The sequence below is a fragment of the Clytia hemisphaerica genome, unplaced genomic scaffold (assembly GCF_902728285.1).
Source record: "Clytia hemisphaerica strain Z4C2 unplaced genomic scaffold, Clytia hemisphaerica genome assembly, whole genome shotgun sequence".
NCBI lineage: Eukaryota > Metazoa > Cnidaria > Hydrozoa > Leptothecata > Clytiidae > Clytia > Clytia hemisphaerica.
In genome coordinates this window covers 94,965-167,053 of record NW_027103529.1, presented here as the reverse complement: position 1 = coordinate 167,053, position 72,089 = coordinate 94,965, and the positions used below count along the sequence as shown (strand labels likewise).

Below are 72,089 nucleotides of genomic sequence, written 5' to 3'. Positions count from 1 at the left end.
TGTTAATTCTCTCAGTTCAAGCCTAAAGATCTAAAATCAGCTACTAGTCTATTAGACCAAGCAATGACTCAGCATCGCGCCAACTTTTGGTAGAAAATACGCCATATTGATTTTTTGGTGCCTTAACATATAGTATTTATGAAACCAGATAGTTTACGGGCTAAATCGGTGGTTTTCAGGTTTTACAAGGGTCTTTTAGGGGTCGATTTAGCTAGCCTGGGTTTAATCACTAAAATGTCATATCTCAAAAACTGTTCATTCGATTTTTTTAACTTTGCAAACGTGTAACCATATAACTAGAAATGATTCAAGCAAAATCTCAAAAATGTTAACTCAAGCAGTCATAATGATTTAGAGAATGAAATATTCAAATTTTCGCTTTTTTTCATGATTTTTCCGAAATTTTTGAAAAAATTATCTTATAATTATTTGGATTTTTTTGAACAACAAATCTGGGCAATTTCATCACAAAAAACAGAGTATAAGTGCCATTTTAGGCCCCTTAGATAGTCTGGAGCTTCAAAGTTGTAATATATAATACTAACTTTGAGATCAAAACAATTCAAAACTGTTGTGCTGAAAGGTGGGCAATTGAAATTGTTATGCCTTTCATACCGTTTTCAATTAAGTTTGTCTCCTTGATTATTTTTGCTTTAATAACCCGTTTGTTTTCAAAGGACAAAATTTTTGGACCCATGTTTTAAATAATATTTTATCTACATCATGACGTAACGTAATCATATCTTTCCCATCCCTAACACAGAGTTTCGACTACGATGAATATTTTGCAGACCAGAATGAAAAATAGGAACTGGTTCTTCTGCTATCATTTCTTGTAGTTTCTTGAGGACTAATCATTTGTTCGTTCAATTCTTAAATGACTAGAATTTACCTCTCGTTAATTAATATCTTACCCTCACAGTAACAACATTTTGTCTGTGGTTTTACGCAAGGGTAGAGCCAGCGATGTCAGGCAATCAGGATTAATTCATCAATTGTCACAAAGCTCTTTTTGATAATGTTGTGAAGTTAATCTTTTCAGTACTATTCCAATTTTCTTGCTCAGTCTTTTGTGATAAAAATGTATATAAGGGTTGTTTGAAAACACTTGATGAAGATCAAAATTACTTCTAAAAGATTGACTGTGTTAAAAAGGCTATTTGTCTCAGCGATCCAGCATCTCGAAATGAAATCAAAACTTAACCGTACTGGCATGGAGTAATTTGGAAAAGTTCTGCTGTACTTTTTTGCTGTATCTTTTAGATGAAGTCTTTCTAGGCTACTTTTCAAGAGCAAATAAGTGATGAAATGTTTATAGAGTTTGCATATCAAATGTTCGTGGTTCGTGCAGGTTCGTGGGTAGTTCAATGATGATTTAATGTTTTAGTTCGATAAGTCAGTGGCTGGATGAAACGATTTCTATCAGCTTTCAATGGCAGAAAAAAGTTTCAACTTTGTAGAAAGAGAAGTCATGGTCAAAATCAAAGTAGCTTTGAAATATAAAATATATTTGAAAAGGAGCTTTGTTACTTGTTTTCTATAAATGATAAAGGCAACATACTAGAGAGAAGTTAACGAGCACAAAACTAGAAATCAATTTTGCAGTGTTACACTGTTTACAAGTATTACACTGTACCTTAAGTGAAGAAATTTTCGCGAGAAGAAAATTTTGCGGAATTTAATATCGCAAATTTGGGCGTAACTCGCGAAATTAAATTCCACGAAACACACCAAAATTGTTAAATCGCGAAATTAAATTCCGCGAAATCGATTTTTTTTCTTCTTCTTTTATTTTGTTGTTTTTGACCAGGTATAACCAAAAAAGATGGACAAAATTGATTTTTAAGCATTATAACGTGCATTTTTTGTAAAATATAAACAAATATAAACAACTCCGTGCTGCTTAAAAGTTAATCTAAGTTGATAACTTTTTCTCAATCGCGAAATTAAATTCCGTTAAACTTTTGAAATCGGCTCATTCGCGAAATTAAATTCCGTGAAATTTGCCATTTTGAAACTCTGATTCGCAAAATTAAATTCCGCGAAAATTTCTTCTCGCTAAAATTTCTTCCCTCAAGGTATTACTCACTACGAATGAAATCTTCATTAGGATGTCTTATTAAAAATGACTTTACTCGTGATTAAATCCATCTTTAACACAATTATGAAATGATATCAAAAATTCATTTTATTTTAACTTATTCAACTTAACTTATTCAAAATTTTTTACTCAAGAAGTCATGGATCAGATGAAGCACTTCAAGGAAACTGGGGAAAAATTTTGGAACTAACCTGCACACAACAACTCCAGATATTGCATAAAGGTTCTAGTAAAGGCTCAGTCCCCATGATTGAATTGGCAAAGTTAAAGTTAAAATCAGCCAAGAAGAAAGGACAAATTAGCCCTGCATATCCATCAAACCCACGTCAAAAAGGGATGTTACAACGAACAAATAATTGAAAACATAAAAAAAAGCTAAACTGTCTTCACTCCCTCCAGTGACACCTCATTTTTATTTATAATAACAACAATAATGCTATACAATTTCGCAGGCAACCGTTCGAGTACATGGGCCTCCATGAATCGAAAAAATTGTGAATATCGACTAGCTATCGATTATTGATTTTAATCGATACCGTTAACTGCTCTAACTTGAGGTTATCTGACAAAACATGGGACGGCATTTCAGCCACCATTTCACCAAACCTCCAAAGTCATTTGATTCGAGTTAATGAAAAAAATACATGATTTCTCTTTTGCACAGAGTAGGCTTTTAAAAGGAAATAGGAAAAAAATCCGTAGTGGAACACACACACGTCTCTGTGCACTTTAAGGGGAACGAAGAAGTATATATGATTGATAAACTTGGTTATCAAAACAAACAGTAAGTGAAAATATAGGCCAGATATCAACCAGTCCCATGATTGACCAATCGTCCGAAGTTAGAGCAGTTGACAGTATCTAATTCATCGATAAATATCAATGAGCTTATCGATTCTAATCTATGATCGATTTTATTGATTACGACCGTCTGGACATTTGTAACTGTTTTGCCATCTTAAGAAATAAAAAACTAATCGACATTATTGCTGAATTCAAATCACTAACCCTTAAGTGACAGAACATTAAAACTTTTGATAAAATATACAAAAAAGCAAAGACCCATACACATCTTTGTACTTAGTACTTCATCAAGTATAAAAATAATTAAAAAAAAATTCTATCACTCCCAATACACATTCTGTGAAGCAACAACAATACCATTCAACCCTGACACTAAAGTGCCATTTATTAAACTTCTTTCAGAAAGCAGATCCATAAAAAAAGGTGCGTAAAAGTAAATTTAATAATTATTTCAAAACATTCAGTCACTCCAAGGTCATGCATCTGCCACGACTTACACGTTTTTTTTTATTAGAACACCTAAATGTGCTGATTTTTTTTAGCAATTTTCAGCCTAAAATGTTCTTTAAAAAATGCGTTCTTAATTTGAACAAAAATTCAAATTTAGTGATGCAACAACAATAACATTCAACCTGACGTCTCTTCTCAACAAACTATCCCAAATAAATTCCCAAAGGACAATTGTTTCATTTACAAGTTCATTAAAAGTTAATTGATTACAATAATTTGTTTGATAAGTGAGAACTCGTTTTATTGATTGAAAGAAATCAGTAAAAAAAATTTTGAAAAAAAAACAAACTCATCATTCTTTTTATCAACAAAGCTTTTTCTTCTCAAATCTCGAACAAAAGTACTTCACAACAAACTGGAACGTGACATAACTTGAAAAACACACAAATGATTGAAAAATGCTACGTTTTTACAAAGAACATCCAGTGTTTCATATAAACCTTTATCAAAGTATTTTTTCCTCCTCAATCTCCAACACGAATAAGCAGTAAGATTTCAATCCCAGACGTACTAATCGATAATAAGTAGATATTCAATAGGTAAAAGTTGGTTATTGAGATTTGTTAACCCGAGGTGATGAATATTCAAAGAGGCGAAGCCGAGTTGAATATCATCACTGAGGGTTAATAAATCCAATAACCAACGTAAAACCGATCGAATATACGTTTTATTCTATATATACCTAAAGCAAAACAAAAGAAAAACTGAAACATTTTTGACAAAATAAAAAACGTGCTCACGGAATGTTTCGAAATTTTTCTCTTTATCACTTTTTCATTATATTTTAGTCATTTAAATGTAAAGTAAATTAGACAAATAGAACTATTTAAAAGTTTCTTTTCTAGCAAGAGTAATAAACATACAACAATCCAACATCTTTAAAAAAAATTGAATAAAACAATTGCTATTGGTGATAATAGCCATATGGATATTGTTAATTATCCAACAGCTGTTTTTGCTACAGTATAGAATAATTTGATTATTGAAGTAATCGATAATGATGAAAGTAGTTGGACAACTATTTATCGATTAACAATGTGAGTCTTCCATCACTTTCTTAACAACCCTTCGAAGACTCGATAACTGTTCGAGTACTTTGATTGTTATTGATTACTTTCGATAACTTTGACAACTTTGAGAACCAATTGATTACTTTGATAACCAATTACTATGATATATCTTGAAGAAAAACTAAAATTTAAGTTAATTACTGTAAAACCAAAGCACAAAAAGAAGGCCCACCATAAGATATGATCGAAAGTATTCAATATGATCGAGAGTGATTGAAAGTAATCGAACAGTAATCAAAACAATCAAACAAATAAAAAATGGTCGATAAAAATGCCATGATTTGGAATTGAGTCTGATTGAGTGAGTATTCGATCACCGATAGAATTGATAAGTGTTGACCGATTACCTTCAATTGTTATTGATCATTATTGATTACAGTACTTCGATCACAATCGAACGTTCGATTAGTACCGTCTGGACAATCAGTTAGTCACACTAATTAAGCTTTCAGAAAAACAACATTAGTCATCTACAGGATGTATTTGCAACAACAAGGATGAAAAGTTACCTGAATCAAGTTTGCAAGACAATTAATTAAAACTTGAAAGTTTAAAAAAAATAAAACATGCAGCAGCCAAAATCAACCAACCAATATTTGTCATTCAATTCCGTAAAAACAATCCCGCATGTAATGCAAAATTTCCAGGAAATACTGTCAACTGCTCCAACTTGGGACTATCTTACGCAACATGGGACGGCCATTCCACCACCATTTCATCGAACCTCCAAAGTCATTTGATTTGAGTTTAGTGAACCGTGTATTAAAAATACACAATTTCTCTTTCGCATCGAGTAGGCTTTTAAATCGAAATATGAAAAAAATCCGTTGTGGAACATGTGTGAGTGTCCGAAACGAAGAAGAACAAATTAGTGGCAAAACGATGGAGCGTTTAACCTCACTCGCGCGGCAAGTTACACACTCGCTATTTGTTAATCCCATCGGGCGGTAGGCGGTTAGGCAGCGGGCGTTCTCTAATTCTCAATTCGGCGTCTGGTCATTTTAAATGAAAACAAAAGTTAAAAAGGGTGTGCTATCAATGAAAGTTACTGCCACATGTTATGACAGAAAGTATGATTGGTAAACTTGGTGGAGTTATCAAAACAAATTTGCTGTCAAAGAGATTTAACAGTAAGTGAAAATACAGGCCAGATAGAAGTTGGAGCAGTTGACGGTAGCCTATCCGGCAGTGAGCGGATCTAGGTGGGTTCCGTCTCCCCCATAGATCTTTTTCTTGAGAAGTTGATCTTCAAATTAGTTCTCATGGTTGGCTTGGCTCAAATTTTTTCATCTATGGCTCAAATTTTAGGCAATTTTTCATAGTTTTTGAGAATGTTAATTTCATAAATAGTAGGGGGAAATNAGTAGGGGGAAATTTGTAAAATCGCTCGATTTTTTTAGTCAAAGCACTTGTTATACATTTTTGGAAAGCTAAGGGGTAGGGGAATCAAAATAACTTGGGTGCCAATTTTTTTTCGGACACTTTGGTGTGATTTTCGGACAAATACGACGGTCTCAGGCAAAAATCATAGGGTGAAAAATTAATGAAAATTTCAGCTTGAGAAAACGGAGACCTGTTGTATATTTTTGGAAAGCTCTCAGAAAATTAAGATTAGTGATATATTGCGAGTATAGGTGATTTCTTTACCTAACTTGAGATATTAATCCTTAAAAACAGTGTTTTCAGTGTTTTTCAGCCAGAAACAGCTGTTTTGTCCAGTTTTTGCGCTTTCGGAAGCTCAATATCTCGAGTTAGGTACTGAAATCACCTATACTCGCAATATATCACTAATCTTAATTTTTTGAGAGCTTTCCAAAAATATACAACAGGTCTCCGTTTTCTCAAGCTAAAATTTTCATTAATTTTTCACTCATTGATTTTTGCCTGAGACCGTCGTATTTGTCCGAAAATGACACCAAAGTGTCCGAAAGAAAATTGGCACCCAAGTTATTTTGATTCCCCTACCCCTTAGCTTTCCAAAAATGTATAACAAGTGCTTTGACTAAAAAAGTCGAGCGACCTCAAAAAAACGAACAAATTTCCCCCTACTATAGTCTGAGAAATAAAGTTTACGCATACTCTCGGGTACCTAATAGCCGTCCCCCTCCGCTAATTAATTTTTCGAAAATTTTCCACCCAGGACATTCTTATTCCAACCCCCCCGCTTATTAATTTTTCGGAAAATGTTTTTGAAAGTTCCGTTTTTTGTCCCAATTATGCTGTATTAGCCTCCTTTTCAAAATTTTCCACCCAGGACATTTTTATTCCAACCCCCCCGCTTATTAAGTTTTGAAAATTTTTCCAACCCCCCCGTTTATTCCAACCCCCCCGGCTATTAGGTACCCGAGAGTAATTAGACTCGAAAGAATCTCCTCACAATACAGTAATTATTTTTTGATCAACAACAAAAGAAATCCATTACCCGAAACAAACTTCCTTGGGCAAAGGTCCTGGTACATAACAAGCCGTGTTTCCATTGTTCTCAAGAAATTGTTTTTCTATTCCTTTCCATTTCTCTGCTAAAATTCACGCCAAATTTTAATAGTTGTATTCATTTCCCGAATTTGTGCTATTTCTGTCCTCATGAAGGGTTCCTCTTATTGGACCTACCTCCGGGTGCCCCGGTGGAGGTCCTATAAATTAACCCATGTCCGTTCGTCCGTCCGTCTGTTACCAGCTTTTCTCAGGATTGGCTCATTAGTTTTTTTTGATTTTTGGCACAGTGATGCAAAATGGTACTTTAGGCGTAGAAACTTTCGCGAATTTTGGCTCTTTTCGCGAAAGTAAATGTCTTTAAAAATTCTAGGAAGGGCCATTCGCGAAAGTTTATGCTCGCGAAAAACTCTTGTCAAAATAGAAAATCTGTTAAACTTCAAACTTTGAATAATATTTTTATGGCACTTTTCAGCCTGCTAAAATACTAATAAGTCAAAAGACAAATATTTCAAGCCAATCCAAGAAGTATTTGACCCTCTAAGCCATTTTTTCGTGTGAAAATTCTCAATTTTACGTCTTGATTCGCGAAAGTTTATGCTCGCGAAAAATATTTTTCCGCTAAATTCGCGAAAGTAAATGTCGTGAATTTCGCGATTTTTCGTCCTCGCGAAAGTTTCTGCTCGCGAAAGTTTGTACGCCTAAAGTAATGCTCAAAATGTGACGGAGCCCGATTTTCGAAAAAAAATCATTTCCGGCCGAAAATGCCGGAAATATGCCGGAAAAACCGGTTTTTTGGCATCTTCTCAAGATTTCATCATTAGTTTTTTCTGATTTTTTGCAAAAAGATGCGTATTAGCAATGCTCAAAGCTTGGCCGAGTCCTATTTTTGAGAAAAAATCTTTTCCGGTCGAAAATGCCGGAAATCGCCATTTTTGCAGATTTTCATCGGACTTTTTGCTTATATTTCGTTGTTTTTTCATTCAAACACATTATTAATAGCAATGCCCACCATCAAGCATGATTCAATTGTCAATAAAATTGAATTTTGAAGACGGAACTATTTAAAAATCTCCGGAACAACCTATTTTCGCTGGAAAGACAGTATTTCTTGAATTTCTCGAGCTGTACTTTATATTTTTTTATGAAATTTTTCACACTGATGCAAAATGACAATACCTAAAATGTGATGGAGCTCGATTTTCGAAAAACATTTTTTTCCGGCCGAAAATGCCGGAAAAACCGGTTTTTTTACATTTCCTCGAATTTTCATCTTTGTTTTTTCTGATTTTTTGCAGAGAGATGCGTATTCGCAATGCTCAAAACATGGCCGAGTTCGATTTTTGAGAAAAATTTCTTCTGGTGGAAAATGCCGGAAATCCCCGTTTTTGCAGATTTTCATTGGATTTTTTCCTTATATTTCCAATTTTTTTCACACAAAAACATTATTGATAACAATGCTCACCATCAAGCATGATTCAATTGTCAATAAAACTGATTTTTGCGACCAGAACTTTCTATTTATTTTTTCCTTACAACCCTTTCCTCTCCCCCATCAACAATCAATGATGAATTTATTGCGCTAGTGCATTTTCACTAAACGTAAACGCTATATTTTCTGACTGATTTTTTTCATTTTTCTCCTCGCATTGCTATCTAACTTTCATCATCAGGTAGGTCCATTCAGCATCTAGCTTGTTTAGTAGCGTTTTTGGGCAAAAATATCATTTATCCGCCAAATTGAATCGAATCAAACCTTAGATCAAACTTAAGGGCTCTGACCATAGTGAATTCTCAACTTCAGTTGAGTTAGAATCTGAGAGTGTGTGTGTGTGTGTGTGTGTGTGTGTGTGTGTCCCAAAATTTTGGGGCAGCCTGGAGACTTCAAAAATTGTTCGATTTGGCTGAAATTTGGCACACTTGTTCCTTGGGTGAATATCTGGGGGTGTTTTTTTTTCATTTTTCAAAATTTTTGATTTTTGGGGCCTGGGGACGAGTTTTTCGCCAAAACGAGGCTAAAACTTTGGGGCAGCCTACAGGCCTCCAAAATGGTCGGATTTGGTTGAAATTTGGCACACTTATTCATTGGGTAAATATCTGGGGGTCTATAATTGGGCCTATGAATAATTTGAAGCCACTGAAGTTGAGCCCAGTGCGTTGCGCACGTTCGACTATTTTTCATAATTGCCGTGTTTAAAATGTGTTTTCTGACTGATGTAACCAACAAAACTATGGCATGTTATACATTTTCTGTTAGACAAACTATTCTTGAATATGAAAATTCAAAAATTGCATTGAAAAAGTTTGAAGAAGAAAATGAAGACTTTTTCGTGGAAGAGTATTTCAACTTTGAAGAGCTTAGTTTTGGCGAAGAAAAAACATTTTGAAAAAATTTTCGCAGTAGATGGTGTATCTTTTACCGAACAATAAAAATTTTTGCGGAAAATTTTTGTAAATGCTTCTTTGTCTCGAAATCTTCAAAATAGTGGTTTTTCATCAATTTTTCATATGGATTTTGCTTAAAAAACAGTCATAACTTTTGACACAATCTTTATAGAAAAATTTTCCGCAAAATCTAAAATAGTTCAATTCTTTGCGGACAGTTGAAAAAAGTTCGAAACAGAAAGGTTAATTACCCATTAAAACTTAGCACTTTTTATAAAAGAAGGCGATGCAACATATTATTAACGTCTTTATAAAGTTCATAACGTCATTTTTGCAATTAAGTTCTTAATTACTCTTAAGGGATTTGATTAAAAAGCAATTTATAAAGACAATTCTTTGTTAAAAGTGTTAACGAATCTAAAACATAACTTTTATGTTCAGATACTAAAATTAATTTTCTGACTATGGTCAGAGAGAGCCCTTAAGTCTTGGTCGTCAAACCAAGAATTTATTATAGACACTGGATAACTAATCTGTACCAGAGTGTATCTCACGATTATCGTAGCGGCAATGAATTTTGAAATTAGCCGTAGATATTGGGTTTGTGTACAGACAACTGGATAACCAACGAGCTATATTTTCATTGATTTCTCATGCTCGAGCCTTGTCCGCAGTAATGACATTATTGTTCACTCTCCTTCCTTCATTAAATGATTTTTCATAACATTTTAATCATTCCCAAATGAAAATTAATTTTTCCTTAGAGAGGCGAACGTATCAAAATATTTGCTAATTACGTGTCGTTAAAACGTTTCAAGTTGCAAGAAAGATACGAAAAACATGCTATGTATGAAAAATTGAATGTTGACACCAGAAATTTTCAAAATTTAACCTCAATAAAGCCACCGAGCCTCTAAAATATTTTCATACCACGGTGAAGCCAAGACACGCAAGTCTCATATATGTCGATCTTAGCTCTTCTCAGAAAGATGTTAGAGAGATATTGCCAACTTAACCCTATTCAACCTAGGCTTTTAGGGGCGGTTCAGAACTAGGGGGGGGGGGGATTTTCCTGTACCACCCCTTAACTTTTGATCTAGTGTCCTCTCTTGATGAGTGTCTTGTTTGCGAAGTTAATTCTGGTACTAAAAAACTTTTTCTTTGTCTTCTCTATCGTTCCCCAAGTCAAGATGCGGATGAATTCGCAGACTTTAAGTATAAATGGGAGGAGACAATTATAAATATAAGCAACATTTCTTCTGCTGGCACGATTCTACTTGGTGATTTCAATGGGAGGAATTCGGAATGGTGGGCTGGAGATACAACAAATTCCCAAGGTGAGGACATTAGCGATATTGCCTTACAGCATGGTTTACATCAACTTATTGACGAGCCGACTCACCTTCGTCCCGACTGTTCACCTTCTTGCATAGATCTTATTTTTACATCTTCCCAGGCTCTTGTTTTTGACTCCGGGGTTTTGCCTTCGCTCCATGCCCGTTGCCACCACCAGATAACCTTTGTAAAACTTAATTTTCAGGTTAAATTCCCTCCAGCATACAAACGAAAATTTGGGATTTTACTAGGGCTGATGAGAGGGGAATCATGCTTGCTCTAAATGCCATTGAGTGGGATACTTCTTTTCGAGGTCTAAATGTGGATGAGAGTGTTGCCCTTCTTTCTGAATATATCTTAAACATTTTTTCCAATTTCGTTCCCAATAAAATAATTACAATCAGGGATAAGGATGCGTTGTGGATGACTCCTGAGCTTAAACAAATGCTCCTCGACAAAGCTAAAATTTATCGCCGGTGGAAAAAGCGGGGGGGTCCCTTGGATAAACAGGCACTCGATGACATCTCCAGAAGATCTAGACTGGCTATCAAAGAAGCCAAGGAAAACTATTTTACTCGTCTTGGCAATTCTCTTAACGATCCGAACATTGGAAGTAAGAAATACCGGTCTACCCTTAAACAATTCTTAGGCATGCGCAAAACACCAAAAATCCCACCCATACGTGATAACAGAGACATCCTCGTATCTGATGTTTGTGAGAAAGCCAGCATCCTTAATTCTTTTTTCGCCGAACAATGTTCTCTTATTGAAACTGGCAGTGTTCTGCCAGCTGAACAATTCCTTACTGACCTGAGGTTGGAAAACTTAGAATTTGACGAAGATAAGATTGAGTCTTTAATAAAATCTTTAAACATAAACAAGGCTCGTGGATGGGACGATATTTCTACACGTATGGTTAGGATTTGCGGTAAATCTCTAGTCAAACCTTCGTGCAGTATTTTCAATCTTTCAATTCACTTAGGTATCTTCCCTTCCCAGTGCTGTGGAAGAAAGGCAATGTTGTTCCTGTTTATAAAAAGGGGGACAAAAGCATTGCTAAAAGCTACAGACCAGTGTCTCTTCTTCCAGTGCTTAGCAAATTATTTGAAAAGTGCATTTATGATGTACTTTACAATTATTTTGCAAGCAACAATCTTTTTACTTCGTGCCAGTCAGGTTTTCGGGAGGGTGATTCTTGTGTCTCTCAGTTGTTGTCCATAACGCATGACATCTTTAAAGGGTTTGACGCTGATCCACCTTCGGACACGAGGGGAGTGTTTCTTGATATCTCAAAGGCATTTGATCGAGTCTGGCATGAGGGTTTAATTTACAAACTCCAATCCTACGGGGTAACTGGTCCCTTACTTTCCCTTTTGAGATATTTTCTATCAGGTAGGTATCAGAGAGTTTTTTTGAATGGGAAAACCTCGGAGTGGAAACAAATTAAGGCAGGAGTTCCTCAAGGCTCAATTCTTGGTCCTTTGTTTTTTCTAATCTACATCAACGACCTTCCCAACAATCTCGAGACCAAGGCTAAAATCTTCGCTGATGACACGTCTTTATTTTCATTAGTGATTGACCAATTTTTGAGCAGTGAGGAACTAAACAGAGATCTTGCAAGAATAAGTGAGTGGGCTCGTCAATGGAAGATGTCTTTTAATCCTGATCCCACAAAACAAGCTGTGGAAGTTTACTTTTCCAGAAGGCTCTTACCAGCTAATGCTCCTGTTTTATATTTCAATAATACTGACATAAGAGCTAGTGAAGTGACTGTCAGAAGCACCTAGGTCTTATCTTGGATTCCAAACTCTCATTCAGTCACCATTTAGAAGAAAAAATAAAAAAGGCCAACAAAGGTATTGGCCTCATTAACAGACTTCGCAAACATGTACCAAGAAAATCTCTGCTTACTTTATACAAATCTTACATTAGACCACATTTAGACTATGGGGATATTTATACGACCATCCTGGAAATTCGACTTTNTCACCCCTATTCCTAAGCACAAACATCTTAATCTCATTTTATTTTGGGTCGTTGTAAAACATGGATTAGCTCCATGGAGTACTCCAACAGTTAGTCACACTAGGAAATCTAGCTTTCAGAAAAAACAACATCAGTCATCTACAGGATGTATTTGCAACAACAAGGATGAGAGTTACCTGAATCAAGTTTGCAAGACAATTAATTAAAACTTGAAAGTTTGAAATAAAATAAAACGTGCAGCAGCCAAAATCAACCAACCAAAATTTGTCATTCAATTCCCGAGACAGTGCTTCGAGTTTTAAGGCCTTGTTTATATGCTAAAGTAAAAAAAAATCTGCACATGTAAATGGGTCAGTGTTTGAGGTCCGGCAAAATTTCCGGGAAGTAGCCTATCCGGCGGTGCGCGGATCTAGGTGGGTCCCGTCTCCCCCGTAGATCTTTTTCTTGGGAAGTTGATCTTCAAATTAGTTTTCAAGGCTGGCTTGGCTCAAACTTTTTCATCTATGGCTCAAATTTTAGGAAATTTCTCATAGTTTTTGAAAATGTTAATTTCATCAAAAAGCGCCGGGTTATTTTTTCATAAATCCCTTTAGAAGTTTTGCGACGCATTTTTTTGCTTGCGAGTCAAGTAAACGATATAGCGCTTTCGCAGCATTAATCTTTGATATGCATTTTGGCGGGACGCTAGTGTGACTAACTGTCCAATGGAGTACCTAATGGAGTACCCCCTAAAATACCTGTCAGAGCGATGAATATCACAAATTTGATAATCAACCTTTTCCACCAGCTGTATACTTCCAATTTATAGCAATCAAAAGAATTTCTCAAGTATTTGTTTGTGAAAAAATGGCTACCATCATTTCTGGCAGTAAAGCTCATATAGGAATATAGCGCACGCTCTCTGCTTAAAAATCTTTGTTGATTCTACAATTAACAGACCAGATTTAGCTTGCAGAATAGCTCTGATATATCAAACACTTTATAATAATAGAGGCCCCCCCCAGCGGTTGGCGTGATGGCGTGATGGAGGGTTTTTCGTGGCGTGATGGCGTGAAATTTTGAAAAAAACGGCGTGATGGCGTGAAAATGAAGTGCCGGCGTGATCGTGAAATTGAGTTTTTTTAGGCGTGATGGCGTGAAATTAGCAGTTCAAGGTGATCGTGAAAATTATATTTATTAGTTGAATCGTATTTCTATGTCCATTTTAGCCAATTTAGAGGGTTTAAATTTCAAAATTTTCTTGGTCGGCCCCAACTATGGTGGGGCCTCCTATAGGGTCTCCTATAGATCTCATTTTAAAACATAAAAGAAACGGTGCAAACAGTTCTATTCATCTGCCATTTATCCTTGTAACTTCCGATTGTTTTTAGCAGTTGCTAAAAATAATAAAGTAGAATGCTATGAGAGGGGGGCGTACGGGATATCGGTACATCGGTATTGGCCTTTTTTTAGATCGGTAAATCAGTATTACAGGAAAAAAATGATCGGTACTCGGTATTCTAAAATCATCTCGGTATCGGTAAAAGACCCACTTTTATGTCGGTATTTCGGTATTTTCGGTCAACCATCGGTATCAAAGATCATGAGCCATTGCGCCCCAAGACCAAATTTGGTGAGATAAATTTGAAAAAAATCTACCAATACACTCTTCTCGAGATGCATAAATAAGCATTGCAGGCCTCGTTTTCAAATATTGTTGCCTAAGTAACTCAACGTCATTTGACATGTAATTATCTTTTGTAAATGTGCGTGCTTTTGTTTTAAAACTGGTAACTTCCTTTTGGGAATGCATTTACGTCTACGTAAATTGAATGTTGAATAACTATTCTGCTTGCGAACGAGGCCAGCAATGCTTTCTCGAGAAGAGTGTATTTGGCGAACACAAAATATTTAAAACAAAAATCTAAATTTTTTGCTCGCTTCGCTCGCACTAGCTTCCCAGCTTCTTCGAATTCTTCTTGATAAGTATCAGATTCAAGACTTTTTTAGAGTTTATGTTATTTGGTTGACTTTCAAAAATTTTCTATTTGGCCAAAGCCTCCTTTTCTATTCGAATATATGAACGATATGTTCTAAGCGCTGATCTACTAAATAATCGCTCCCTCATACGTAAATTAGTACAAATTAAGGAACACTCAGGGGCGCCAATTTGAAAAATCATTGCTGCAATTTTGATAAGGCAAGAGGCTCAGCCAGAGGTCTGTCGTGAATACAGTTGACGCTCTCTAAATTGACGTTCTACTCTTTGATAAGCTCCCATTTTCAATCCATTGGCGTTGTGGCAGGGGACCACGCTTCCCCAAATTGAGCTTTTTTGAACGCCCAAATCTTAAAATTACCCTAAATTCGCTTTAAATTGCGCCCCACGACCAGACATACCTTTAAAAATCATGAAATTTTTTTCGCTCGCTTCCCTAGCAGTAGTTTCTTTCAAATATTTTGATCTACAATCAGTGCCATAACATATTGGCAATTTTGGTTATTTTACCGTTTTCCGAAAATGAAGAAGTTCGAGAGAGAATGTCAATTTCGGGCCTTCAACTTCATTTCATCGAATATTTCGATTTGGGAGGGATTTATTGGCTTCCAGGCTATATTTCAAGCAATTTTTGAACTTTTTGATCCTCAGATCCTAAGCTCCTAAGTCTTAAGTCTAGCATTAAAACTCAGAGTTAAAACTCTTCCAACCTACTTTAGAGCACTTACAAATCGTTTGTGTTTCGTGGGGAATTTCCCTTTCGTGTCAACGTGAGTTTTATGTCACTGATTGTAGAGATAGTATTAAATTTATATCTTTATCCGTTACTTTCTACTATTCGACATTCTATCACTCGATAAGCTCCCATTTTCGATGAAAGTTTTAGGTCCCTTGATGGTTTTTTTATTCAATTTCTAGCATCTTACTAAAGTTTTGGTCAAATTTAAGCTGTATTCTGGAAAAATTTTTCGATTGCTTCGCTCGTGTCAAACAGAGTCAACCTTTTTGCACTGACTATAGTGAACCATGTCCAATTATAGTTCTTCAAGGATTGTATGTGGAATAATTGATATTTTAGATAAAATTTGTCATATATTATAAACCTGATTTTAAAGTTTTTATAATCTCATAATTTAACATGGTTGTGTTTTGTTCCTTTTCTTCTCAAAAATTTTGTGCTCGCTCTTCTCCCATTTCAATATCATTTTACTGTATTATCAGTGGCGTAGCCACCGGGGGGGGGGGGGCAAAGTGGGCAGTCGCCCTCCCCCCCAAAAAAAGAATTGACCAAAAAGGTCAAAGTTTTCCCAACAGAATGTGAAGGGGTTTGTAGTTTTTGTGACCTTTTTCTGGCTACCTTTGACCTTTTTAAGGCCTCATTTAAGCTATTTGACATTTCTTAGACCAAAATTTTCGCCGGCAGTGCCAAGATTACAAAGGAAGCTCTCTGCGACATGAAATTTTATGCTTTCTGCACTTTTTGTGACCTTATTCTCGCTAACTTTGAGCTTGCTTAGAGCAAAAATTTACGCCTGCGGCGCATAAGTTACCTACAAGGGGGCACCGTAAGCCAAAATTCTACTTTTGCTTCCCTAGCCTGTACCTACCCCCCACGCTACAGTTTGGTAGTTGTTATAGAGACTTTGGGTGATGAAAAACCCGACCTCTATCGTCCACACATACCAAGCACCAATTTTTGGCTAAGTATCCCCTCCGGGGGACGAGTACCTGAAAAATGGGAAAAATTGATCGGTATCGGTATTTGAGCGAAAAATTTATCTGTATATCGGTAATTGAGAGAAAAAGTGATCGGTATATCGGTATTACGAAGTCCCGTACGCCCCCCCACTATGAGAGGGTCGAAAATTGAAAATTTTCCCCGTCAGCGCAAACCATGGTTGCGCTTTCTCCGTAACTAACACTCTCCTCTCTTTCTTAGATGTTTATTCTTATAGATGCATCAAAGACATCAGGTCCTTTTTTTCAGGAAAACATACATTTGTAGCAAAGCCTTAAACACAAAGAAGCAACAGGCTTATTATGAGGTGTAATTTTAAGCAGATTGATCAAAGGAATCCTGTGATGTTTAAACCATATTTTGGAAAAAAGAGAGTAAATGAGGGCGATTTTAGCCATACTAAATTGAAAATTTCTCCCGTCGGCGCAAACCATGGTTGCGCCTCCTCGTTCCCCTTTTGAAAACTATTGACACTAATTCACAGTTAATGCCCATGGGTCCCGTCAACGGGGGACCAGGGGGCATGGCCCCTCATGTTGCTTGTACTTTTAAACGATTTCCATTATTTCTACAGGAATTATTTTTCAAATTAGCACTTTGAACCCTTCAAAATTCAAAAATTTTCTCCGTTACCCAACCATGGTGGGCTTTGTCAATTTACTCAAATATACCTCAGCCCTCAAACCGGTGCACTTTGATGTGACCAGTTGTCCAACAATTTTTTATATGCATTAGTCAAGATTACGTCATTTTTCCTATCGAAAACAACCAAAAAAACTGGAATTTGATCCCTGTGTATTACTAAAAATAGAAAAACAGAGGTCAAATTTTATCCAGATTTTTCGGGTGTTTTCGATAGGAAAAATTATATAATCTTGACTTACGCATATGAGAATGCCGAAAAACTGATTGACGACCAAACACACATATATGTGGGCAAAAATTAAGTTTATAAAGCAAAATATGAGCGTGAAAACTAAATTTTCTAGGCGTAATGGCGTGAAATCGAAAAAAATTGGCGTGATCGTGAAAATCAAATTTTTCAGGCGTGATGGCGTGAAATCGAAAAAAAATTGGCGTGATGGCGTGAATTTTGGGTCCGCTGGGGGGGCCTCATAATACATATAATATCAGTGTAATTGTATATAGTATTATGTATATATTATTTATGTAACATCAGTAGGGCACTAGGAGCTTTCTTAAGCAATATTTTTCTTTTGTCCTTTTGTCAACAGATTGACTTTTTTAAAGAAAATATTGTGACAATCATAGAATACATATAGCTTATCAACCCATTTCCAAAAGGAATTTTTATCATACTCAATATGATGCAGGTAGTATGACTGGATATGACAATGAAATGGCAGTTGGGGACAGTCTGTGAGAGAGGTTACAGAGGGGTTTTAGAGCATTAAATTATTCATTGTCATTTTATTGACAAAATAATAAGACAATCACAATAAATGGAGTCCGCCAACTTATTTCTTTGATATGAGAATTTCATACTCAATGTGATGCAGATGACATGAAAGGATATAAAAAGAGACCAACATGAAAAGCCACATTCTTGCTACAGAGTGGTTTTAGAGCAAATACAAAATTATACAGGTCTTTATTTTCCTCTCGCGACAATCTAAAATCTGGTCTGCAATATTTTTAGAGTACTCCAATAAGTACTCCATTGAAGTACTCCATGTTTTACAACGACCCCTTTATTTTAGTCTCTTAATTTCAGAGCCTAGCAGCATTGGATTTCTCAGGTATTTTCTGATAAATATGGAAAGTTTCACTGTCTGAACATTTTTTCCTCCTCTTACACCTGCATTATATATATGGTTGGAAAGCTAAAAGAAAGGGAGGTCGTCAGTAGTCCGACACTTTCTAGCCCGACAGTAAAAATGTCCGACATTGGATTTGACGAATGCGTAAGTATTCCGACAACAATTTTGTTCGACAACGAGTCAAAAAAAATATGAATCGCCAAAGAGGGGGCCAACTTTTATAAGCAACCACGTGTTTATAAAAATCCAAAGTTCCGACTTTGAGGTTGGGCCCCTAAACCGGAATTTTCTTAAATTTTGGGAAGCTTTTTTGGATTAGGCTTTCAAGAGTCAAGAAATTGGATTTAGCTGTTTTTACGACCCTTCTTCTTTTGCATAGCTGTCAAATCTCCCGCATTTTCAGGATTTTCTCCCGCATTTCCAAAAAAGCAAAAAGGGACCCTTAAAGGCGGTGCATTCTTTTTGTTATAAATTATCTTTACGCAAATTTGATTGGTCCTTTGTTTCTAATTATGTCAAAATGCCGCCAAAATGAACATATTAATATTATCTCAGTGAAAAACCCTTATTCAACATTCGACACTCTAAAATCTTTCGTTTTCGGACAAAAGTGACGTCGGAAAAAAGACTTCTAAATTGTAAATATTTTTTTAAAGATTCGGACTATTTTACTGTCGGAATAGAAAGTGTCGCACTATTGACATGCACCCAAAAGAAAGCTCTAAATCACTCAAAANCATAGTGTCCTCCAGGGTTTGTTCCCCCCACCAAATTCTTGATTTTTTTGAATCTCCCCCCTCTTTTTTTTCCCCCTATGACTTTTCAGTTTTTTAGTTCCCCCCCTCTTTTTTGCTTTCCCCCCAGAAAATTCTGAAAATATCATTTCCCCCCATACCCGTATAATTTCTCAATTTCAACCTGACACAGACGAAAATTTTTGCGGCAAGGAATACTAGAACCAAAAATAGAACAAAATGGTATTTTCAATCAGGATCTAACACATGAATCATGTGGACTGACCTTGGTCGAGATAAAATGAAGTGATTTCACACTCCCCCCACCAAATTTTGCCAACTATCGTGTTTTGGTTTTTCCCCCCTTTACTATTCAAATTTTCATTTTCCCCCCTCACCCATTCAAAACTGGAAAATTGATTTATAAAGGGGGGGGGAGGACACTATGCTAGAAAGGCTAATTGTAATTGCTCACAGATTTCCCAGGAAAGTGTGTCCAGTTTTGAAGTCGACTAGTCTATGGCTGGCCGCATGTACAATACTTTTTAAATATTTCCCTACTATAGGGGAATATTTGTTAAAACGGCCTTTTTCCATTTCCATTTTCGATGTTAATGTTTTCTTTATTCGTGCTGCACATTATGACTAGGCTCTTCAGTCACGTGACTAAAAATCGTCGCGAAGATTTAGCGGGGAAAAAAATAGTATTATTCTATCAAAATATGGCAGGGGTTTTTACCAGCTTTTCATAAAACAAATGCTTGTGTGTAAAGCTCAGAGGACTGCCTGAGTTTCTCTCGTGTGTGCTGAATTTATTGTCTTTCCCATAAGGAGAAGAAGAAGGGTGAGAAAGAAGCCTGAACACATGGAAATCCAATCCATTCCTATCTTGACTTGAGAAGAGTGAGCATAAATTTCTCTCTGATTTCCATCATGTATATATATTGTCTAGATATAATGGTCAAACTTGAAGCTTGCAGTTTTCTCAGTGCCCCCATTTTAAAATAAAAATATCATAAGAATAGATGTTTAACTCCCTGTTTACCTTTTTTATGCGCCCCTCCCTTGTCTGCTTGTATCTTTGTGCGCTCTCTGGGATCCTTTGGTATTTTTGTTGGTCCCTTTTTGGCTAAATACCCTGGTCCTGTTTTGAATGTATCTTAGCTGTTACGTAGGGTACCCATACCTTTGTACGCCCCCATACTTATTGTATGTTCCCCGTGTATATACCTTTGTACGTTCCCTGTAGGTTCCCTGTGTACTTTATTGTACGTTCCCCTTGTACCTTATTGTACGTTCCCCTTGTACCTTATTGTACGTTCCCTCTACCTTATTGTATGTCCCCGTGTAACCTTATTGTACGTTCCAGTGTACGTTTTGTATGTCCGTAACCTTTATTGTACGTCCCAGTGTACCTTATTGTCATTCCAGTGACAACCTTTGTCCTTCCCGTGTACCTATGTACGTCCACTGTACCTTATTGTACGTTCCCCTTGTCCTTCTTCTGAAGGTCCCGTGAACTTATTGTAGTTCCCCGTGAACCTATTGTATGTCCCGTTAACCTTATTGTAAAGTACCTGTGTGCTTTTTTTGTCGTTCCCGTACTTCTATAGGCTCAGTATATATGATGGCAAACATAGCTCAAACCATCAGCAGGTCTCACCCTTTTAAAGTCGTTTTTTTTGGGAGAATTTCAGCGAATGACCACACAGAGGCATTGATACTGTAAAGAGATTTCCCATAGAAATTGAATTTTTCTTTCCTTTCACATTCAGGTGCCTGGATTCAAATTCAACAAAGTTTGACGACCTCTAAAGCTGACTAATACAATGTAACTTGCTGGCAATGATGTAATGATAATGTTGCACATAATGGAATATGAACAAGTAAACATTCTTGCAATAATTGAACAAGGACTTATTGTCCAAGATGTGATTTAATGATCATGATACAATGCATGGAGTTTATTTATCAGACACAAATTTCACAAAAAAGTTTGCTGAAAGTGTTGAAAATATTAGAATATGTAACTAAATGTGACAATTTCAGGTTGACATTGTATTAGCACATGAATACTAATGTAACGATGTTAGCTGGAATTAAATCTGCGGGATCATCCCCCCCCCCAGGAAAGATTTGGTGCCAGGGGGAAGGAAAATTTCAGCTATGGGGGAGAAAGGCAATAGGGGGTATATTCAGTCCTTTCCTAGTGGGGGAGTAAGAGGATAAATACAGACCTTCTGGTGTTTTGGCATTCGGCTTCTGCGGCTTTCTTGGATTTTGAGACTTTTTTTTCTAAGTAGCTTGCAAGTGAGGCGAGTCTGGTCATCACTTCGCAACCCTATACATACTGCTAGGGGATTCCCAATTGGGGGCGCACGAATTTTAAAGACAGGTGGGGGGGAAAGGCCAGATGGGGGATTTTAGCTCATATTAGGGGGGACCAAAAAGCTGGAGGACGCCATGATCTGTAAAGAAGGAGATCCATGTTTAAGTAACTTTTTATTTGTGAATGTTATAATATGGTTGTTTAAAATATTGATGACAAGGAAGTTTTTCATATGAAACTAATGTGTACAACATATTTCGATATCTCCCAAATTCTTATTGCCATATTTCCATATAAGTCCCTTAGTAGACAGTCTCAAGATATTTTGGCACTTTCTTACTCAGATGAGTCTTAGAATAATATCAACTTGTAAATCTAAGATTTTATTTCCTTAAAGCTGGGTGTCCACTGAAAAAAACACTCATGTCCAGTACTGAGGAAAATTTGCGCTGGTCTCCGGGGAAAGACCTTCGCAAAAGATTTATATCATTATCTCCCTAATATACCATTTTCGACTAAAATTTCCGGGATAATATGGTGGTCGAATTTTAGTAGCCATTCCCAGGAGTAATGCAGTGGTCCAATATCATCAGTTTCTCTCCGGCGAAACGCGGTGGTCAAAACGCAAATAGATTATGTACAGTTTCGACTACATTTTCTGGGATGATTCGGTGGTGGCTCGGGCGTCCAGAATAAGTAATTTGTCTCCGGGGAAATTCGGTGGTCCAAAATCACTTAAAATCTCCGGGAAAATGCAGTGGTCAAATTAGAAGGAAATATTTGAAACACATACACCAAATATTGGTTGACGGTGGCTCGGGCGTCCAGAATAAGTAGTTTGTCTCCGGGGAAATTCGGTGGTCCAAAATCACATAAAATCTCCGGGAAAATGCGGTGGTCAAATTAGAAGGAAATATTTGAAACACACACACCAAATATTGGTTGACGGTGGCTCGGGCGTCCAGAATAAGTAATTTGTCTCCGGGGAAATTCGGTGGTCCAAAATCACATAAAATCTCCGGGAAAATGCGGTGGTCAAATTAGAAGGAAATATTTGAAACACACACACCAAATATTGGTTGACGGTGGCTCGGGCGTCCAGAATAAGTAATTTGTCTCCGGGGAAATTCGGTGGTCCAAAATCACATAAAATCTCCGGGAAAATGCGGTGGTCAAATTAGAAGGAAATATTTGAAACACACACACCAAATATTGGTTGACGGTGGCTCGGGCGTCCAGAATAAGTAATTTGTCTCCGGGGAAATTCGGTGGTCCAAAATCACATAAAATCTCCGGGAAAATGCGGTGGTCAAATTAGAAGGAAATATTTGAAACACACACACCAAATATTGGTTGACGGTGGCTCGGGCGTCCAGAATAAGTAATTTGTCTCCGGGGAAATTCGGTGGTCCAAAATCACATAAAATCTCCGGGAAAATGCGGTGGTCAAATTAGAAGGAAATATTTGAAACACACACACCAAATATTGGTTGACGGTGGCTCGGGCGTCCAGAATAAGTAATTTGTCTCCGGGGAAATTCGGTGGTCCAAAATCACATAAAATCTCCGGGAAAATGCGGTGGTCAAATTAGAAGGAAATATTTGAAACACACACACCATATATTGGTTGACGGTGGCTCGGGCGTCCAGAATAAGTAATTTGTCTCCGGGGAAATTCGGTGGTCCAAAATCACATAAAATCTCCGGGAAAATGCGGTGGTCAAATTAGAAGGAAATATTTGAAACACACACACCAAATATTGGTTGACGGTGGCTCGGGCGTCCAGAATAAGTAATTTGTCTCCGGGGAAATTCGGTGGTCCAAAATCAGTCCATTTTCATCCGGGAAATGCGGTGGTCAAATTAGAAGGTAGATATTTGAAACTAATTTATTTTTCCTATAAGCACCTTCTTTATCACAATATGATCATGTTTAATTTTTTCTTAAGCATCTTCTTTATAGGATTCAAATCAGTAACTCTTCATAGACATCCATAAACTTTCGTTAATTAGTCTTACAAAGCAAACAAGGGACGGCGCATAGTACCAGCTTATTTATTGTTTTCTATAAACACCTTCTTTATAAGAATCAAATCAATAACTCCTGGTCAACAGCCATATACCTTCCGGTAATTAGTTTTTACAAAGTAAGCAAGGAACATTGCACAATATGAGCATGTTTATTTTTCTTATAAGCATCCACTTTATAAGAATCAAATTAATAACTCTTGACAGACAGCCATATACTTTTCGGAAATCAGTTATTACAAAGTACAAGGGCGGGTGCACAAGGTAAGTATCAGTATATTTTCTTATAAGCATGTTCTTTATAGGAAACTGATCACTATTTTAGATTAAGTGATTTTACTGTTTCAGTAATCAGCTATTACGAATTCTGGGTTCCAAGGGTTCTAGTAATGGCTCGAATTTCATTCAGGTCTAGCCTACACCCCAAAACGACGGCTTGTCACTGTGCCGGGTGTATACTCGGCGCCCTAGGCCCCGCAGGGTTGCTAGTAACGGCTCGAATTTTCAATCAGGTTTACCCTTTGTGTAGAAACCTGCAAATCAACGTTCTTTTCTAAAGTTTTTTATACTCATTCCATAGCTAAATGCTAATTGATAAGCTACACACACCAAACGACGGCTTGTCACTGTGCCGGGTGTATACTCGGCGCCCTAGGCCCCGCAGGGTTGCTAGTAACGGCTCGAATTTCAATCAGGTTTAACCCTTTTGTAGAAACCTGCAAATCAACGTCTTTTCTAAAGTTTTTTATACTCATTCAATAGCTAAATGCTAATTGGATAAGCTACACACACCAAAACGACGGCTTGTCAAGTGCCGGGTGTATACTCGGCGCCCTAGGCCCCGCAGGGTTGCTAGTAACGGCTCGAATTTCAATCAGGTTTAATCCTTTGTGTGGAAACCTGTAAATCAACGGTTTCTTCTAAAGTTTTTAAACTTAATTCTTTGTATCCTATTGATATTCTTTAAAAAGCTGAAAACTGGAGCATTTCCACTCATTTAAAACTTTTCTTAACCGTAATGTTTACATTCTACCCAACCCACTCCTTTCATGTTGAATTTCCTATATTTGAGTATTGCACAATCAATATTGGGAAAGGTGTATATTATATAATATTTAACAAAATACCCGCTTTTTTTTAGATAAAGAATACACTGTAATAAGAACGTCCATGATGAGAATGGCCAAAAATTAAAACTATGCTAAATGGCCAGTGGTTAAGGTGCGCTGGCGTTCTAATCATAGGTGCTTTATATATAGTGGGTTCGAATCCCATCAGCGGCAAAGTTTCGAAATTCGGGAAATGCATCAAAAACTTTCAAACTTAGCAATACAAAGAAAGTATCAAAGAATAGAAGCTCAGAGTGGAGGATGCGAAGGAAATCTTTTTGCGTCACTTTAAGGAACCCGGTACGAACGACATTCGGTTATTTCCACGTCAGCTGGACCTTCACGCCGCTCCGGCTTCTTGTTGCTTTTTATCTGACAAAATGAATATAATTTTTTTTAGCGTGTTTCTCGGCGATCGAAGAAAGACGGGAAACGAGTTTCTCAATGGTTTCGCACGCAAAGCTGCTTGATGGTCTTTGCGCAGATTGGGACAAGCTGCGCGCATGCGTCAGAAATGCGTGTTTAAATGTCTCGTGTTTTCATTTCAAAATCCTCCCTCTTGCAAAGTTAAGCTAATCATTTCTATTTCTATTTTTGCTTTCACGTGAAAACGAGATGAATCGACATCAGCATTGGAGAAGATAATGGGGTTCAACGATATTGTTCGATACGGTTCATGCATGGCTATTCTCATTACAAGCAGCGAAGTTGGCCACTTTTATGGTTACACGCGATCTTTAATGATGACTGAACTTTGAATAGAGATTATGGAACAACACTGTTTTTAACGTATTTTGTGTATTTGCTTGTTATTTACAAAGGAGGACCTTTAAACTTCGGAGGTCGGGGTGACTGATGCACTCGGTTCGGAGATAGTGTTTCCTCCAGAAACAGCCAATGGGGGTTTTGCGCTACCTACTAGTCACCGTTAGTACTAATGTACCCCTTTTTCATTGTAATAGTGAATAATATTCTATTTATCGATATTTTTTATTCTGACCGGTCGTGCGGAACTATTCATATGTAACCTATTCAATTTTATCGTCTGATAATTGTTTTTTTACATTGCTTATTGGCACGATTGTGGAAGGACCGATGACATTTATCCTGTTATTCTCCTAACATTTTGCATGGTTATTGGAAATCATGGACATTCAATAATTAGTATATTTTAATTCGTTCTAAAGTCTGTCCAGATATAATTGGCAGTGGAAACAAGAATGTCTCTATACTCTCTAACTATTTTTAGTAATAAGTTGGAGATTTGATATTTCACAGAAAAGTGCTACCAAGGAGTATTTCGGGTCCCGTATCTTCCGAAGGACTTTTTTGTTTGCCTTGAAATTTAACAAACTTCTTAACCTAAGGTTGAACCATCACTGGTGTAAAAATATAGCATAAGTAGAAAAAGTAGGAAAGAAGAAAAAAAAAGTAGAAAAAAATCTCAATTTTTGCAATCGCAAATTTAACCGCTAAAAATCGCGAATTTTTCAACCAAAAATACATTCAAATATAGCGCTTTTGATTCTCTAAAACAAGCAAAAAACATCTCTATTAATTATATTTGACTATCAAAAGTTAGAGACATTCTTGTTTCCACTGCCAATTATATCTGGACAGACTTTAGTTATGTAATTATGGTGCGTGATGTTAAAAAGATACAACAAATGATCGATTAGCATTTCATTTTTTTATTTTATAACCTAAACTCTGCAAATTTAGCAAACTTATAAGAATATCTCAACTACATATTTTTCATTGCAAGATGTATTCAATAAACAAACAAATGTTTTTTATTAATTCTACTTTCTATGTATTATTCTTCAGCTTTGAGGAGAAATAGTGGAGAAATAAGTTTTTGTGCAATACACGCTTTTTTTTATAAGAATGGTGTAAATCCATTTCCACGTTGTTTTTTTTATAAGAACAAACTATATAAGAACATAAGGCTTCGAGGCCCAAAAATTTAAGAACATTCTAAGAACATACTAAGGCTTTGTAGACTTAAAAACATGCAATTTCTTAAGAAATTACATCAAAATGCTCAAAAAATGCTGAAAATAAGAACATTTTAAGAACATTTTTAGGTTTCAAATCCAAAAAACTAAGAACATCCGAAGGTTTCGAAAATTTTTGACGTTCTTATAAAAAAAAACGTGTATTCTTAGCTTTTTTGGGAAAATCATCCTAAAATATTCTTACAGCGTTCTTAGGTTAGGATCCTAACTGACTAAAAAATGGTCTAAAAATGGCATGCTTCGCCTGAGTAGCAATATTCCATGATGGTGATATTCTTAGCATATTCTTCATTTTTTGGCCATTTTCATCATGGACATTCTTATAAAGTGTATTCTTATAAAAAAAGCGTGTATTTTTTTTCCCTTCTCATAAGTTTTACTTTCAGCTCATATATTTATTTATTTAAAATAGACCCCGCCTTGCTTGGAAATCGCTGTAAAAGTATATCAAAAGTAATCGAGTTATATAAAAACAATAAACAGTCCTACACGCTTTTTGTTTTTTTTATAAGGGTAAAGTATTCTTAACTATTATATCTCAAGAGCAAGTGGCTTGTTCAATTTCAATACACGATAATGTGCGCTCGATTTTCAAAGGAGACACAGTTTTCGCCCTACACGTTTTTTTTTTTATAAGAACAAACTATATAAGAACATAAGGCTTCGAGGCCTAAAAATTTAAGAACATTCTAAGAACATTCTAAGGCTTTGGAGACTTAAAAACATGCATTTTCTTAAGAAATTACATCAAAATGCTCAAAAAACGCTGAAAATAAGAACATTTTAAGAACATTTTTAGGCTTCAAATCCAAAAAACTAAGAACACCCAAAGGCTTCGAAAATTTTTGACGTTCTTATAAAAAAAAAACGTGTACTTGATTTTGTTTTTTTTTGATGTCATAGCTCTATTTTGCTGAAGTTGTTTTCTTCTCTTTTTATAATTTGAGACGCAACACACTCTATATACCCTTTTATCTATTATGCTATTTATTTTAAAGAAATAAATGTTCAAGAGCTCTTTTGTTTCCAGGGCCCAAATTCAAAAAGCTATCTTAGCGCTTGCAGAAAAAGAATTTTACTAGCGTCCAAGCCTTTTGATTATCGACCGCTGATATTCTTATAAGCACTATAGTACTTATAAAAAGAAAAACGTGTATTTGGTGACCCCGTGGTGGTGAAGAGGTGTGGCCTATTATGAATGTGTGAAAATACCTTTTGTTGACATTTTTCTCTCAAACGATCTTCTGCAATCTGCGCGCCCACGAACATCTAGACAATGTAATACAGCGGCGGAGTAGTACTATAACCGCTGGCTCATAGTCAAGATGGTTCGTGGAAACATATAAAGCTAGAGTACAATCTCAACACCTGTTTTAAAAAAGTATCTATATGGATGCATGCTATGATTGACGAACTATGATGGTGTCAAAACTTTTTAAGGGAATTTCACTTTCGATATTTTGTTTTCACAACAAAACAAAATATTGACGTCATCTTTGAGCAGTCCGGCTATTTAAAGAAATAGAAAACCACGCCTTGGCATTTCGGTCAGCGGTATTTGAATGTCAATTGAACATATGTAAGACAATAATACAATAGAAAAACAATATGTTCTTTATTCAATAGATATAAAACAATGATTCTCTTGAAAATATTGCTTTCTCGAGGCTGCAAAATTCTTGTTGTAAAATTGCTAGTTCGTCAGTTTTCAGTTTTCCAAGAGACGTGAAATTTCAAGTTCTGCTAATCATCATTGTTATGGACCCCAGCGACGAAGAAGTCTACAAAGCGCTTGAAATTCAAATCAAGGATAAAATTCCAGAAAATTTGTATAAGGTATTTCAGTTTACATTTATTACGTGTATAAATTTTCCCGGGTAATATATTTTCGCGAACCGCAAAATCTTTTTGAGAAACTTGTTTCGCGAGTACATTCATTTCTGGAATTGTTCGCTTGTATCATATTTTTCAAATTACTAAATTTTGACTCGAAATTTGATATTTTCGATGAATTCATGATAATGGCAAAATGTCTTAAAAATTCAAATTCATTATTAGTTGCAAACAGCGGCCGTATAAAACATTCTCATGAATTACGCCGTTTTTAGGGGGAGGGGGTTGTACTTTTACGGTGTGACGGGATTTGACAAAAAAAAGATACGGGAAAACGGTATTTTAAAATCAGACGGTGACGGTATTTGGCCTTATTTTTTGTCATTATGCCGGTATTTGAACCTGTACAAACCAGTGTGGTGACGGTGTTATTATTTTTTTTCAATTTTCGGGATTCCGGGATTCAGCAAAGATTTTGACGGGAAAACGGTATTTCGAACCCCTACAAACCCCCCTTTTTAGAATGACGGATTGAGTCATTGAGTCTAACTAGTTTTTGTTTTTAAGCTGTATATTTTTCGAAATCTAGTGATAGGTTTCACTTTCAATCTGGCGTTTTTGTAAGAGGCCCCCCAGCGGTTTGCGTGATGGCGTGATTGGGACTTTTTTCATGCGTGATGGCGTGGTTAGAGTTTTTTTTTGGCGTGATGGCGTGATCAAGATTTTGGTGTGATGCGTTTGTGAGGCTATTTTTCGCTATTTTTTTGCGTGATTGTCAATTTTAGCGATTTTCGTGATGCGTGATGGAGAAATTTTTTTTGCGTGATGGCGTGATTAGGGGTGCCGCTGGGGGGGGGGCTCGTGTAAAACCACGTCGATGACGCGTACGGATAGAAAATATGTTGCTTCATTTTTCCATCCATAGTTTTGGGTTTAGCTGTGAACGGTTTGTAGTGGCAGATTTTATACAACTGTCCAGTTTTGAATTTGCCACCGGGGTATTTCAGTAGAAAACATTACGTCATGAATATCCTTGACTGAGCGAGACAAACTTCTGCGTTTGAATATGGTTTGGATAATAAACCAGACAGCCAGAAAACAAGTGAAAACAAGCAGTGCATAGTTTTTTCAATTTTTTGCATTTTTTCATCTTGCATTCTTCACGAAAGTAAAAAAGAAAAACATTGGTACACTAAATACATCAACACTAAAATCCTTATTCAAAGTAGGATTTTAACGACGTAATTTTAACAAAATGATTGAATATTGAAACACTGACAATACATCAATATAAAGTTGTTGATAACGTGCTGTGCCTGTGCAGACGTGACAAAATGTAAGTTTACAATTTTTATTCAGTGTATATTTATTTTATCTATGTCAACAAAAATCATTTTCACATTGGCAATTACAAAAGCTATAGCTATAGCCCATGCCATGGACAACTTGGCTTTGAACATTTTTTTTTATTTTGAAACTTTATAATCAGTGGTCAAAGCAGTTTTTTTCTGTGAGACGGAAAATTTTTTGATAGAGATAATTTGGTATACAGTGACACCTGCAGGCCCCACCATGGTTGGGGCCGAGGGCCAGAAAATTTTCAGATTTTTTAACCCCTAGATTGGCTAAAAAGGCATTAAAATTTATTAATTAAAACAACTCAGAATGTTCTTAAAATGCCTATCATACAGCGAAAATACACATCTATCTAAAATAGGTTGAAAAATAAAAATATATGAACGTCATACTATGTATATACAAGGTATATACAAAACATGCTTGAAATCCAATTATTAAAACTTCGATGGAATTATTCTAGAGAATAAAATCACTATTTCTTGCTAAATAACCATTTCTAACTGAGACGGAAAACTTGACAAAAATTTCTGTGAGACGGAAATCCGTCTAAGACGGAAGAACTTTGATCACTGTTTATAATGTTTTCTGTTAAAAAATTGGGCTATTCCATTTTTAAACCATACAGGTGTATTGACGAACTTTTCCAGGGGGTCTAAGTCTTGATTTTCCAAGGGGTTTTTGGTCATTTTCAGATTTTCCAAGGGGGTTATTAAAGCATAAAGGTTTCCAGGGGGTTCTTCCCTCCTAAACTGACATCAAAAGTCACTTTCCAGGCCCTTTTTCACAAAATTTCACTTTCCAGGGGATAGTTTGCTATCACAAATTTCCAGGGGGGTTAGTGAAAAAAGTTCGTCAATACCCCTGTACGATTTTTTTTTGGAATATATTAGTGACCAGAAAATGTTTTCAAATTTTAAATCGACAATTCAATTTGTTCAGGTGACATGTGAAGTGATTACGAAATTCGCTAGCAAACCAAAGTGCAAATACTCGCCCAGGATGCTCGGGAGTAAAAGCAACACTACATTAAACTGTCTGATATATGATGTCATGAAGGAAAAGCAAGAAGATTGATTATAGGCAGCTATGGCAACAAATGAATTATGATGGACTTTGTAGAAATTTGCCAACCTTACTCACTTATCCTTTTCCAGCTTTTACGACAAAATTTCTCTGAAGTAAACAAAAGAAGAAACCACTTGAGTAAACGTCATGGTAATGCCATCTCCTAATTAAAGGATTATTGGTGGATATATTTACAAAAAACTACGCCTAACACATTCCTTACTTGGAAATGAGAAGACATAAAGGACTAAGATTTATATTAAAAACAAAGGCAGTCGCATTTAACTGTATAGCATACTAAGACCAAGGAGTATATTACAACTTTCTAATATACTAAAATATTTGACTCGTATTAGGTCGTAGTTTCACAAATGATTTTACTGCAGTTTAAGATATTTGGGGAAAAAATTTTCAATCAACAGGTAGGGCAAGAGCAGAGAGTAGTTTGTTCCTGTACACCTGATCTTTATGTTGCAATCCCTACACAATGGTCCTATACCGGCATATTTTATACAGCATCTGATTAATTGGTTATTAAGAAAAAAGGAAACAGTAAAATTTTCTCAGGAAACAGTGAATTTGTAGATTTAAGAATGTTCTTCCCTTCAGAAGAATAAAATTTGTTTAGGGGTATTTTTCATTGTTGTGCAACCCCTGGCCTGAAGGGTTATGCACTTGAAGAAGATGTTATAATGATGTTATGTCTTAGTATGCTACGGTTAAATGCGACTGAAGGGACATTAATCACATTGTTATGTATTATATATTTATTATCAAAATTGTTAAAACTCTTTATCCTGAATCATTTGTTGAGTTTGACATGGTAAAAGATATATTATGACAATTCTTATTTAAGGACATATTTTCTCATTTTTTCCCCAACTTTTGGACGAATATAAAAACAAATTTAAAGAATAATAGTTGAAAATTTGACTTAGCTTTTTTCCTCTCTAACAGTGAAAAGCTCTGATCTATACAGTAGATTTATAGAATTATAAAAAAAAATGAACTTGTTCATGTTTTTCTGAAGCATGCAGTCAAGTTTTCAGCAAAATGGAATCTTTGGGTTAAAACTTTTTGAAAATCTTTTTCAAAATTCTCTTTTCTTTTCTAGAAACATTACTTTTCAGTTGTGAGTAAATAAAAAGTTCTTGAATGAAAAGATAACATGTTCTGAAAATTATAGGGTCAAGATATTTAGGACTTTTTTTAAATGCTTGCTCGTTTCTAAGAAGCATTGTAAACATTGTGAGGAAAACATGACTTCAAAGTTTAACTTTTAAACCTTATAATGAGAAACAATTTTTAAATATATATAGTTTGTCTTGTAATGGGTAAAAAGTACTTTCTTACTGAAATTTATCACCTCTTTGCACCTCAGTAACTTTTAAAGCTGTTCAATTTTTTTTTCAGCTATGTGAGTTATTAGCAAAAACCCGGAAGCAATCAGCTTCAACCGTTTTATTATCATTGACTTCTTTATACTCCGTTGCGTTGGGCAATGCAGTTGTTGAGGTCAACAACAGCGATTGGAAGGAGAGCACCCAACTGTGGATTGCGCAATCTCTTCATACAGGTAATGAATAAAACTATTTCATAATAATCTGTGCGCGGATTGTATCATTTGATTTTTTAATTGAAATCAAAATTAGAAATTAAAAAAAAGAAGCAACTTTTCAATTTTCAAAAAATTGAAAATAGAAAAATTATGTCAATTTTTTGATTTCTAAATCAGTTTGAAATTTAAAAAAATTGGAAAAACAAAATTTAAAAATTGATTTTTTAATTTTATTTCGTGATATTTGCAATTACATGATCAGTGCGGGACTTTTATGCCCGTCGCACAGGGAGAAATGGTTATTTATAGTTCCAGGCAGTGAAACAGGGACATCAGTAAACTAAGTGCTTACTTATTTCTACCACAAGATCATGCTAGCTTTACATTTTCATAAATTATCCCAACCCAAGCTTTATGAAAATCGTATCATTCAAAGCTGACCTAGCCTTCTCTCAACCACCAAAGAATAGTAAGGAACTTTCATATGGACGTTCTCCACTATTCTTTGGTGATTGTGAAAAGACCATGTCAGCTTTGAATGATATGGCTTTGATAAAACTTATAATGATACATGTAGATGTAAAGCAAGCATGATCTCGTAGTTGTAGAAATAAGTAAAAGCATTTAGTTCACTGACGTCCCTGTCTCACTGCCTCGCGGTGGAACAATCGAATAACCATCCCTAACTGAGAGATGTGCATAAAAGTTCCACACTGACCATATAATCACAAATACCACAAATAAAATTACAAAGACAAGTCCTTGTATCAAAAGTGCCAAACCAATTATTGATGATCTTAAATTGTTGTTTTTACGCTTTTTTTTCATTGCATCGAGATTTGAAAATCAAATGTATGAGCTTTGTTGAAGTACCCAGATGTTATGGGGAGTTCCTGCTTTGTTTTTGTAGTAATCCATTAAGCAGGCTTAACGGTAGGATTGATGGGATCAAAATCATCCTCAACTAAACTGTCCTATAAAAGTCACATCATTATCACAATTTTCTCAGAATGTTTCAATAGATAATGTTCTAGTCAAAGAAAGAGCCTTAAATAATGTTACCATAAAGGGTCATATCAAAGAGTAGTAAGGCAGAACTTTCAATCGTGTGCCAATTTCTCAAAGAATACAGTCAATTAATGATCACTGAGTGTCCACCAATGAAAGCATTGTACATCCCTTTTAAAAATTCCATGGAAAGCTACAAAATACAAAGGACACGGTGTAAACATTTGTAAACTACATGCTTTCAACAGTGTGAAGTTCCGCAGAAAAATCGCCAAGTAAAAAGTGCGGAACAGATAAACACTTTAGATTTAAACTATCAAAGATTGGATTGAAACTAATTCATTGAGTTGACACTTTTCATGCATGCACGTTCAATCAATTTTTGATGAAATTTCTGGTCAAAAAAATGAATTTCGATGGTAATTTTCAATGAATTTTGATTCAAAGTTTCAATTTTAGTTTTTTATTGCCAGAAATGAACTTAAATTTCCAGTATCATATTTGCCATATTTGATTTTCTAATATATACTTCTTGCATTGAAAATTTAGAACAACATTTTCAAATACTGAAAATTCTGTCGTGAAAAATTGAATTTGACAAAACCAAACCAATGTAAAAAAGACGTCTCGGATAAAAAATTTGAAAGTTGAAAATGATTTACAATCAGTTACAAAGAAGACGAAGGAAACAAAAGTTTTATTCAGTCGCTTCTTTGTTAGTCTAATTTATCTCTACCTCAAGGAGTTAGGTCATTTGAAACTTTCTGATTACGCAGTACATCAAAGGTCCCTTAGTTGACAGGTAGTTGTGCCACTGAGGTTGAAGAAATTTCATTCCTAACACGGTCCTGTGTATTCTAAAGACTTAATCAAGCCCTTTCTAAATAATTACAAGTTTTTTTTATAAGAACCAGTAAGTATACTTTGGTTCAGGCTGGGCTGTTCTTGATTTTTTGAATTTTTCTGGCTTAAATGTTCTTACGATGTTTTTTACTTGAAAACTTAAAATAAATCTAAAATCAGTACTTTCTTAGAAATCCGAGGCTCAGATTGTTCTTAATTTGTTCTTAGGTTTTGGCCTAAATTTCAGCCTCGTGTTCTTGTAAAATTATTCTTATAAAAAAGGGTGTTGCTCAATAAAAAAAACACTGCAGGACTATGTTTGAAACAAAGACCAAAGAGTATCCAAAGAGTAACATTATATATATATTTACCCAGAAGGAAATTAAACTGCAAAATACCTGGGAACTAGACATCAACAAACAATAAAACATTCTACTTTTTTGTTCTTTTTTGGTACCGATGAAACACTACTTGTTTAAGGCATCTGTTTTTATGGAAAAGCAAGGGTGATAAAAAATTGGTTTTGTTTTGTCAATTCAATTTTTCACAACACAATTTTCAGTATTTGAAAATATCATTTTCAATTTTCAATGCAAGAAGTTTATATTAGAAAATCAAAGATGATACTGGAAATTTCAGTTTATTTCTGGCAATAAACAAGACAAAAATTACCTCCCCCATTCAAGTTTGAAATTTTTGGAAATTTGAAAATTGAAATTTATTTTTAAATTTTCCTTTTTCAAATTTCAAAAGTTTGAAAAAAGGAGCTAATCAAGATTCAGAGTAACAGTGAAACTATTCTACATGACCCACAAAACAAACAACACAAATCCCTGAAGCCAAAACAAACTTAACCAACGGCAATACAAAAGCAATTACTATTTAGCTAAATTTAAAAAGTAATAAAAAAAATTGTCGAAATCCCTGGAAATCCGCCAAATTAAGTTTCTGCCTATATATCTTTTTAGACCATATTCCAAATTAGATTCTCCCCAAATTTAAGTTTTCTCAAATTTTTCAGTTTCACTATTTAGGATTTAGGCCCTAGAAAGGTTCATTTTCAACATTTTAACCCGACTTTGAACCTTGAAACCTGTCATCAGGCAAATTCAATTTCTGCCAAAATTGAATTTGATGCTAATCCGCCAAATTAAATCCTTCTTTGGCTATTCACCAATTTAAATCCAGCCAAAATTTGTCCCTTTAATAAGGTACCTTATCTAAAAATCTGGTCACAATTTTTTAGGACGTGGAAAATCATCACTTCACAGATTTCTATCTGAAATTGTGAATAGCCTCATACAAAAGATCACGGAGGAAGAACTTTTCAACGAAACGCGTTTAGGAAATGAAATTGTGATGCCTCCATGTACTTGGGTAATAGTTATTTTAACTTATTTTTCACAATTTCCATTTTACAAAACATAATGATTCCACAAATTTATTATTTGTTTCTTTTGCTATAGGAAAAATTTGGAGAAATTATTGCTGTTAATGGGGGTCGTATGCTGTCCCTTGTAGACGAGTTAACCTCAATGTTTAATTCCCTGTCCATTCATGGAAAAAAATCAAACGATTGCAATCAGTACGATTTTATGATGCTGTTTAATGGTGGTTCAAGGAGAAGAGAAACCAGTAAGATACTCATTATCTCCCCCATCAGTCACTCCTTTACCCAAGGTGTTCCTCCTTTCAAAAAGTTGATGTAAATCTCCTTAAAATGGGTGTCTCAATAAAATTTGCTCCGCTTTTAAGGTTATGGAGTCGTTTTATCAGGTCTTTTTCACCACCCATATTGAGCTGTTTGATAGCAAAAAATTTTTGCTTACCATTTGATACAATTTTGGGTATTTATTTTACCTTTGCAGACCTTTAAACACTTAAGCAAATAGAAAATAAATACTAACAGAATTGTGAAAATAAGAACAAGTTAATAACATTTTAAAATGGCTGTATGGGCTCTAAAACACCAGATTTCTTAGGAAAATAAATCTGTTAGATATAAGTAGCTTGTTATGTTGATCCTTTCAAAATTGTTTTCATTTTTACAGTTTCCGGAAATGCTAACTACAATATCCAGCATACTCATCTCTCAATTATGGGTTTTACACAGCCAGAACATGCTGAAATGATAATTCGAGACTCAAATTTAATGGTGAACGGTTTCACAACCAGGTATGTTATTGTTAATTACTATCTGAAAAAAATAATAGGGTTAGCTTATAGGATATTGGGTTCAATTCACACTCTATTCACAAACCAGAACATATTGAGTCAATTATGTACACTTCTTTAGCCCATGCACCAATTTTTGAATTCACTCTTTTTGCTCTGAGAAATTATTATCCATGATTACGCAGTAAAAAGAATTACCTTGCTTGTAGTCTCATTTAAAATTAGCTACCAGTAAAATCACTTATGATGGGCTGAATAAGATTGCAATTCGGTGCTTGTTGCAATGATAATATTTGAAAAATTCGTTTTCTCAAAAACAAATACTTTTTTATCTTGCAGATTTTTATGGTTCTTCCCAAAACCATTGTTCTGCAAATTTGAAAGTCTAGAGATTTCATCAGATGACAAAAGGAAGAAAGATGAGTTGACTGAAGTACTTGGTAAGTATTATTTTTTGTTCATTGTTTAGAATCAGTATCTTGCCATTTATTTCAATAATCTGTTTTAACTCCTCCCTGCCTCATTATGAAACTTTCAAAGGTTGAGCGTCTGTAATTGATTTATTTTTGTTTCTACAATGTCATCACTACACGCTTTTTTTATAAGAAATAGTGAATTTTGATTGAGGTCCAGTTGTTCTTTTTTTGCAATTTCCAGGTAGTTATGTAAGTGAGAGACCTATTAGAAGAAAAAATACACGCTTTTTTTAAGAAACTAGTTTTACCAAGCAGCTTCAACATTTCTTAAGAAATTGGCCTTTTGAGCCTTAAATGTTTCTTAAATGTTTCTAAACTTTTTAACATAATCAGCCTCATGGCAGGCTGGATTGGAAGGTTCTTTAAAAAAAACGAATTAAAAATTATTTTTTTCTCATTCTCAGCCTCAGCATGTTTCTTAGATGTTTCTTAGTTTTTAGGCATTCTGAGCCTCATGTTTCTTAAAAGTGTGTTTCTTAAAATAAAAAAACGTGTAGTATAAATTAACTTAAAATACTCTTTTCTATCTTAGTCAACTCTTTGAAAGATGTCTATTATAAAGGGGAACAACGACTAAACATTGTGAATGGTACCATCGTTGCAGTCAAATCAACGCCTCTAAAATTAAAGCTTTCCATCGAAGCTTACCACATTTTTCGCGAAATACATGATGAGTGGGAAGACCTGTTACGAAAAAGTGTAAAGAACAAATTCATCTCAGGTAATATTTTCCTGAAGACTTTATGTGGGGCATTTGATTTGATTAATTGTTTTTTTGAGTAGAAAAAATAAAGCTTAAAAATGATTTAAAATGTCTATAAGAAAGAACTATAGTTCATGGGGGAGATTTTCTACATTTGTTTCATTTTTTCATTTCAGCTTTTTACAGTCGAGGTAAAACTCATATAATCAGACTGGCAAGTATCATAGAAGTCATGAATACCGAAATGGCAAACCATGACCTCAATATGAGGAATGCAAATGAAGAAGAAAATCAAGATCAAGAAATGAGAGATGTTGAGGACATCCAAGAGCAAGTGGATTTGCAAGAAGAAGACCTCGAAAGACAGCCGGTAAACTTTTGCTTTTAGATATCCATTTGTATTGGGCTATTGCTTACTCTTATGTGCCAAATAAACGCCCCCCCCCCCGGACCTTATAAGGACCCCCCACCGTTTACTAATTCTTAAGAATATTTTCAGCTGTCAAAGAGAAGGCCCCTTATTTTGCTCTTAATAGCCTGATTTTAGCCTATCTTTACCTTATTTTTGGGGTTTCAGAAGTACAATTTCCAACACCACCGGCAATTAGGTTTCCCCCGTTTATTAAAATTTCGATTTTTCCACCCCCCCCGCATTTATTTGTCACCTAAGAGTACATGGTTATCACCACCTTTCCTTGTTATTGGTATTAAAAATATATTTTCTAAGATTTCCAGAAACCTAAACATGTTTCGGTATCTTTGAAATCAGAAAACTCATGGATACTCCTCCCCAGGAGGAGGCATGAAATGATGTTTTGAGTTATAAATATAAGCAGATATAAGCAAATGGAAATGTCCAGTGTAAATTAACTATGAATTACAATAATAATGAATTTCAAAACGTATTACATGAATTATAATTTTAGGTGCATTATTCTTACATCATCAGCAAGCAAAGCATGGAACTTGCTATAGAGCTAGTGGTTGCCTCTTTGAAACAAGTTGGTAAGTCAATACTCATAATACTCAATACAAAGAGGGTAAAAAACATCATCTTATAAGGAGTTAGACATTCTATAAGGTTACTAATATATCAATTTCGGTAACAGCCAGCACACTGTCAGAATTCAACCAGATTCAACTAGGTATTTTTATAAATAAATCTGAGTTTATAGATCCAATGAAATTCATACTGGAAGTTTTATTTTGTATTATGTTTTGACCCTTTCAGGGTTGATATACGGAAACGGAGCTGACCAGAATGCCGGTGAAGATAAAATTCTGTCAAAGAGGCTCATTCTTCTGCTACCAGGGAAGTTTTTGTCGACCAGGATCCTCATAGCAAACAAGACACTTGCCAAATTTAAAGGTGTCCATTCAACCATGGCTATTTTCACAAAAGCTGTAATAAATGAACTTGTTGACGAAGGCTTTGGGACAATACAAGAGAGAAGGGCATATAATCATCTTCCAGTAAGTGAATTTTCATATGCAGTTTGCTTTATGAAAAACCTTGGGCCAGACTAGAGACTTTCGTATTGTTGGATATTATAAAGACACTTGGGTTTGGCATAGATTTTACATCATATTAGCTCCTCAGGGATAGCAAGTAAAACATATCAAAGGGGTTATCCTGAGAAAATTGGTTTAGTCGTTTCCATGGGTAACCAAGAGTTGGTTTTGAATTTGTTTTGACGGAAGCGAAGCGAACGAGAAAAAAATTTCGATGTAGAGCTTTGACTCAAAGTTAAGTAAAACTGAAGGTATGGGGTACTGAAACTACACGCTAAAGAGCAGATAGTAAAGAATATTTCTTCTTTTTAAGCCCTTCCGCTTCCGAGGCATCTACAAGATAGGCAGGCGCAAGGTCATAAGATAATATTGTCATTACTGGGCAATTTACTACCTTGCCGTGGAAAACGCTTCACATTTCCTAGCTAATTTCATATCTAGGAAATTCGTACATTTTACTTTTGAAAAAAATCGAATGTCGCTTGCTAGGAATTTTATTTTTCCCCTGTGTTAAAAGTCTTAATAATTCATGTGTATTTTATTTCAGATATTTTACATGACAAAAACAAAACCAGAGGAGGTAACACAAGAGGCATTAGAAATTCTTGGTGTGGCAGAAGACGAGTACCGTCAGAATTATGACAAGGAAAATGAAGAAAGGTAAGCTAAAATTCAAACTCGAAGCACTTTAAAAATTTACAATAGAGGAACACTTGTAAGCGGAATTAATTATTAGTGGGAAAAGAAATGAAAAATGAAAACAAAATGCCCTGAAAATACTATTTTGTACGAAAATAACAAACATGGGTAAAAAATCTAATTGGCGTACACGCTTTTTTTTTTATAAGAATGGTGTTTTTTCATTTCATCATGGATATTCTTAACTTTTTGGCGAAAATCATCCAAAAATATTCTTACGGTATTCTTAGGTTAAGATCGAAATTGGCAATCTACAGGTTAAAATGCATTAAAAATGGCATTCTTACGTTCAGTTGCTAAATTCCACGATGGCGATATTCTTACCATATTCTTAATTTTTTGGCCATTTTCATCATGGACATTCTTATAAAGTGTATTCTTATAAAAAAAAAAGCGTGTATTCATAAAACTATATTTCAAATTAGTTGTCAGTAAAATTTGAAATGCCCATAACTTTTGTAGTGTGGTCGTGTTACAAAAATACAGGCTGATTTTAGGAAAAAATCAGATCTAGCTGAAACTTTCTCCAGGCCTTCTCTACAGGGTGCTTATACCTCAGGAAAAAATCCCCTGAAATCCCACTGGTGGAACATCCCCTTTTTGGGCAATTTCTATTTTCCCCAGGCGAAATCCTAAGGGCGAAATTTTTTGAAAATTTTAAACTTATTTCCAGACAATATCATATAAACCATTCAAAAGCTCTCGAAAATCTATATAGAAGACTTTTAAACGGTTAAAGCCGATTTCCTTAGCTAGCTCGAGATATTTTATGCGCAAGTTCCACTTCTCGCCACATTTTGGTCTAAAATTGGCCATATATAGCATCTTCTGCGTGAAATATCTCGAGTTAGGTAATGAAATCGGCTATACCTTTTTAAAAGTCTTCTATATAGCTTTTCGAGAACTTTCGAATGGTATACTTGATAATGTCTGAAAATGAGTTTGAAATTTTCAAAAAAATTCCGCCCTTAGGGTTTTGCCTGGGGAAAAAAGAAATGCCCCAAAAAAGGGATGTTCCACCAGTGGGATTTTAGGGGATTTTTTCCTGAGGCATAACCATCCTATAGAGAAAGTCTGGAGAAAGTTTCAGCTAAAGTCTATTCACGATAAATGTGCACTCTTTTTGGGACCTACCCCGGTGGGGTGGAGGTCCTATAAATTAACCTTTGTCTGTTCGTCCGTTCGTTCGTTCGTTCGTTATTAGCTTTCCTCGTGATTGGCTCATTAGTTTTTTCTGATTTTTTGCACTAAGATGTGTAACTATAAACCCTCGAATGTGACGGAGCCCGATTTTCGAAAAAAAAATTTTTTGGCCAAAAAACGGCTAAAAAAGGGTTTTTTTGGACTTTGGGAAATATTGGATCATTGTTTTTTTTCTGATTTTTGACATGAAAGTAGGGTGCCATCATAGGTAAAAGATGGCTCAAGCAGATTTTTTCAAAAAAATTTTGTTGGCTCAAAAAACGCATGTTTATCTATAAGAATCACTATTAATAAGCATACATCAATGTTCTTAGCCAAATTACTCAATTTTTTGATGAAATAGATGTTTTTTTTTGCTCATGAGGGCTTACTTTTGAAGAATTGTGTGTGTTTAGACATGAAATTTTGGTTTCTTGGCGTGTTTTTATAAAAACTGATAGAAAAATTCGATATTTATTTATAAGCACATTATCAATTACTTAGGTATTAGCTTTTCTCGAGATTGGCTCTTTGATTCTTTATGAATTTTTTGCACAAAGATGCATAACTATAAACCCTCGCATGTGAAGGAGCCCGACTTTCGAAAAAAAAATTTTGCTCACAAATTTTGAATATGAAAGAATATTTCAAGAGCATGAAATTTTGGTTTCTAAACGTTTTTTTATAAGAAACAAACGACTAATTTTGATAGATCGTCACTATTTGTGTTCTGAATGATTGTTAATGGTCACGCTCACGTAGATATCAATTATATATGTGTTAAATGCATAAATAGATAGGTCCATAAAAGTATCACTTGTTTCTTTTAACCTTGTAACTTTTGAAGGAATTCTTCGATCTTTATAAATATGGTATCGTCGGAAAGAAATTAGCGAGTGGAACAATTCGAAATAAAAAAATGATTAAAAACATTCTAAAAATGAAGATGAAAATGAAGAAGAAAAAAATGAAGATCTTTAACTATCAATTTCACTGAAATTCATCCTTTCCCATCGAACGTCATCACTGTGAAAAAATTTCTTAAAAATAATCATTCAGTCAAAAGATATCAGACAAAGTTGTAAGCTGGTTGACGTCTAAAAACGTTGTTTTCTGCTGTTTTTTTGGGGTCAATCACTTATCAACTTTGCATTATAACTTTATATTGAATAAATGTTTCAGTGAAATTTCTTCACAGCGATGACCTCCTAAGATAAAAGAATCTCTCCAGTGAAAATGAAAGTTTTAGCACTTTTCTGAGATTTTAATTTTTTTCTTCTTCATTTTGATCTTCGTTTTTAGAATTTTATTAAAGACTTTTTTAATTCAAATTGTTTCACTCACAAATATCTCTCCAATGATACCATAGCAATTCTATGCGCACTGAAAAGATAAACCTGAGTGGGGTTTCTTCTTTATAAGTATTGCACTTAATAAGCATATCTAGACTTAGATATGGCAAAATTTAAGCATATGCTAATCATTAGCAGGGCCTAAATTTCCGATTTTGGCTGTTTTTGGGTTGAATTTTGAGTGGGAATTTCCCTAAAAATTTGACCAGGATATAAGCACCCTTCAAGTATCAGCTATGTCAATCTCTCGATGTAAGCATGTCCGAGTTAGTTTTTTGATTTTTGTATGCTTATACAATATGCTTTTGCATTATCCCTATAAAACTCTGAAAACTTTTTGAAAACTTTGATGAACAATGAAAAAAAATTCCGGTAGAATTGTGATACCGTTTTTACAGGAATGATTCTTAAATCTTAAAAACTCGTTCCAGTGAAAAAATTTCAAAAATATTCATTCAATCAAAAGAAAAGAGATTTGACAAACTTTATTACTGATTGAGTCTAGCCTTTTTTAAAGTCAACTAGCTGTAGACTTTCTGTCATAATTCTTTTTACCTATATTTTACCAGATGTTGATTCTCTCCTTTTAAGTTTTCATGTTTATTTTCAAAATATTTCAGAGCTTTATTAATGGGATATCCCACTCTCGATCATTTATCCAATGCACATTTATAACTGTTTATTGTCTTCTTTTGATATATCAAAAGTTTTGAGCCTTTCAGGTTTTACTGACATATAATTCAAATTCACTTTATATCAATAGTCTAATAGCTAATCAGACATTTCAAATTTGATGCAATTCCTTTTAAATTAAAAACTTCGTCTTCTTTTTCAGTGCTGCTCATCAAAATTGCTTCAGAAATTCACGCAACCCTCGAAAAAGAGCTGCAGAAGAGGCTCCAGCGCAAGAAGAGACTCGATCGCAAGAAGAGACTCGATCGCAAGAAGAGACTCGATCGCAAGAAGAGACTCGATCGCAAGAAGAGACTCGATCGCAGGAGGAATCACAGCATTAGTTTAAATCTTGTAAATTGCTTATGCCACAAATTGAAGCAATGTAAATATGTAAATATGAAAAATCAGAAATGCCATTTGTCTGCAGACTGCTTCAACGCCTCGTTTTCGTGAAATCTGTAAATACTCTAATCAAAGGTCAATTGGGCAAAATTGAAACAAAATCAAGGTCTTGATAGCTTCGATGTTACTGAAAAACTTTTCCCCATTCAAAAAAAACCTCCTTTTCATGAAATCTACAAATACGCACTTATAGGTAAAATGTGCAAAATTTCAGCCAATGCGATCATTTTAAATCTGCAGACTGTTTCGAAGTTTTTCGGGCAAGCAGACTGTTTTCGTGACTTTCACTGATTCATGATGTATTTGTTAGTTTATAAATTTACATTTTATGACCTTAGGCCAAAACTCATGAAAGTAAACCTTTTTTAACTGTTTCAGTTTCTTCTGTTATATTTCTATCATACTCAATTAAAGATTCTTGATTTAACTTTCCTATAAACCAAATTTCGAGATCATTTTGTAAGTTTAATAGTTGAACTTCACAGACACACACACACAATGACAACTTCAATGACAAAAAATATTGAGAACTTTTAGGGAGGATTTTGTTACATTTATTATCTTTGTTGCGTATTATTTTGAATATATTTTCCTACTAGACTGCGAATTCGTTGAATCTTTTCTGTACCCAAGAAGCTTGAGATGAAAAAAAAAACAGTGTATAGGAGTCCAGCCGTATTTTCCCAAAATAAGGAAAATGCTCCCATTTTTCAGCTACATTATGTTAGAGATTTTTCTTGCGCAAAACCATAAGTTCAATCTGTCAGAAATATTATGTTACCTTAACAAAACTAATTTTCGCTTTTTTGGCGGTTTTCGGACAAAACCACAAATATTTGAACCCGCAAATTTGGCTATTTTCATCAAAAAAACAAACCAAAAAGTCCCTAGGAAAATGAAAGAAATGTCTCCAATGAAATGCGATTTTGAGAATTTCTTTCGACTGCGAAAATTAGTTCCCACTAAAATTAGTTCCCTTAAGGTAATCAATCAAGTCAGAGAAATTCGATATCTTGAGAAACAGAGCATTTTTGTTTTCAATTTTTTTCTAGACGTTTTTATAAATCGTTTGAGCTGGTTTTAAGTACATTCCCTGTATTGTAGTTAATGAAAGAATCTCAAGAACAGTGGTACAATTTTATAAATGCATAGAAATAAATGCGGATTCTAAATTATATAAATATATTACAGACAAAAATAAAAAATAAAATAAACAAACATCAAAACAAAGAGTAGTGCGATGGCAGATTTAACTGACTTTCCCGAAATTATCATGGTATGTTCGCATTTTGACTTACATCTTCAACTGCTTTTCGGTTTATAAGACAAAAACTCGAAGAAACCTTATAGACTTATAGTTCGTATCTAGCTCTATCAAATTCATTTTATCCTTTTCAGACTCTTCGATCTAGAACGTCAATGTGAAAAAAAAGATTAAAACATTTTTCATTCAATCAAAAATTACAACAGCTTAAAACTTTGCCCTGGTTGACTTAAAAAAGCGCTCTTTTTTGTTGTTTTTTTAAATGATTTTTAAGTCAATCATTGATAAACTTTGGACTATATCTTTCGATGAAATAAATTATTTTTAAAATATTTTTCACATTAACGATGTTTTAAGATCAAAGAATCACTCGTGTGAAATTAATAATTATGTAATTATGATTTCCTTCTTCATTTTCAATCTTCATTTCTCGATCTTTTTTAGTTTTTTTGGATAATATTCAAATCCGGATTGTCTTTTCAATGAGCAAAAAATCGCTATTTTAATTCAAATTCTAACTGCCAGTTCATTTGAAAAAGACTTTAAAACGTAGTGAAAAACTTTGTTTTCAAGTTAAAAAAATAAAGAGTTCCTTTCCAACTAAACGGTATCATGATGTCTGTTACTGAGCTTTCTACACCTGGTTTTTACTCCAAATTTTAGTGCAATATATGCCAAGATGCTCCCACAGTAGAAGATCATGGGCCAGTCTGCTTACCTTGTGGTCATATTTTTGGTAAAAGGTAATATATTTATAACATTATTGATACAGTTGCATGATATTGAATCTTTTGGAAAACCAATGGCATTAATGTTCCGGTTCCCCCATCGGGGGGGGGGGCATCTTAGGGAAATGGGTGGCTGGGTATGCGATTTTAAGGATCGGTTACAAAAAGGGTTAAGGGTTAACCTCTAAGGGTTACACAAACCAAAAACATTGAAAAGTAAAAACAGTCTCTCTAAGGGTCTGTTAATCTTCAAGAATGCTGTTACTGGAATCTTCAAGAATGACAAATTCCGCTTCTTTGATTGAATAGGATCGGTCAAGTCCATAGAACAATGAATTAAATTGATCTTGCATTACTATTACTCTATTAGCTGCTTGGAAACATGGTTTACCATCGATAATGAGATTTGCCGGAAACGCTGTCCGCAGTGCAACGTCCCTTGCAATATAAACCAGATGAAACCACTTTTTTTGGATGGTGTATTTGAAATGTACAAAAGGTATACTGGATTAAACATATCAATCCGGTTTTTTCTTTTATAAATGTATAGTGACATAATGTCACAAAACATGTTCGAATATTGTTTAGCCAAAACAACTTTCAATATATTTTCGTGTAGGCGTTAGTGGGGCATTAGCAAAGTTTCAGAGGAGACAAGAAAACGGCCTACAAACTCGAAACCCGCCAGCTTTTTCCGTCCTTCTCTTTAGCTCGATATTTTATATTTTAGCCTGAAAGAAGAATTGAACCGTGCTTTACGGACGAAATGTGAACTACATGTCGAACTAATTTACTTGGCAGAACTTGAAGAGGAAGTTGATGAATTGAAGAAGAAAATAGAAGAAGATGAAATCGAAATTGCTGTTCTTAGAGCCGAAGTCAAATATCTCTCTAAGAAACAGAAATAGTAAAACCAACAGTAAGCTAAATTTGGATTAGTTAGGTCAACCTAAATTCAAATTTAAATTTAGGCTTCTGTTATTATCTTTGTTTTTGGAGAGATATTTGATACACGTTTTTTTTATAACATATAGATAAGAACATAAACCTTTGATGGCCACAATAACAACAACAAGTTAAGAACATTTTAAGGCCTTTTTGACTCCAAAACAACTAATTTCTTAGGAAAATGGACAAAAACACTCAAAAAATGATAAAAATAAGAACATTATAAGAAAACTTCTAGGCTTAAAACTCAACAAGTTAAGAACATCCGAAGGCTTCAAAAATGTTGGATTTTCTTATGAAAAACGTGTATTTTTATAAGTGCCAGATGTCGTCTGGTGTTATTAATACAGTAATGACCGGTTAGTGGAGAAATATTGCCCGAGGTTAAGTAACGACCGAACTTACAAGGTTGACCAAGGGTAATATTTCACAGTACAGCCCGAAAAAAAACGGTCATTATTGTATTTGTTAACCGTTTCCTTTTAAAAGCTTCGATTGATTATTCGCGCTTTATCCAGAATAATAGCGAAAAATAGCGAAAATACAAGTGAAAGGAGATCAAAAATAGTTTTGATTTCTGACGTGAAAAATGAAAAAATAGGACGAATGATGTCAACGCAGTGTTCATTTTCTTTTGAAAAAAGTGACGTCACAATGAATTTACCTAACGACGGGCAACTCTACAGTGTAGGCCCGTCGACATGCGAAAAGAACCGATCACGTTACGCAAAAAGCCGTGTAGCCCGCTTCGAAAAAGTAACCGGTTAACAATAAAAATATAAATGAATTCTTCTGTTGTTATAAAAGTGGGTTTCAAAACTTATGTATAAAGATTATAGATTGTGTTCTCCATGGAGCGGATAGGGTGTACGGGATTTTAATTTCCGAAATGCGGAATATTTTTTTCCTCGATTTTCGGAGAGCATATGTTGAATAGGTTGAATATATCATATTGACTATTTCTATTACCTGTTATTGCTAGCAGGTAATAATAATGGCATATATGAACCGTAGAAGCTCGAATTTTTTATGCATAAGATTGTACATAAATCCCTCCAAGATATCAAATGGTGCTTGAAGAAAGTTTCATTGTGTTTTTTAATTTCAACTATTTTAATTTTAGGAGCGTAAAATTGACAATTGAGATTTCTCGATGCATGTGCATTAAATTTCATCTTTCTTTTAAGTTTTATAGTGGAGGTAATTGATGGGTATCAGAGCTTAAGACATAAAAAATTGTGAACATAGCCATAATTAACAACTTTCAACCCTGTCAGAACCCAGCAATGAAAAACAATTTCAGAAATTTTTCTCTTAGAAATAGTCATTAACCATTTCTTGACTTCCTATATTGCAAAGTTTCAAACTATGAGGTGCACACAGTCTTCATTCAAATCTTCTTCTTTTTTGGTTCAGAAGTTTTCCAAATTTTGGTTTTAAGTACAAAAAGTCGCCTTAGAATTAACCCTTTCGCAGCCGATCATTCGAAAACTAGGAATTTTGAAAAGCGGTTTTTCCTAGTTTGATGTAATCAGGTAATCTTACGACTCACACATACCAACGGGCTTCTGAACTAATATCCATAACGAAAATTAATTTCTCTAATAGAAGGGTTGGGAAAGAATTATCTTCTTATCACACATACATACAGTAGTATTGGTAGCACGACAACCCTCTTAAAGTATTCTTTTTAATAAGTCTATAATTTATATTTAGATGAAAAGTATAAAAGAAAGTTCAACAACACTCTGGAATTTCTTTCAGTGTTACCGTGTGTATGGCGAAAGAACATTCGAATCAGAAGTATTTGCTAAAAAATGTTTTCAACAAATATTTGGTGAAGATTGCGGTAAAGTCGGACTTTATCAATTTATTGCAGAAGCAAAGAATTTAGCGCAAAATTTGAAAACTCTTGAGTTCAATCAATTAATAGTTCCTAATAAATATTGTTTCAAATGTGGAGGAGTAAATTACATAATGGAAAAGAAGGCGAAACCTGTAACCCTATACTGTGAAAATGGTACTTCACTGGCTTATAGATATTCAGGTAGATGTAGGAAATGCTCAATAACAGACTTCACTACATTTTATTCATTCGATGGAAATCGCTTCCTTAAGATTGACGATGAGACTAAGTTTTTACTATCCACTGAAGACACGGCATTCGAAACGTCACTTTTGGAAACATATGAGTGGGAGATTACCATTGGTTGTATGCCCTTTCGCTCCAAAGTAGCAATTTACAACTGCAAGCATGGATATATGACGGAGCCCAGTGAAACAAACAATAAAGAGTAAGAAAATTATTTTGAATATCATCAAACATAACAAATTTCTATCAAAATTATTTTTTACAGTTTTTTAGTCGGCTAAGGCCCGAGGGGGGGGGGTACTAGGGTTGGCAGATGAAGGATATGTGCGGATGGGACATCAGGCCGCAAGCTTATTTTTAGTTTATAAAAAGAAACTTAATATAATAAGAACATTGTAAGAACATAAAGCCTGAAAATTTAACCCCAGTCTGAATATTGGTTCTTATAAAAAAGCGTGTATTTCAGAACAAATAATCTGTTTGTCTTTTTGATAGACATCTGAAATTTCATTGATGCATTAAAATAATGGCACGAGGTTGTACTTTGGCCCTTTTTTATTTAAATTTTTGGACCTACCACGGAGGTCCTTCAAATTAACTGATATTCGTTCGTCCGTCCGTTCGTTCGTCTGCTACCAGCTTTTCTCGAGATTGGCTCATTAGTTTTTCCTGTATTTTTGCACAATGATGCAAAATGGTGATCCCAAAAAGTGACGGAGCCCGATTTTCGAAAAAATAATTTTTGGGCAAATTTGTGCCAAAAGTGCCTAACGTTGGTTTTTTTTAACTTTGGGGGGAAATCACCTTTTATCGTCAACAGGGAAATCACGCTAAAATATTTATTTACCCCAGTATCTACGACTACAAGTCATACGACTTTAACAATACTTCACAGGTCGATATTAATTTGAGCCCCGGATTTGAGCTGTGATACACGCTTTTTTTATATGAATGGTGTAAATCCATTTCATCATGGATATTCTTAACTTTTTTGGGAGAATCATCCTGAAATATTCTTACAGCACACCCAGCTGGCACACAACGTTGTTTCAACGTTTATCTAACGTTTATATGGACGTTGTGAACGTTAAATAAACTTTGAAACAACGTTGTGTGCCAGCTGGGATTCTTAGGTTAGAATCCTAATTCATACTAGATTTAATATTTAGTACATACGTCTCAAGCACTCATGGCACTTTTGTAAAAGGAGTGAGCCTAACTTGGGGATGATTGATAATTTATAATTGAAAATGCTCTTAAAATGGCATTCTTAACTTTAGCCTGGATATCCATGCTTTCTTAGCTTTAGTAGCAAAATTCCATGATGGTGATACTCTTAGCATTGTTCTTAGTTTTTTGGCCATTTTCATCATGGACATTCTTATAATGTGTATTCTTAAAAAAAAAAGCGTGTACTCACGGTAATCTATTCAAGCTGGTCACTACACTTTTTTACTCTCTTGCTATTTGTCCTATTTTTATCTGATTCTCATCATCAGGTAAGTCCATTCAGCATGTTGCTTGTTTCTTTTATGTCCATAGGAAGAAAACGACTATTAACAACGAGCGTCTTTACCTTGATCGACGTCGCTTTACAGATGGCTTTTTATTGTATTTGGTTGCGAAAATTTCAAGAAAATACAAAATCGAAGTCAACAGTGATGTTACTGATAGGAATAATCTTGTAGATTCCATCAACGAGAGCTTCTACGACGCTTTTCTTCAGAAATGGAGTAGTAAGTGCAGGAAGAAATTTCTTTTTTTAAAACAAATATCAAATATAATATAGAAATAACAGTAGTACTTTCAATGAGTAGCTTCTAATGTGATTTTTTCTTGTGTGGTGTATAAGTTTGAATAGAGAGTATCGATCTCCAGACTACACAAACGCCGGATTGAAAGTAAAATATATTGCCAGACAAGGCCAGAATTAGAAAAATGTACTTACTAAAAAACACTAGACAGTCGGAACCACTACATAGAAATGGCAACTATTGCCTCAAGGTATGTGTACACCTTTTTTCCGATTTTTTGTCAAAAATTCTTTTTTCAGTCAAAGTGGAAGAAAAGTTACTGGATTTCATTTTGGTAAAATCGCGATGTTAAAAAATCTTTTTTTGATCCAGAGTTATAACCATTTAAATTTCAAAACAAAGTTCGTCTTATGATGGATTATTTACTCAAATAATTGTATCTTTCGGAAACAACAAAGACAAAAGAGAGAATTCAGCTGATGTTTATTCTCACCTGTATTGAATAGTAATATTTTTGATACATTTCACTGATTACTCAAATTAACAGCAATCATCTCGTTAAAAATTTCAAATTGATGTAGAAAAAAACGAAATTTTACCACACCATACTACTTTTAACGAAGTTAAAGTCACCCATAACATTTAGATATCGACTTCATTCTTTTTTTATGAGATTCCCAAAGAATCAAACTTAAAAAGTATCTTAGGATTTTACTTCTAACCGAGTTGTTTTTCCTCAATTTACAGATAACTGAAAAAATCACATGTAAATTTACTTTTTTATCGATATTTTTACAGAATTTAGGATTTAAAAGAGTTAAAGTCAATTCCAAAAAAAATCCCAAGACACTTTTTTAGTTCAATCTATTGGGAACATAGTATCGAAATTATTTTTTCAAAATTCAAAAGCTATGGGTGACTTTAACTTCTTTGAAGTAGGTAAGGTTAAAATTCTTAAGATTTTAATTATATCCTGCCCAGTTTTTTAAATTCAGCTGAAACTTTTACCATTAGAAACGGAATATTATTGGCTTTCAGAAAATATATACTTTTGATATACAATGTATAGCAATGTGCCCTCCCGGTTATTACCATAATGGCTTTATGGCAACTCCTGAACTTGGGCACAGGATGTACGGTTTGTACTTTTGATATATAAAAATTTGTTGTTCTAAAGATATGATCAATTAAGGAGAATGTGTCAAAAAAGGTGAACACATACCTTAACCGAGGCCTTAACGGGAATTATTTCCCGAACGGGAAGGTGAAAAACTTCCCGAAATGGATAGAGTTTCCGAATCAGGAAATTAGTTTCCCGATCGGGAATGTGTCCTCTGCGCACTCCGGAAATTGTCGTGGAAGGTAAATAACTGATGCCTATTGTAAAATAGGGTGAATAAATACCTTTCACCGGGTAGTTAAGAAATCCCCCGGGTAATCGCTTCTTAATTCTACTTTCCCCGTTCCCAATTAAAAACTTTACTATTTGGAAACTTTTTCCCGATCGGGAAACAAAAATCTGCTTTGTTTACAAAATTATACTTCCCGTTCGGAAACGACGAAAAGTTCTTGACCATTCACTATGGTTAGAGCCCTTAATTGGCTAGCTGTGGGGTCAGCCCCATAATACATGTACATGGGGTGAGGGGGTCTCATTTTAGGTTCTTACGTACGTACTCACCATATTACGATTCAAGAATTCAATTTTTAAAAAAGATGGTTAATCTTTATTTATCAAGCTCACTAATCATTTTGAACTATTTCTTTACTTTTTAGCTCATTCTTGTGGGATGCCGGGCTGTTCTAAAGTACTCATTCTTGATGGTAATATGAAAGCGTGTCGTCAAGTTTGCTCTGTTAAAGAAGTTACAAGAATGGGTTTCAAAACAATACCAGGCCAGCTCATCACTGGTGAGATCCGTTTTGATTTTTATTCGTTATCATGCTCTGTATTGTATTTTAAATCTTGAGATTTTAATTGGGTGGCCTCGAGACTCCCCCAAGTTGCACGAAGGGTGGGTCTTTGTTAGTAACAAAAGGAAAATACATTTAAGTCTGTCTCAAAATAATTTGCAGCTGAGACAAAAATCGCAGTAACTTTTGATAGAATTCGAATCAAGTTACGATTTTGTGCTCGTTGAAAAGATATTTGTGAGTGAAATATGATGAAACAAAAAAAAAATCGGAAAAAAAGAAAAATGAAAATAAAAAATGAAGAAGAAAAAATTCAACTTCTTGCAGAAATGTGGTATGATTACCATTTTCACAGGAGTGATTTTTCAATCTTAGATAATCATAACTGTGGAAAAACTTTTCAAAAATATTCATTCAATCAAAAAATATCAAACTTGTTTGAAAGGTGGAGGAGGTTTGGCAGTTTAGACTATAACGAGCATAAATCGATATTTACCGAGTGATTTCTTGGGACATTTAATCAATGAATACAAATAATTGGTATTGAATTTCCATATATCAACTTAGTTTTGCTCTAAACTTTCTGGTCTTAATACGGCCCATGTTATTTTATAATTTTACTTATTATTGTCTTATTCGATTTTCATTGATTCAATTTCAGTATCTACCTTATCGGTAGAATAATCATCGGTGAAAAGTGACAAAAATTTTACCGAAGAATTATTGAAGATGATCAATTTCAGAAGGGCTTTGATAAAAATCATTTACGAAATTATATGCCCGCGATTTTTTTCATCGACAAATTATTTTAACAATAGGGTACAAACAAATACTCTAGGGGCTGCTTTAGTTCTCGTATGCACATCGGCGTATAGTCATTTTTTCTTTTGATCATGAAAGTATAGTCCTTGAAGAGTCAGAAAACGTGTGTGGCGTTATTTGGATCAGGCACAAATTTCCATAATGGCGGATTTTAGATTTTCAATCCTTTTTAGCCCTCTTGCTTGAAAAATATTTTTTTGAGCTTAAAACCCTGCATACTATATACCAATCGATCAGACATTTTATGCTGATTAAGATCTCGAGCTATGAAGTACTTTCGTTTTCAAAACATAGAAAACGTAAGTACACGAAGTACTATTATCTCTTGATAACGAAATTTTTTCAGACCATGGTTCTGACCTTTTTCTTAATCAGCATAAAATTTCTGATCGATTGGTATATAATATGCAGGGTTTTAAGCTCAAAAAATATTTTTCTTAGGCTAGCAGAGCCTAAGAGCCCATGTGACGAAAAAAAATTTTGAATCCGGCATTATGGATTTCGAAATTCATGTAGAAAAAAAACTTTTCCTGAATTTTATTATTTGAACGGTAGGCAAGACCCTCCGAAAATTTCAAGTAAGGGTTGAAAATCTAAAATCCGCCATTATGGAAATTTGTGCCTGATCCAAGGACTATACTTTCATGATCAAAAGAAAAAATGACTATACGCCGATGCGCATACGAGACCTAACTCAGCCCCTAGAGTAAATAGATAGAGGCTAGAATGGAATCTGCATAATTAAAGTTGCGGCCCACGTGGCTTTATAACAAGTGACGGATTTAAGGGTTCTGCACATGCCCAATTTTTCGATTTTACACCAACTTAAATGGCAATTTCTGCATTTTAAAAAGATTAATGTATAAATTTTTTTATATATTCTGTTAAACCTACCTTTTTAGAATTTAAAAATCGAAAAATTGAAATGAAAAAATTAAATGAAGAAGAAACAAATAGTTTTTTCGAAGAAGAGTATTTCACCTTTCAAAGCCCTAATCGCGGTAAAAATCAAACATTTTGGGCTTTTTATTTATTTTATTTATTTTTGGTTCAGGTGATGTATCTATTTAGTATCTAAAAATATAATTTCGGAAAATTTTTGTGGAAGTATCTTTCCTTTAAAATCTCCAAAAAAAACTCATTTTTGGCAATTTTCTCCACTAAATGTCCATACAAAAAAAGCTATAACTTGGGATGTAGCCAAATAGAAACTTTTTCCGAAAAAATGTAAATAAAGAATTTATTTGTCATTAACGTCGTAATAGCGTCGTTATGACGTTTTATTAAGGTCCATGCCACACTTATTCCTTAATTACTCATAATGTAATTACTTAAATTCATTTTTTCAAAAGCAGTTTGTTCTAAAACATGTCAAAGAAGCGAAAACATAAGATTTTATCTTCAAATCCTAAAATTGATTTTTCACTATGACCAGAGCCCTTAAGATGGTGCTTATCCCCTGATTATCGCTAGATTTCAAAAGAAAGTTCATTAAAAGTTAAAGGAACGCTTGTCAATCATTCATTCTTCAATCGCTAAAATTAGTTAAAACCTGCTGCTTTGTCTTTTCCGGGAAAGAGAGAAGATTCACTCTTAGCCCTTCAAGCTTGTACTTAATTGCTCGACACACTATTCTTCGCCACGGCATGATGTCAGAACTGGGGTACAACAGAACACTTACTATGTGTTTTCAGTAAACATAATCTTTTAGTGAGTTAAACCATAGTGTTTGTTTTACCCTCGAAATTATTAAATCTCATTGGTTGAAAAAGGATGTCACATGACTTTCCGTGGCAAAGAATTGTAAAAAACCTATAAGAAAGAAATTAGCATCGGCATTAATTGTCTTTTGTTTATTTTTTTAGGTTGCATGAATACACCAAGTAAGGGTTTGCGTGTCTGTGAAGAGCACAAAGAAACGACAGCGTTAGTTCATGATGATTCAATTGAAGAAGAGATGGAAGTTGATCGAACTGAAGTCGAAATGAATCTAAGTCAAGGTACCGTTGATGAAAACGTTGATACAAATGAAAACGATGATAAAAATGAAAACGATGATACAGATGAAAACGATGATAAAAATGAAAAAAGTGATTCTGATGGATTTCAAGGAGTGATTAAGATTTTGGATAAAAAAGAAACAAGAAATTCTAAACTGTATAAGGTAAATTACCATGACTGATTTAGACGAGTGTGTTTGTGTTCTGTTTTAAACGTCCGGCTGCGTTTCTAAACGTCCGGCCGCACGTTTGGAAAAATCACAAACGCTAGGCCGCGTGCTTTAAGCGTCCGGCCGCATAATCACAAACGTGCGACCGCTTGTCTTAAACGTCCGGCCGCGTATCTTGAATAATCTTAAAAGTGCGGCCGCGTGTATTAAACGTGTCGCCGCGCATCTTGAAGAATCTTAAATGCGCGGCCACACGTTTAAAACGCACAGCCGAATGCAATTTTTTTTCAAAATTCTCCTATAACTTCTATATAGAGACAATACTTTCCTTTTTGAGCGTTCTTTCTGTTATAATGAACGTTATTATTCTGAATGTTACTGAAACTCCAAAATGTTCTCACATTTTCTACTTTTCCCAAAATTTTTCCAAAAAAGGTACCCTACGAGGGACTGATTCTTCTATTTTGGTCTTTTTGCAACCCTACCTGGGACTCGTGGAGGTTAAAAAAGGTACCCTGACCAGCGGCGCATCCCCGTAACCCATTTTGCCCTAGTACCCCTCTCGGGTTAATAGCTATTTTATCATTTTTTTCTAGATTTTTTACTTCAGATTAGCTTTAGTATACTTTATTGGCTAGTTGTAATCATATATAACCTTTGACTTTGTAGATTCTTTGGCACACAGGAAAAACAACGTGGGTTAGAGATGAAAAACTTTCAAAAAATCTTCTGAGTGCAAATAATAAAGTCGTTATACAAGAAGAAAATTCACTTGGACAACCAAGACAGATTATCAAGTTTCAAAAGAATTTGACCAATACTCAGGAAGAATTGAATGCTTGTGAAACTGGGTTAGTCTGTGGGTTATTGATACAAATTGAAGCAATTAGAAATATCCTTTTAATGGTGCTATTTGGTTATAACAACATGGGGTGCTGTTGATTATTGGAGAGTCTAGTTACAATTGTGGGAGGCTCAAGGTCCCCCTTACAAATCTCAAGATTGAGAAGCACTATAAACTCGACCAGTGGTGATAGATAATTGAATATAATTTCCATTATTTTTGGTTTGGCCACCTGTCTGATTGGTATTTTACAGGCCAGAGTTAAAATTGTAATTTGACTCATTCGAATTGATCATAGACTATGATTTGATTGAAATTCGTTTCTGATGGGTATTTTGCCAAAAAAAAAGATTAGTTATTGAACAATTTTGTCACATGAATATTTGGTACTTTGAAGACCGGTCTGTAAAATACATGTCAGCCCCAACAAAAAATGCTGACATCAGCAAAACTTGTTTTTTGAATAACTCCAATAATACCATTATAGATTTGCTGGTTTTGCTGTAGAGGCAGAAACATCTGAATACATTACAGAAGATGGCGAGACAAGAAAGTTGAAATGTTCCACAGAAAAATCAAAACATAAATCAAAAAATCGAAAAACAGCAGGTAAATACTTGTACTTTCCCTCAACTTCAAATAAATCACATTTCTTGGATTTCATGTGAAAAGAAAAGAAGATTTTATGTCAACCCAAAGCATTAAAGCTGCATCAAGTCTCCAGAAGAGAGCTGCATGTCAGAAGTCATTCTGACACAACTCTCCTCTGGAGACTTGATGCAGCTTTAATACTTTGGGTTAACATTAAATCTTTTTTAACATGCACGTAAGGCTGTCTTTTGGGAATTTCCCCTACGTGACCTTTCCTTCCGCTCAAAACTTTTTGAACGTAAGCAAACTCTACATAAGGCCACAAAACACTACGTAAACTTAGGGAAATTCCCCACCCTTCAAGGTCTTAAGTAAAAATTTACGTACATGTGAAAATAGCTTAAAGCAATTGGTTAATTTCTGACTTTCTTTGTCTTAACGAGCCTAAACGTTTATATTTTGAGATGAAGTATTTTTCATAAGCACAAATTTACCCAAGAGTTTTGTTTTGAGAAAAGTATCTTCCCCTTGAAAATACATTTTGCATCAGGAAACAACAACATTTTTATGCCCTTTTTGTTATATGTTGTACTTTTTGTCCATAGGAGTTTTGGTCTTTACTACGCCTTGTGGAATTGTTCTGAATATTCGAGAACTATTTAATAGCGAATCTAAAAGTCAAGTTTACGGCCACCTACACGACATGTTAACGATGGAAGAATTCAGCGAAATTGGTATTAATTTTACCATTTCTATTCGTTGGAAAATGAATAGCACAGTATAAGCATTGCATTTAATATATACACTGAAAAAACATCGCATGAATATGTGGAGAGTAAAGCACTGTATTTCCATTGTTACAGAAAACCTAACTTGCATACTCACATGTATTTAAACTTTCAGCCAACAGCCATTTTGTTTATAAATGAATCTTAGAAAAATCCTCAAAATCTTGGAAGACAAGGATGGATATCATGAATTGAAAGATTTTCTTTTATTTCAGAGCTTATTTGCTACGATGATGCTTGTCATTTGAGAAGATATTCTGAGAATCCGATCAGAAAGGATTTAACCTTAACAAGCAAAAGGATTTCATCTATGGAATTTTACATCGACAGATTCCACTATAAAAACCATAAAGATCCATGGTGCAGAAGAAATTGCAATCCTGATAAATCCAGTCTGCTCAAAAATGTAAACATTTTTCGGTATTTTTATCATTTTGTTAAATAGATACCCTATTAATTCGAATAGACGCCCCCTTCTTTTAAATGTTCCCCTCGAATAAACATCCCTTCTTAAGAGAAAAATTTTCAACAAACGTTCCCTCAAATGAACACCCCCTCTAGGATGGATCATTATTATTTATTCTAGAATTGTTTGAAAAGGAGAAGCATATAGCGAAAAACTCGAGAATGTGCCAATGATTGTATTCTTTCAGTAATCAAACTATTAGACCTTTTTCATAAATTACGTCAGGAAGCATCACTTGGCTTGTTTTGAAATTATTGCCAAAGTGATTAACTCCCAGCGGATTTTATTAAAACTACTTTCTATTCATAATATTTTGCTGCTTAATAATTTTTCAGGTTAATACAGAAGCATGTGAACAATTGTTCAGTTGGTTTTCAAGATATTCTCGCATGACAAAACATATGAACCGCCAACGCTTTTTATTTCTCACCCTATATTTAATGGATTTTCATAATGAAAATATAAAGAACATTCATTGGAGAAAGAAGACTTAAAGGACGCGCATCCAAACCGAGTACGAAGACAATATCTTACTTTAGAAATTTCTATCAGTATTATCCTATGCACACTGACAAGGATTACTGATTTTATAGTGTTTTATCTTCTTTTTTTGTTGTTGTTAGAGCACTATAATTTGAACTTAATTGTGTTAAAAAACTCTTATAATTATTCTAGACACCTGAGCAACGGTTTAAATAAATCAAATATGGTTTGTTTCTCCAATATCTCCTTTCAATTTTACCACCACATTTTCCCAGAAATTTGGTCTGATTTTTGACCAACGAATTTTCCCAGAGACAAACCAATTATTCTGGACGGCCGAGCCACGGTCAACTAAATTTTGGTAAGAATGTCTTAGATATCTCCTTTCAATTTTATCACCGCATTTTCCCGAAGATCTGGTCTTATTTTGGACTAGCGAATTTCCCCAGAGACAAATCAATAATTCTCGACGGCCGAGCCACGGTCAACTGAAATCTGGTAAGAATGTCTTAAATAGCTCCTTTCAATTTTACCACCGCATTTTCCCAGAGATTTGATCTGATTTTGGACTAGCGAAATTCCCCAGAGACAAATAAATTATTCTGGACGGCCGAGCCACGGTCAACTAAATTTTGGTAAGAATGTCTTAGATATCTCCTTTCAATTTTACCACCGCATTTTCCCGAAGATTTGGTCTGATTATGGACTAGCAAATTTCCCAAGAGAAAAATCAATAATTCTCGACGGCCGAGCCACGGTCAACTAAAATTTGGTAAGAAAGTCTTAAATATCTCCTTTCAATTTTACCACCACATTTTCCCGGACATTTGGTCTGATTTTGGACTAGCGAATTTCCCCAGAGACAAATCAATATTTCTCGATGGCCGAGCCACGGTCAACTAAAATTTGGTAAGAATGTCTTAAATATCTCCTTTCAATTTTATCACCGCATTTTCCTGGAGATTTGGTCTGATTTTGGACTAGCGAATTTCCCCAGAGGCAAATCAATAATTCTAGACGGCCGAGCCACGGTCAACTAAAAGTTGGTATAAATGTCTTAAATATCTCCTTTCAATTTTACCACCGCATTTTCCTGGCGATTTAATCTGATTTTGGACGAGCGAATTTCCCCAGAGACAAATCAATTATTCTGGACGGCTGGGCCACAGTCAACTAAATTTTGGTAAGAATGTCTTAGATATCTCCTTTCAATTTTACCACCGCATTTTCCCGGAGATTTCGTCTGATTTTGGACTAGCGAATTTCCCAAGAGACAAATCAATAATTCTCCACGGCCGAGCCACGGTCAACTAAAATTTGGTAAGAATGTCTTAGATATCTCCTTTCAATTTTACCACCGCATTTTCCCGGAGATTTGGTCTGATTTTGGATTAGCGAATTTCCCCAGAGACAAATCAATAATTCTAGACGGCCGAGCCACGGTCAACTAAAATTTGGTAAGAATGTCTTAGATATCTCCTTTCAATTCTACCACCGCATTTTCCCGAAGATCTGGTCTTATTTTGGATTAGCAAATTCCCCCAGAGACAAATAAATTATTCTGGACGGCCGAGCCACGGTCAACTAAATTTTGGTAAGAAAGTCTTAAATATCTCCTTTCAATTTTACCACCACATTTTCCCGGAGACTTGGTCTGATTTTGGACTAGCGAATTTCCCCAGAGACAAATCAATATTTCTCGATGGCCGAGCCACGGTCAACTAAAATTTGGTAAGAATGTCTTAAATATCTCCTTTCAATTTTATCACCGCATTTTCCCGAAGATTTGGTCTGATTATGGACTAGCAAATTTCCCAAGAGAAAAATCAATAATTCTCGACGGCCGAGCCACGGTCAACTAAAATTTGGTAAGAATGTCTTAAATATCTCCTTTCAATTTTACCACCACATTTTCCCGGAGATTTGGTCTGATTTTGGACTAGCGAATTTCCCCAGAGACAAATCAATATTTCTCGATGGCCGAGCCACGGTCAACTAAAATTTGGTAAGAATGTCTTAAATATCTCCTTTCAATTTTATCACCGCATTTTCCCGGAGATTTGGTCTGATTTTGGACTAGCGAATTTCCCCAGAGACAAATCAACATTTCTCGATGGCCGAGCCAGGGTCAACTAAAATTTGGTAAGAAAGACTTAAATATCTCCTTTCAATTTTACCACCGCATTTTCCCGGAGATTTGGTCTGATTTTGGACTAGCGAATTTCCCCAGAGACAAATCAACATTTCTCGATGGCCGAGCCAGGGTCAACTAAAATTTGGTAAGAATGTCTTAAATATCTCCTTTCAATTTTATCACCGCATTTTCCCGAAGATTTGGTCTGATTTTGGACGAGCGAATTTTCAAAGAGAAAAATCAATAATTCTCGACGGCTGAATCACGGTCAACTAAAATTTGACAAGAAAGACTTAAATATATCCTTTCAATTTTACCACCGCATTTTCCCGGAGATTTGGTCTGATTTTGGACTAGCGAATTTCCCCAGAGACAAATCAATATTTCTCGATGGCCGAGCCACGGTCAACTAAAATTTGGTAAGAATGTCTCAAATATCTCCTTTCAATTTTATCACCGCATTTTCCCGGAGATTTGGTCTGATTTTGGACTAGCGAATTTCCCCAGAGGCAAATCAATAATTCTAGACAGCCGAGCCACGGTCAACCAAAATTTGGTAAGAATGTCTCAAATATTTTCTTCCATTTTTACCAATGCATTTTACCAGAGATTTAGTATGATTTTGGACAAGCGAATTTCCCCAGAAACAAATCAATAATTCTGGACGGCCGAGCCACAGTCAACTAAATTTTGGTAAGAATGTCTTAGATATCTCCTTTCAATTTTACCACCGCATTTTCCCGAAGATCTGGTCTTATTTTGGACTAGCGAATTTCCCCAGAGACAAATCAATAATTCTCGACGGCCGAGCCACGGTCAACTGAAATTTGGTAAGAATGTCTTAAATAGCTCCTTTCAATTTTACCACCGCATTTTCCCGGAGATTTGATCTGATTTTGGACTAGCGAAATTCCCCAGAGACAAATAAATTATTCTGGACGGCCGAGCCACGGTCAACTAAATTTTGGTAAGAATGTCTTAGATATCTCATTTCAATTTTACCACCGCATTTTCCCGAAGATTTGGTCTGATTATGGACTAGCAAATTTCCCAAGAGAAAAATCAATAATTCTCGACGGCCGAGCCACGGTCAACTAAAATTTGGTAAGAAAGTCTTAAATATCTCCTTTCAATTTTACCACCACATTTTCCCGGAGATTTGGTCTGATTTTGGACTAACGAATTTCCCCAGAGACAAATCAATATTTCTCGATGGCCGAGCCACGGTCAACTAAAATTTGGTAACAATGTCTTAAATATCTCCTTTCAATTTTATCACCGCAATTTCCCGGAGATTTGGTCTGATTTTGGACTAGCAAATTTCCCCAGAGACAAATCAACATTTCTCGATGGCCGAGCCAGGGTCAACTAAAATTTGGTAAGAAAGACTTAAATATCTCCTTTCAATTTTACCACCGCATTTTCCCGGAGATTTGGTCTGATTTTGGACTAGCGAATTTCCCCAGAGACAAATCAACATTTCTCGATGGCCGAGCCAGGGTCAACTAAAATTTGGTAAGAATGTCTTAAATATCTCCTTTCAATTTTATCACCGCATTTTCCCGAAGATTTGGTCTGATTTTGGACGAGCGAATTTTCAAAGAGAAAAATCAATAATTCTCGACGGCCGAGCCACGGTCAACTAAAATTTGGTAAGAAAGACTTAAATATCTCCTTTCAATTTTACCACCGCATTTTCTCGGAGATTTGGTCTGATTTTGGACTAGCGAATTTCCCCAGAGACAAATCAATATTTCTCGATGGCCGAGCCACGGTCAACTAAAATTTGGTAAGAATATCTCAAATATCTCCTTTCAATTTTATCACCGCATTTTCCCGGAGATTTGGTCTGATTTTGGACTAGCGAATTTCCCCAGAGGCAAACCGATAATTCTAGACGGCCGAGCCACGGTCAACTAAAAGTTGGAATAAATGTCTTAAATATCTCCTTTCAATTTTACCACCGCAATTTCCTGGCGATTTAATCTGATTTTGGACGAGCGAATTTCCCCAGAGACAAATCAATTATTCTGGACGGCTGAGCCACAGTCAACTAAATTTTGGTAAGAATGTCTTAGATATCTCCTTTCAATTTTACCACCGCATTTTCCCGGAGATTTGGTCTGATTTTGGACCAGCGACTTTCCCCAGAGACAAATCAATAATTCTGGACGGCCGAGCCACGGTCAACTAAAATTTGGTAAGAATGTCTTAGATATCTCCTTTCAATTCTACCACCGCATTTTCCCGAAGATCTGGTCTTATTTTGGACTAGCAAATTCCTCCAGAGACAAATCAATAATTCTCGACGGCCGAGCCACGGTCAACTGAAATTTGGTAAGAAAGTCTTAAATATCTCCTTTCAATTTTACCACCACATTTTCCCGGAGATTTGGTCTGATTTTGGACCAGCGACTTTCCCCAGAGACAAATCAATAATTCTGGACGGCCGAGCCACGGTCAACTAAAATTTGGTAAGAATGTCTTAGATATCTCCTTTCAATTCTACCACCGCATTTTCCCGAAGATCTGGTCTTATTTTGGACTAGCAAATTCCTCCAGACAAATCAATAATTCTCGACGGCCGAGCCACGGTCAACTGAAATTTGGTAAGAAAGTCTTAAATATCTCCTTTCAATTTTACCACCACATTTTCCCGGAGATTTGGTCTGATTTTGGACTAGCGAATTTCCCCAGAGACAAATCAATATTTCTCGATGGCCGAGCCACGGTCAACTAAAATTTGGTAAGAATGTCTTAAATATCTCCTTTCAATTTTATCACCGCATTTTCCCGGAGATTTGGTCTGATTTTGGACTAGCGAATTTCCCCAGAGACAAATCAACATTTCTCGATGGCCGAGCCAGGGTCAACTAAAATTTGGTAAGAAAGGGTCAAATTAGAAGGAAATATTTGAAACACACACACCAAATATTGGTTGACGATGGCTCGGGCGTCCAGAATAAGTAATTTGTCTCCGGGAAAATTCGGTGATCCAAAATCAGTCCAATTTCTCCGGGAAAATGCAGTGGTCAAATTAGAAGGAGATATTTGAAACATACACACCATATCTTGGTTGACGGTGGTTCGGGCGTCCAGAATAAGTAATTTGTCTCCGGGGAAATTCGGTGGTCCAAAATCCCATAAAATCTCCGGGAAAATGCGGTGGTCAAATTAGAAGGAAATATTTGAAACACACACACCAAATATTGGTTGACTGTGGCTCGGGCGTCCAGAATAAGTAATTTGTCTCCGGGGAAATTCGGTGGTCCAAAATCCCATAAAATCTCCGGGAAAATGCGGTGGTCAAATTAGAAGGAAATATTTGAAACACACACACCAAATATTGGTTGACTGTGGCTCGGGCGTCCAGAATAAGTAATTTGTCTCCGGGGAAATTCGGTGATCCAAAATCAGTCCAATTTCTCCGGGAAAATGCAGTGGTCAAATTAGAAGGAGATATTTGAAACATACACACCATATCTTGGTTGACGGTGGTTCGGGCGTCCAGAATAAGTAGTTTATCTCCTGGGAAATTGGGTGGTCCAAAATCACATAAAATCTCCGGGAAAATGCGGTGGTCAAATTAGAAGGAAATATTTGAAACACACACACCAAATATTGGTTGACGGTGGCTCGGGCGTCCAGAATAAGTAATTTGTCTCCGGGGAAATTCGGTGGTCCAAAATCAGTCCATTTTCTCCGGGAAAATGCGGTGGTCAAATTAGAAGGAGATATTTGAAACTAATTTATTTTTCCTATAAGCACCTTCTTTATCACAATATGATCATGTTTATTTTTCTTATAAGCATCTTCTTTATAGGATTCAAATCAGTAACTCTTCATAGACATCCATAAACTTTTCGGTAATTAGTCTTACAAAGCAAACAAGGGACGGCGCATAGTACCAGCTTATTTATTTTTTCTATAAACACCTTCTTTATAAGAATCAAATCAATAACTCCTGGTCAACAGCCATATACCTTCCGGTAATTAGTTTTTACAAAGTAAGCAAGGAACATTGCACAATATGAGCATGTTTATTTTTCTTATAAGCATCCACTTTATAAGAATCAAATTAATAACTCTTGACAGACAGCCATATACTTTTCGGAAATCAGTTATTACAAAGTAACAAAGGAGCGGTGCACAAGGTAAGTATCAGTATTTTTCTTATAAGCATGTTCTTTATAGGAAACTGATCACTAACTTTTAGATTAAGTGATTTACTGTTCAGTAATCAGCTATTACGAAATTCTGGGTTCCACAGGGTTACTAGTAATGGCTCGAATTTCATTCAGGTTCTAGCCTACACACACCAAAACGACGGCTTGTCACTGTGCCGGGTGTATACTCGGCGCCCTAGGCCCCGCAGGGTTGCTAGTAACGGCTCGAATTTCAATCAGGTTTAACCCTTTGTGTAGAAACCTGCAAATCAACGTTCTTTTCTAAAGTTTTTATACTCATTCCATAGCTAAATGCTAATTGGATAAGCTACACACACCAAAACGACGGCTTGTCACTGTGCCGGGTGTATACTCGGCGCCCTAGGCCCCGCAGGGTTGCTAGTAACGGCTCGAATTTCAATCAGGTTTAACCCTTTGTGTAGAAACCTGCAAATCAACGTTCTTTTCTAAAGTTTTTATACTCATTCAATAGCTAAATGCTAATTGGATAAGCTACACACACCAAAACGACGGCTTGTCACTGTGCCGGGTGTATACTCGGCGCCCTAGGCCCCGCAGGGTTGCTAGTAACGGCTCGAATTTCAATCAGGTTTAATCCTTTGTGTGGAAACCTGTAAATCAACGGTTTCTTCTAAAGTTTTTAAACTTAATTCTTTGTATCCTATTGATATTCTTTAAAAAAGCTGAAAACTGGAGCATTTCCACTCATTTAAAACTTTTCTTAACCGTAATGTTTACATTCTACCCAACCCAGACTCGCTTTCATGTTGAATTTCCTATATTTGAGTATTGCACAATCAATATTGGGAAAGGTGTATATTATATAATATTTAACAAAATACCCGCTTTTTTTAGATAAGAATACACTTTATAAGAACGTCCATGATGAGAATGGCCAAAAAATTAAAACTATGCTAAGATGGCCGAGTGGTTAAGGCGCTGGCGTTCTAATCATAGGTGCTTTATATATAGTGGGTTCGAATCCCATCAGCGGCAAAAGTTTCGAAATTCGGGAAATGCATCAAAAACTTTCAAACTTAGCAATACAAAGAAAGTATCAAAGAATAGAAGCTCAGAGTGGAGGATGCGAAGGAAATCTTTTTGCGTCACTTTAAGGAACCCGGTACGAACGACATTCGGTTATTTCCACGTCAGCTGGACCTTCACGCTGCTCCGGCTTCTTGTTGCTTTTTATCTGACAAAATGAATATAATTTTTTTTAGCGTGTTTCTCGGCGATCGAAGAAAGACGGGAAACGAGTTTCTCAATGGTTTCGCACGCAAAGCTGCTTGATGGTCTTTGCGCAGATTGGGACAAGCTGCGCGCATGCGTCAGAAATGCGTGTTTAAATGTCTCGTGTTTTCATTTCAAAATCCTCCCTCTTGCAAAGTTAAGCTAATCATTTTATTATCTATTTTTGCTTCACGTGAAAACGAGATGAATCGACATCAGCATTGGAGAAGATAATGGGGTTCAACGATATTGTTCGATACGGTTCATGCATGGCTATTCTCATTACAAGCAGCGAAGTTGGCCACTTTTATGGTTACACGCGATCTTTAATGATGACTGAACTTTGAATAGAGATTATGGAACACAACGTTTTTTTAACGTATTTTGTGTATTTGCTTGTTATTTACAAAGGAGGACCTTTAAACTTCGGAGGTCGGGGTGACTGATGCACTCGGTTCGGAGATAGTGTTTCCTCCAGAAACAGCCAATGGGGGTTTTGCGCTACCTACTAGTCACCGTTAGTACTAATGTACCCCTTTTTCATTGTAATAGTGAATAATATTCTATTTATCGATATTTTTTATTCTGACCGGTCGTGCGGAACTATTCATATGTAAACCTATCAATTTTAATTTATCGTCTGATAATGTGTTTTTTACATTGCTTATTGGCACGATTGTGGAAGGACCGATGACATTTATCCTGTTATTCTCCTAACATTTTGCATGGTTATTGGAAATCATGGACATTCAATAATTAGTATATTTTAATTCGTTCTAAAGTCTGTCCAGATATAATTGGCAGTGGAAACAAGAATGTCTCTATACTCTCTAACTATTTTTAGTAATAAGTTGGAGATTTGATATTTCACAGAAAAGTGCTACCAAGGAGTATTTCGGGTCCCGTATCTTCCGAAGGACTTTTTTGTTTGCCTTGAAATTTAACAAACTTCTTAACCTAAGGTTGAACCATCACTGGTGTAAAATTATTCATCAGTAGAAAAAAAGTAGGAAAGAAGAAAAAAAAGTAGAAAAAAAATCTCAATTTTTGCAATCGAAATTTAACCGCTAAAATCGCGAATTTTTCAACCAAAAATACATTCAATAGGCGCTTTTGATTCTCTAAAACAAGCAAAAATCTCATTAATTATATTGACTATCAAAGTTAGAGACATTCTTGTTTCCACTGCCAATTATATCTGGACAGACTTTAGTTATGTAATTATGGTGCGTGATGTTAAAAGATACACAAATGATCGATTAGCATTTCATTTTTTTATTTATAACCAAACTCTGCACATTTAGAGCAAACTTATAAGAATATCTCAACTACATATTTTTTCATTGCAAGATGTATTCAATAAACAAACAAATGTTTTTTATTAATTCTACTTTCTATGTATTATTCTTCAGCTTGAGGAGAATATGGAGAAATAAGTTTTTGTGCCACTACACCTTTTTTTTATAAGATGGTGTAAATCCATTTCCACGTTGTTTTTTTATAAGAACAAACAACATCTAGAACATAAGGCTTCGAGGCCCAAAATTTAAGAACATTCTAAGAACATACTAAGGCGTTGTAGACTTAAAACACATGCAATTTCTTAAGAAATTACATCAAAATGCTCAAAAAATGCTGAAAATAAAACATTTTAAGAACATTTTTAGTTTCATTCAAATCCAAAAACTAAGAAACAACATCCGAAGGTTTCGAAATTTTTGACGTTCTTATAAAAAAAAACGTGTATTCTTAGCTTTTTTGGGAAATCATCCTAAAATATTCTTACAGCGTTCTTAGGTTAGGATCCTAACAACTGACTAAAAAATGGTCTAAAAATGGCATGCTTCGCGAGTAGCAATATTCCATGATGGTGATATTCTTAGCATATTCTTCATTTTTTGGCCATTTTCATCATGACATTCTTTAAAGTGTATTCTTATAAAAAAAGCGTGGATTTTTTTTCCCTTCTCATATTTTTACTTTCAGCTCATATATTTATTTATTTAAAATAGACCCCCCCCGCTTGCGTTGAAATCGCTGTAAAAGTATATCAAAAGTATCGAGTTTATATAAAAACAATAAAAACAGTCCTACACGCTTTTTGTTTTTTTATAAGGGTAAAGTATTCTTAACTATTATACTCAAGAAGCAGTGCTTGTTTCATTTCAATACACGATAATGTGCGCTCGATTTTCAAAGGAGACCAGTTTTCGCCCTACACGTTTTTTTTTTTTATAAGAACAAACTATAAATAAGAACATAAGGCTTCGAGGCCTAAAAATTTAAGAACATTCTAAAGAACATTCTAAGCTTTGGAGACTTAAAACATGCATTTTCTTAAGAAATTACATCAAAATGCTCAAAAAACGCTGAAAATAAGAACATTTTAAGAACATTTTTAGGCTTCAAATCCAAAAAACTAAGAACACCCAAAGGCTTCGAAAATTTTTGACGTTCTTATAAAAAAAAAACGTGTACTTGATTTTGTTTTTTTTTGATGTCATAGCTCTATTTTGCTGAAGTTGTTTTCTTCTCTTTTTATAATTTGAGACGCAACACACTCTATATACCCTTTTATCTATTATGCTATTTATTTTAAAGAAATAAATGTTCAAGAGCTCTTTTGTTTCCAGGGCCCAAATTCAAAAAGCTATCTTAGCGCTTGCAGAAAAAGAATTTTACTAGCGTCCAAGCCTTTTGATTATCGACCGCTGATATTCTTATAAGCACTATAGTACTTATAAAAAGAAAAACGTGTATTTGGTGACCCCGTGGTGGTGAAGAGGTGTGGCCTATTATGAATGTGTGAAAATACCTTTTGTTGACATTTTTCTCTCAAACGATCTTCTGCAATCTGCGCGCCCACGAACATCTAGACAATGTAATACAGCGGCGGAGTAGTACTATAACCGCTGGCTCATAGTCAAGATGGTTCGTGGAACATATAAAGCTAGAGTACAATCTCAAACACCTGTTTTAAAAAAAGTATCTATATGGATGCATGCTATGATTGACGAACTATGATGGTGTCAAAACTTTTTAAGGGAATTTCACTTTCGATATTTTGTTTTCACAACAAAACAAAATATTGACGTCATCTTTGAGCAGTCCGGCTATTAAAGAAATAGAAAACCACGCCTTGGCATTTCGGTCAGCGGTATTTGAATGTCAATTGAACATATGTAAGACAATAATACAATAGAAAAACAATATGTTCTTTATTCAATAGATATAAACAATGATTCTCTTGAAAATATTGCTTTCTCTCGAGGCTGCAAAATTCTTGTTGTAAAATTGCTAGTTCGTCAGTTTTCAGTTTTCCAAGAGACGTGAAATTTCAAGTTCTGCTAATCATCATTGTTATGGACCCCAGCGACGAAGAAGTCTACAAAGCGCTTGAAATTCAAATCAAGGATAAATTCCAGAAAATTTGTATAAGGTATTTCAGTTTACATTTATTACGTGTATAAATTTTCCGGGTAATATTTTCGCGAACCGCAAAATCTTTTTGAGAACTTGTTTCGCGAGTACATTCATTTCTGGAATTGTTCGCTTGTATCATATTTTTCAAATTACTAATTTTTGACTCGAAATTTGATATTTTCGATGAATTCATGATAATGGCAAAATGTCTTAAAAATTCAAATTCATTATTAGTTGCAAACAGCGGCCGTATAAAACATTCTCATGAATTACGCCGTTTTTTAGGGGGAGGGGGGTTGTACTTTACGGTGTGACGGGATTTGACAAAAAAAAGATACGGGAAAACGGTATTTTACATCAGACTCAGACGGTGATATTGGGCCTTATTTTTTGTCATTATGCCGGTATTTGAACCTGTACAAACCAGTGTGGTGACGGTGTTATTATTTTTTTTCAATTTTCGGGATTCCGGGATTCAGCAAAGATTTTGACGGGAAAACGGTATTTCGAACCCCTACAAACCCCCCTTTTTAGAATGACGGATTGAGTCATTGAGTCTAACTAGTTTTTGTTTTTAAGCTGTATATTTTTCGAAATCTAGTGATAGGTTTCACTTTCAATCTGGCGTTTTTTTAAAGAGGCCCCCCAGCGGTTTGCGTGATGGCGTGATGGGACTTTTTTCATGCGGATGGCGTGTCGTTAGAGTTTTTTTTTGCGTGATGGCGTGATCAAGATTTTGGTGTGATGCGTTTTGAGGCTATTTTTCGCTATTTTTTTGCGTGATTGTCAATTTTAGCGATTTTCGTGATGCGTGATGGAGAAATTTTTTTGCGTGATGGCGTGATTGGGGTGCCGCTGGGGGGGGGGGGGGCTCGTGTAAAACCACGTCGATGACGCGTACGGATAAAAAGATGTTGCTTCATTTTTCCATCCATAGTTTTGGGTTTAGCTGTGAACGGTTTGTAGTGGCAGATTTTATACAACTGTCCAGTTTGAATTTGCCACCGGGGTATTTCAGTAGAAAACATTACGTCATGAATATCCTGACTGAGCGAGACAAACTTCTGCGTTTGAATATGTTTGGATATAAACCAGACAGCCAGAAAAAAGTGAAAACAAGCAGTGCATAGTTTTTTCAATTTTTTGCATTTTTTCATCTTGCATTCTTCACGAAAGTAAAAGAAAAAAACATTGGTACACTAAATACATCAACACTAAAATCCTTATTCAAAGTAGGATTTTAACGACGTAATTTAAACAAAATGATTGAATATTGAAACACTGACCAGACATCAAATATAAGTGTGTTGATACGTGCTGTGCCTGTGCAGACGTGACAAAATGTAAGTTTACAATTTTTATTCAGTGTATATTTATTTTATCTATGTCAACAAAAATCATTTTCACATTGGCAATTACAAAAGCTATAGCTATAGCCCATGCCATGGACAACTTGGCTTTGAACATTTTTTTTTATTTTGAAACTTTATAATGTTTTCTGTTAAAAAATTGGGCTATTCCATTTTTAAACCATACAGGTGTATTGACGAACTTTTCCAGGGGGTCTAAGTCTTGATTTTCCAAGGGGTTTTTGGTCATTTTCAGATTTTCCAAGGGGGTTATTAAAGCATAAAGGTTTCCAGGGGGTTCTTCCCTCCTAAACTGACATCAAAAGTCACTTTCCAGGCCCTTTTTCACAAAATTTCACTTTCCAGGGGATAGTTTGCTATCACAAATTTCCAGGGGGGTTAGTGAAAAAAGTTCGTCAATACCCCTGTACGATTTTTTTTTGGAATATATTAGTGACCAGAAAATGTTTTCAAATTTTAAATCGACAATTCAATTTGTTCAGGTGACATGTGAAGTGATTACGAAATTCGCTAGCAAACCAAAGTGCAAATACTCGCCCAGGATGCTCGGGAGTAAAAGCAACACTACATTAAACTGTCTGATATATGATGTCATGAAGGAAAAGCAAGAAGATTGATTATAGGCAGCTATGGCAACAAATGAATTATGATGGACTTTGTAGAAATTTGCCAACCTTACTCACTTATCCTTTTCCAGCTTTTACGACAAAATTTCTCTGAAGTAAACAAAAGAAGAAACCACTTGAGTAAACGTCATGGTAATGCCATCTCCTAATTAAAGGATTATTGGTGGATATATTTACAAAAAACTACGCCTAACACATTCCTTACTTGGAAATGAGAAGACATAAAGGACTAAGATTTATATTAAAAACAAAGGCAGTCGCATTTAACTGTATAGCATACTAAGACCAAGGAGTATATTACAACTTTCTAATATACTAAAATATTTGACTCGTATTAGGTCGTAGTTTCACAAATGATTTTACTGCAGTTTAAGATATTTGGGGAAAAAATTTTCAATCAACAGGTAGGGCAAGAGCAGAGAGTAGTTTGTTCCTGTACACCTGATCTTTATGTTGCAATCCCTACACAATGGTCCTATACCGGCATATTTTATACAGCATCTGATTAATTGGTTATTAAGAAAAAAGGAAACAGTAAAATTTTCTCAGGAAACAGTGAATTTGTAGATTTAAGAATGTTCTTCCCTTCAGAAGAATAAAATTTGTTTAGGGGTATTTTTCATTGTTGTGCAACCCCTGGCCTGAAGGGTTATGCACTTGAAGAAGATGTTATAATGATGTTATGTCTTAGTATGCTACGGTTAAATGCGACTGAAGGGACATTAATCACATTGTTATGTATTATATATTTATTATCAAAATTGTTAAAACTCTTTATCCTGAATCATTTGTTGAGTTTGACATGGTAAAAGATATATTATGACAATTCTTATTTAAGGACATATTTTCTCATTTTTTCCCCAACTTTTGGACGAATATAAAAACAAATTTAAAGAATAATAGTTGAAAATTTGACTTAGCTTTTTTCCTCTCTAACAGTGAAAAGCTCTGATCTATACAGTAGATTTATAGAATTATAAAAAAAAATGAACTTGTTCATGTTTTTCTGAAGCATGCAGTCAAGTTTTCAGCAAAATGGAATCTTTGGGTTAAAACTTTTTGAAAATCTTT

General features: G+C 35.1%; 3 protein-coding genes across 3 annotated transcripts; all 3 read left to right on the top strand.

Moving 5' to 3' along the window:
* Positions 1-36,157: 36,157 nt before the first annotated feature.
* LOC136799669 (uncharacterized) lies at positions 36,158-38,596 on the top strand. Its single transcript, XM_067056385.1, has 6 exons — positions 36,158-36,180; positions 36,520-36,620; positions 37,189-37,377; positions 37,536-37,729; positions 38,286-38,360; positions 38,591-38,596. Exons 1-6 carry the CDS (start codon positions 36,158-36,160, stop codon positions 38,594-38,596), a joined length of 588 nt encoding a protein of 195 aa, XP_066912486.1.
* Positions 38,597-43,222, top strand: LOC136799641 (dentin matrix acidic phosphoprotein 1-like). Its single transcript, XM_067056361.1, has 3 exons — positions 38,597-38,832; positions 39,419-39,531; positions 42,940-43,222. The coding sequence occupies exons 1-3, from the start codon at positions 38,743-38,745 to the stop codon at positions 43,118-43,120; spliced, it is 384 nt and encodes a 127-aa protein (XP_066912462.1). The 5' UTR covers positions 38,597-38,742; the 3' UTR covers positions 43,121-43,222.
* Positions 43,223-47,910: 4,688 nt separating this feature from the next.
* On the top strand, positions 47,911-58,245 carry LOC136799640 (uncharacterized). Its single transcript, XM_067056360.1, has 8 exons — positions 47,911-48,415; positions 49,756-49,949; positions 51,744-51,878; positions 54,569-54,867; positions 55,543-55,724; positions 56,205-56,326; positions 57,312-57,502; positions 57,898-58,245. Exons 1-8 carry the CDS (start codon positions 48,099-48,101, stop codon positions 58,054-58,056), a joined length of 1,599 nt encoding a protein of 532 aa, XP_066912461.1. The 5' UTR covers positions 47,911-48,098; the 3' UTR covers positions 58,057-58,245.
* Positions 58,246-72,089: the final 13,844 nt, after the last annotated feature.

What these genes read in the sequence shown, in the direction of transcription:
- LOC136799669 (XM_067056385.1), top strand. Translation starts at nt 36,158, where the DNA reads ATGGTGAACGGTTTCACAACCAG. An exon ending in GTGAACGGTTTCACAACCAG is followed by an intron (nt 36,181 to 36,519) that starts GTATGTTATTGT and finishes TTTATCTTGCAG; the next exon opens with ATTTTTATGGTTCTTCCCAA. An exon ending in AAAGAACAAATTCATCTCAG is followed by an intron (nt 37,378 to 37,535) that starts GTAATATTTTCC and finishes TTTTCATTTCAG; the next exon opens with CTTTTTACAGTCGAGGTAAA.
- LOC136799641 (XM_067056361.1), top strand. Translation starts at nt 38,743, where the DNA reads ATGGCTATTTTCACAAAAGCTGTAATAAATGAACTTGTTGACGAAGGC. An exon ending in GGGCATATAATCATCTTCCA is followed by an intron (nt 38,833 to 39,418) that starts GTAAGTGAATTT and finishes ATTTTATTTCAG; the next exon opens with ATATTTTACATGACAAAAAC. An exon ending in GACAAGGAAAATGAAGAAAG is followed by an intron (nt 39,532 to 42,939) that starts GTAAGCTAAAAT and finishes CTTCTTTTTCAG; the next exon opens with TGCTGCTCATCAAAATTGCT.
- LOC136799640 (XM_067056360.1), top strand. Translation starts at nt 48,099, where the DNA reads ATGGAAAAGAAGGCGAAACCTGTAACCCTATACTGTGAAAATGGTACT. An exon ending in AGTGAAACAAACAATAAAGA is followed by an intron (nt 48,416 to 49,755) that starts GTAAGAAAATTA and finishes TTATGTCCATAG; the next exon opens with GAAGAAAACGACTATTAACA. An exon ending in TTGAATGCTTGTGAAACTGG is followed by an intron (nt 55,725 to 56,204) that starts GTTAGTCTGTGG and finishes ATACCATTATAG; the next exon opens with ATTTGCTGGTTTTGCTGTAG.